Here is a 59,811-nt window from a genome sequence, read left to right on the forward strand (position 1 = left end):
GGCGGATGTGTCCAATGCACTTTCTATTTTGTAAGAAGCCCTTCTCTTATCACCACCCACCTACCCCCTCAATGTCAGAATATGGTTAATGACCATTAACCTTAATTGGGAAGCAGAATGGTATTTATCTGTAAAATGATGAGCAACAGCTTAGTAGATCTATCATGAATTGAATTATTCCTATTCTGAGCTATGTGATTTTCACTTTCTGAGAGGTCTTTCTGACATAACATACCCTACATGGATATTTTGAATTTTAAGCCAATTATTTTGTCAAGTGTTATTATATATAATAATAATAAAGTATATTATAAAAGTGTCAATTTTGCAGCTTTGATGCATACAGGAAAAACAGGCAAGAACACTAAATGCAAGACAAGCAGAAATAGGACATTATACCTAGTCCTTAAGTAAGGTGGAATGTTGTTCTTAGTGCAAAGAGCAATCCATAGACTGCAGCTGTGAAAAATCTGTGTAACATTAACCTTACCTCCTGTCACATCCACCTGCTTCTTCCTTTATTTCCCCATAATCTGGAATATTTATATTTTTTAATTGCCTCTATAACCAGGTACAGTTAGTTTGGATACCAACAGGTTAGGCACATGAAAGTTTTATTTTAAAATAATGTTGGTGTACATATTGACAATGCAGTCTATCTGCTTGAGGTTATTATTGCTTTTTATAGGAAAACTTTATAGAGGAACAGGTCATCTGGTGCCAGTGACTGTGTTCTGAGAACTCAATATACACTCAATACTAAATGTATGGCCAAGTATTTCTCATCCTGCCCACATACTTCTATGGTATATTATTTTTTTTTATTATTTTTTGTTTTTGTGAAACTGTATTTTTATTAAACAATTTTCAAATATAAAAACATAAACATATAGAATAAAGTCATATAAAATGTGCAAAAAAAAAATATAATTTAATAATGAGAGATATGCATATATATTATACATTACTTAGTAAGAATGTCCATACAATCTTCTGTACAAAGTGACAATAGTTGGGATCAAAACAGAAGATCCAAAAAAAAAACATAATTTTACATAAAATTGGTACTATAAGGAGTGAATATAGGTGCAAAAAAAAAAAAAAAAAGAAAGTCAAGGATCAAATGAATAAGACTTGGAGGGGAGAGAGAGGGGCGACTGTAAGTGACAAGCTCTCAAACCAGTATCTGGAAGTAGTAAGCATTCCGGCTTTCCCATGTCCGTTCAAACTTTTCAACAATATTTTTGAGTAGAGCAGTTAGGTACTCCGTCAATCGCACATCTTGAATACAAATATGTAAGTCCTCCACAGAGGGAGCCATGTAGAATATTTCTGATGGTTCTAAAGTTCATATTAAGTTAATATTACCTCCTGGCAACCTCTAATCCTTCAACACACTTGTTCATTGACATTTCACAGATCCACATCTGGCATCCCTCTTCCTCTCTTTTATCTTTGCAATAGAGCCACATATAAAAGTCTATCCCTCCCAGAACTGCCAACAGCCTGCACTGTTGGCATCTAGGTGTCTGAACAATATTTACAACTTTAATACAGGAGTATTTCCCAGAAATTTAGTTTGAATATAGTGATATCTGCATCCCCATGAAATCAATTGGGATCTAAAAAGATTATATACAATACAATGTCAAAAAGATCAAATCACAATTTACATGTAAATAAATCAACACCTCGACAAAACATACAAATCTCTACTTACATATTTACAACCAAACTTGTTATCCTATAAACAGCCTCCTATTTTAGAGAATTCTGGATTTTTAAATAGATATACTTACCTCCACACACAGGCCAACCTTCTTCTCGCAGCACTGCGAACAACTGGCACAGTTCCAGGGAGCAGGCAGCAGAACGTCTCAACGTGTATTTAGTGTAGCAAGCAAATGTTTCTGCAGAACAGCGCCAAAACATTAGTGGCCATACAGTGTACTGCAGTCCCTGTATTGAATATGCAATCAGAAATTCATACCGGGAAACTGAAGGACCTGAATTATCGATGGGCGGATTTTCGATTGCCAACCTGTACTACATTTCTGATTATTTATTACATACCTTATTTTAGGCCCAGTGGCATCAGCATTTGTGCTCTGTTCTTTGTTTTGCTATTGTAACATGTAAATGACATAAGGAGGGTTTTGCATCTTAACTTAATACTCATTTTATTTTTGCACTTCATTAATAGAGCTCATATGAAGATATGAGTCATGGTGCAAACAACTTTCTGACATTGGATAAACATTTCTTTTCATGCTGAACACATTTATTTATGTTAGACAACAGATTCTGAGGACTTGGTGAATTAGGAAGGACTGTATGATAAATGTAAATGATAGAAATAAAAAGATAACATCAGCAAAAGACAGCAAAAGGATGTCATGTAATATGTGTACCATCTGGGTTTAGTTTTAAAAGCCCCTGCTGTTTTGCCTATTGCTACTACTGGGATATAATAAAGTAGGCCTTTCAGCCTATATGTGGTCTCCCATCTGCTTCCATTAACCTCATTGTAAAATATTTTCAACAATATTTGAACTTTGCATTCCGCATTATGCCTATGGGCAGAATTGTTTGTTGCAGGTTGTCTACTACTACGGGGGTTTGAGAATGTAGCTGCATTTTCTAGCCTCGTACAATGGGCGTACGCTTTGGATGGAGCCGATGGTGGATATTGGGACTCTGGATCTAGTGTCCGATGCGGCGGGGGCACATGGTTATGGTGCTTATTTTGTGGGTAAGCGGGTAAGTAAGCTGAGGCTTGGCCCAGGGAATGGCGTGAAAAAGGTTTGTGTACAAATTTGGTTTTACTTGAGTCCGTTTTTATTGTGATAACCTTGGGGTGGTTGAGGTTATTAACAATACCTCTGCCTCATCCCCTCCTGTCATTTCTTTGCTGCAGCATTTGGTGTTGTTATGTTTACAGCGGAATTTATGTGTGCGGGCGGTGCAAGAATGGAATTGCTGACTCACTTTTTCGCTTTCAGTGGTCTCGATTACAGGAAGTGGCGTCGGAGGCTGAGGAATTTGGGACCCAGTGTCCGAAGAAGTGTGGAAGGTGGTCTTGGGGTCATTGCCAGTCTGACCAAGCAGTCTGTTTGTACGGGCACTTGACGGTCTTATATTGGCGCATGGCGCGATTGGTTCTTGTTTATGCAGAATGAGGAGGCAGGAACGGATCCCAAAGGGGGCGAGGCTGCGGTGATGTTGTTTTTGATTCACAATTTTCAAAAAGGGGTTTCTGGGAGCGCTATGAGCAAGAAGTTAGCTGCGCTGGCATTTTGTGTAAACTTATGGGATGGGGGGATGGGACAAAATGTTTTTAGTGCGGCAGGCTTTAAGGGGTTACCGAAGAGGGCTGGTTCGAAGGGATACAAAGAGGCTGGTGTCTTTTGAGATGCTGCTTGATTTGTGTCACTGTATGCGGAAAATTTGTTTTAGTGAATTTTAAGTATTACTGTTTAGGACTGCCTTTGTGCTTACATTCTTTGCAGTACTACAAATAGGGGAGGTGGTGTGTCCTAGCACAGACAGGTTTGGGGGATTGTTGTGATGTGCAGGTGGTGGAAGACTAAGTGCTAGTATGGGTTCACAGGTCCAAGACAGACCATTTGGGAAGAGGGGTGAGATTGGAATTGGGGGCGTTGGACGAGAAGGCTATGTGTCCAGTTCATTTGGTGGGTGAGTATCTTAGGGTTAGGCCGGAGGGTGAAGGACCATTTTTCTGCATGAGGATGGGTCTTTTCTCACCCAGTACCAGTTCCGGGCTTTGTTTAAGAAATGTGTGGTGGCTACGGGCTGGAGTGCGGTTGAGTATTTGTCACACTCTTTTTGGATTGGGGCTGCCATGGAGGCAGCAAGGTGGGGGCTGGGTTTTGTTTTGTGTTATCCTTGATAGTTGGCTGGGGGGCAAAGAAATGTTTTTGGTTCCATTACTTAGGCGGGAAGGGGGGTTTTGGATGGTGAAGTTTAAATGGGTTGGTATGCATTTTTTGGAAGCTGGATGTTCTTTTTTTCTATTTCAGATGAGCCGAAATGCCTGATATGGATTCTGGGACACTCCTTTGTCTATTGGTGTGCCAGAAGGGCTGACATGCAACAGAATGGATTTGAGCTCGGGAGGTGGCGAAAATTCGTTGGAAAGGTATTCCGGGTATGCAGTGGCGAAGGGTGGTCCAGAAGATTATTAGGTTTGCCAGTCTGAATAGGCCGTCCAATGTGCTGCTACTTCACACTTGGGGTAATGCTTTGGGTGTTTGGCCTATGAGGGAATTGATCCGCGACATCAAGTTTGATTGTTTGTGGCTACGGGAGGCTTTTCCAGAGCTAATCTTGCTTTGGTCTGATATTGTGGCGTGAGAGTCTTGGCGGTATGCGCGGTCAGTGGACAAGATAAACAGGGTGCGTATTAAGGTCAACAAAGAGGTGGGGAGGTTTATTGTTCCGATTGGTGGTTTGGTCGTGCGTCATTGGGAGTTGGAGTCTGAGCCTGGTTTGTTTTTGAGGTTTGATGGGGTTCACCTCAACACGATGGGCACCGATCTATGGCTCTTGCGCTTACAAGATGGCTTGCAAAGGGCTCTGAGGGTGTGGAGGCGTTCCCAAACATAAGGGTTTTCTGTTTGCAGCTGGGTGTATGGGTCCTTTCGTTAATGGTGGTCCTGCACAACACTTTGTTGTTGTGGGGGTTAGGTGTAAAATGGGCTTATCCGCTCATTGTCCCCAAAGCAGTGTGCGAGAGACTGGAGGCCTGGTTAGTGTGCGGAAGTAGATTTTAGTTAAAGGGATAGGATGGGGGGTTTTCATGGACCTGTAAAAGAAAATAATTTCTGGTTAATAGAAGGCTGTTATTGCAGTGTTCTTTGTTGAGGTTGTATATATGTTTTTTATGTGTATTGAATAAAACATTATATATATTTACATATTGTTTAATAAGATAAGCTGGTATGGCCAATTTGCCCTATTCAAGACCAGGTGGCTGCTTGGAAAAGCCTTCCAACTGTAACAAAACTTGATTCAACTTATTTCTACTTTGGCCTCTCTATTGCTCACCTATTCCCTTTTGTCTATTGACTTTATAATTTCTTGATCTGTGTTTTCTGCTGGTATAATTTGCCTAATGATAGTGTTACAAAGTGCTACAAGGTGGGCATGAAAGGAGAAGTAGAAGGGCACCTGTAATGATGTATTCAGTAAGCTCATCCAAACCCTTAGACAGGGTAGACAATCTAGACAATCTTAGGAATAAACTTTCTACATTCATAAGAGATGTTAAACAGGTACAATATCGTGACTGATACATCCCTGTAGCTGGGTCTTATTGTATGCCTTGTAGCTGTGTTAGCCATGTTAGCTATAGTACTAGTTAGTGCTTACAACCATTCCAATAAAACATTATTTATATGCCTTTCCAGCTATTGCCACTAAATTTTATATATAAAAAACATATTTAATAAAAAAACAATCAAAGCTACAGTACTTAAACATTTCTGCCCATGGCAGTTCATGTGCGCTGGCAAAAACTACACTATTAAACCAGACACGGGAAAGCTGATTAGATTTCTTAGTTACCTAAATAATGTAATTGTTCATGCTTTCTCCTAACAGCCCATTTAATCTTCTTACAAAACAAATATGCTCTGTTTTTGCCAATATCTCTTTTTCTGTATCACAGTCCTTTCTTTGTACTCAGAACACCACAAATGCCCTTTTAAATAGAGTGTGGAATTGTTTCCTCTGGACTGGACGCTCTGTAGAAACTGTTATGGGATTTCCTTTGCTTAAACTCCTTCAGTTTCGGAAATGTGATGTGGAAAACAAGGTTATTTATAGGGCATACAAACAAAATCATCTTATTTCTTGCTGAACAACAGCAAAACAAGGTGTAAATCAATAAATATTCTATTAATAGTTGCATGCTGATAACCACACATACCTTCAACAGTTTGTTCTTGGTTTGTATCCTACAAGGAACCTATTAGTATGGATTTTGTGTTATCTTCTTGTGTTATAATATTTTTTTTTAACATAGGTAACTGTAAGGTCATTTCATCCAAAGCTGTTATTCCACTTAGAAGTATAACAATGAAAATCATAGCTGTGTTTATACATGAAAAAGGTGGCCTTTCTTTCACCTTTATTCCAAACACCACTGATAGTAGGGACAAGAAGTGTAAGGACAATGGAGTGGCACAAGTGATGAATGAGGACTCATGAGCTGCTGGAGGATTATAGGTGTACTTGGAATTGATGTGTACTGATAGGGTACCGGGTGGGATTTGGGTCAAAAGACGTTGAGGTTGGAGTTAGGTAACAGCAGGAGCAGAATCAATGGAGAAGAGTAGAATATTGATACAGTTGGGCCAATAACAGTAGAATTATTGCAAAATTAGTATGCTGAATGGTAGTAAATTTATCAGTCATGTCAAGGTCAGGAACAAGTAGTACAAATGTACAAAGGCAAAAGCAGTGCAGTCAAGTCATTAGCGGAAAGACAATAATGTAGGTGAGAGTCCACAAACTGCCCACTCACAGGACATATGACATGTACCATAATACAAATTACCAGATGCATGCCTGGAAATAACTTTAAGAGCAGAGTCGTGTACTTGGATACATGCATGCACCACTTGTTTAGATGCACACTGACCAACATAACTTAACGGGTTTGTGATCCTTGGTTTTAACCATTTTCTCCAGTTATCATAGGAGACTAAATAGTTTCAAATATATACGTCTTCTCTGTCATAATAAAATCTAGCTGTCACCATTTTTAGGAAAGTTACACTAAAGTTACACTTTAGTTCTTTAAATTCAGCCAAGTCAAGATTTACAAAAGTCAAAAGTATTATTTGTAGTGCCTGCTATGCCATGTTAAAGGGTCAGAGTATCCTAATCAGCTTTTCGAACAATATAATGCAGTGATGGCTTCCCATTACACTTTTTTTGAAACAAGGTCTATTCTCTCTTGTCTCAGTGTCTCTAGAGATTTATTCTGATTGCTCCTCTTTCTGCACACTCAGTCAATGTCCTACTTCTGTGGACTAAATAACACAATACTAGTCACCTGCAGGCACACTAAACTTCAGAATAATTTTTTAGTACTGTACCATGCGTAACACACTGTATTATTGGTAACAGTTCTGGATATATGTGTGATGACTTATCCACATTTGTTTTGGTCGATCCAGGTGATGGATCTTTTGATAGATTGGCCCTGATTTATTAAAGCTCTCCAAAGCTGAAGAGGATACACTTGCATCAGTGAAGATGGGTGATCCAGAAAACCTGGAATGGATCTGGTCCTGGATTTAAAGTATTTGTTAGCAAATAGCAAATTACTTTTAAGAAATCCATTCCAGGTTTGCAGGACCATCCAGCATCAATGATTAAAACGTATCCTCTCCAGCATTTGAGAACTTTAATAAATCAGGCCCATTGAGTGCTACTCTGGATATAATTTTAAAGACCATGTCACTTTGCAGGTGGTGATGGTGAAAGAATTAGTCCTCAAAAATATTTAGAGATCCTAACACCCATCCAAATCTTAGTATACCTACCTACTGATCATTAACACAATCTAAGGACAATTTGTAATGGGAAGCCAATCAATGCAACTGCATGGAATTTATATATGTGGATAGATTGTTGAAATATATAAATGTATATTAGGTGTTAAAATATAAAAACCAATAAAGTGACCTCAAGTGGGCAGTGACATCAAAACTATCTAAAAAACAGGTCAACATATTGATCACAAATTCTAAAAATAAAATGTTTTTCACACATTTAAAAAGGCATGGAGCCATGTAAATAATTTCTTTATGTTCCTATGCTAATTACACTCCAACAATGACTGGTTTATAGTGCAGATAATATTCTGGAAGAATTACTTATTTTAAGCTGCATACAGCTGACACAGGCTTATTGGCCATCATCAATGGACTGAATAGAAACAATAGCTTCTATAGACTAAGACTTAGCAAGAAGAAAGTACTAGAAAATGTAATGGTGATCCAAAAAGGTTAAAAAAATGAAATATTTAATTTATTTATTGTTATTACCTCTAACATTTTATTGCTCTTGGTATTACCCCTTTTACCAAAAGGTTTGAGTGTTTGGATAAAGATAATGTAACTCCAGCAAATGCATATGGACATTTATCCTGGCTCTAACAGATGCAATGATTGTGTACTGTGATATGAAATTTGTAAAAATTGCTAACAGCCAGAGGAACCATTTTATGGGAGGATAAATAAACCCTCCCTTCTACTGGAAATATCCATTTTTATTTTTTGAATTACATGTTTAGTTTTGTTTTAGGAATATCAGAAATTAATAACAGCAGCATCTATGTCACACTTACCTCCTTACCACACTTACCTTGTGCTAAAGCACAGGAATCTCTCTCCTGCACATGTGGGCAGTTCTGACTCTGGGCGTGCTTCTGCTTCCAAACTTTATCAGTTTTGCCCAAACTGCCACTCATTCAAAAAATAGCCTCTTAATCATCCCTGGCTGGTATTTCCCCTGTCCAGCGCCTGTGTTGCCCAGTCTGTTTCCAGCCTATTCCCTGATGTTCCAGTGTTCCTGTGTCACCTGTGCCTCCTATTGCCTTCAGTCTCTCCTGTGTTCCCGGTGTCCCCAGTGGCCCCTGTGTCTATTTCCTGGATCTCTGGCATTTGACCCCTGGCTTGAGACCTACCTTGATCCTGGCCTTCCTTGACAATTCTGCTGTGTGATTTGGTACTGTGTATCTTCCTGCCAACCCTGGTGTGCCCATGGACCACAACCTGGTGGTAACCAACAACAAAACGTCCTCACCACTAGAGGCTCTGGAGAAGACCTGGTTACTGCTTAGACCAGGGGTGGGCAAACTTTTTTAGTCAGGGGCCACAATCTGCAAAAGAATTTGCAAGAGGGGCCGGGTCGATGGTAGAGTGGGCGCGGTTATGCCATCATGACGCCCCTGAACGTGACGTCATGATGGCATAACCCCACCAACTCTCCCATCGCAGATCTGAGCCTGCAATGGGACAGTGGGCGGTTTGTGTGCAGGGGTCCTTCAGGTCTTCTTGTACTAGCAACAGTATGAAGCTGTTCTGCATGTCAAACTTAGTAAATGCATTACAACATAATACCTGAATATGGCTGAATATTAGGAGACCCTTCCTCCATACCCCACTTCATTATTTTTCCTCTTTCTCTTTTTCTATTATTTACTCCCTTCCATACTTTTCTTTTCTATACTCCCTTGCTTTTTCTTTCAGTGGAAATAAACTGAAAAAAACAACAACTCACCTTTACCTTTGCAGATTCGTCGACCCCCACAGAGGTCTCCTGGATCGAGCCTGGCATCATCCTTCGTCCCAGCGCAGGGGAAGTGCTGGGCACTGCCATCTTCTTTTCCTTTGTTCAACCTTCTTCGTACATCATTGGGGGCGACATCAGGTTACGTAGATGGGGAAAAAAGAGTGCTGATCTTACTGTGCGTGAGCGAGATCGACATTTTTTTTTACCCCTTTGAAGAAAAAGCTCCTTCTGCGGATGCTCGAAAGCGTATGTATCCTGGGAGGCTCTGCAGTCCAATTCTGACTTTATTGCCGCAGCAATCAAGACAGAAAGGGTAGAGGCAAAAAAAGAAGGTAACTTTTACCTTATAGAAAAGGTTTTTCTACTCTTTTATGTAAGGTACAAAGTTTAGTTTTGGTCCACTTTAAGTACATTTGAAAAACTTTTTATTTGCAACTTAGTTCAATGTTATAGATTTTATAACTGTTTTTTTTTTTATATTTTTTTTTTTACACAGTTAATGGTTACTATCACTGCTGCACTATTCTGGTTTCTATAAAAAAAAAACTTTTAAATACTTGGTATGTAAAGATTTAAACCCCATATTATTTAAAGATCATGGAAAAAAAGAAATCCAGCTTTGTTTTTTAACATTCAGACAACCACATAAAAAATAATGTTAGATCTTTTATTTAAATGCAAATAAAGCATTGACAAGAAGCAGAGAGTGTAAAAAGAATGCATTATTTATACATTGTTATTAGATAGCACTATTAAATAGAAATCATTTATAATCCATCTAAATTAAACAATATTTTAAATACAAGGCACAGACACATGGTTGCAGTACCCTTTTCCCCCTCCAGATGGTGTGAAAAAGCCTTGAGCCATATAATAAAACAGTAACCATTGTATCAGTAATTGAATCAATAAAAACATTCTGCAAGTTTCAAAGTAACAAAATAATAACTGTTGACAAACTTGATATGACTTTCTGCTACAGGTTACATTGCTGGTATCATTTGTTGATATGTTCTGAATGAGAGAAGATTGACAAGTAATAAATGTTTCTATGAGATAAACTAAATATGTGAGTTCAGTAAGACAATGGTAATTCATTTATAACAATCTCCTGCTGACATCCCTGATATATAATCATGAATAAGTACAGGTATAGGAAGAATGATGCCAAAATGATTGACATAGCAATAATAATGCAATCACAGTAAACATTGATAAGATATGGAGTGCTTTTTTTGAAATATAAGTACATTTACCATGCAGCAAACACAGGTTAAATTAAACAATAGAACAAACAAATCCTGTAAAAATAGTATGTGGTTTGGACAATAACCTTGTCACATTCGCGGCACCAAAACTTTTCTAGGGCTGTCCAGACTCTCTGGAATGGTCTTCCTCGTGCTATTCGGCTTTCTCCAACTTTCTGCTCATTTAAAAGACCACTCAAAACCAATCTTTTCAACCTTGCCTATTCATCATCTCCTGTCTCATAAAACCTCATTACTTACCCATATTCCAAATCCCTGCTCCTATTGTATTCTGCTTCACCCACCTCTTGGATTGTAAGCTCTTCTGAGCAGGATCCTCTCCTCCTCCTGTGTCACTGTCTGGATCTGTCTGTCATTTGATACCCCTAATAAATGCATAGAGCTGTGTAATTTGTTGGCGCTATATATTAATATTATTACACAGTATTTATATAGCACTAACATATTACGCTGAGTGAGACTGGCAGACAAATAGTCGTGTCACTAGCTGTCCCTCCAAGGGGCTCACAATCCAATGTCCCTACCATAGTCATATGTCATTACCATAGACTAAGGTCAATTGAACTATACATTACTGCATGTTTTTGGAATAAATACTGTTTTTTATTATTATTATTATTATTATTATTAATAATAATAATAGTAATAATAATAATAATAATATTAAAATGGGGGCCTGAAAGCCATCGTTTTTGTGTACAACCTCTTTCTTCCTCTTCTCAACCTGAAATAGAGCAATGGACTTCTGTTGGCCAAGAAGTGATAACACATCACTTCTTGTGAAACTAGGGTCCTGGCTGGCATTGCTGTTTCTGTTTGCCATTATCCAAAACTGTATTCCAAGACTACATTCTAAAACACTGTGTCAGCCCTGTTTAATGCTAGAAAAGCAATACCTTTATACTATTAATACTTCTAAGAATGCTGAGGCACCAACTATACTATTGTGCATTAAAAATAAAGAAAACATACCCCCTAAATTGTGTTAATATGTACAGTATGTTATGCGCACATTACAAATTATTATAAAAAAAATAACAAATTAATAAATAAAATGACTTTCGAATGTTTTAAAGAGTTTGCATTTTCTTTTTGCTAATGTGAGTTTCCTATGAGCACTGTAGGTTTCCCCAATATCCTAAAAAACATGCAGTTAGGTTAATTAGCTCCCCAAAATGAACCTTGTGAAGTGTGAAGTTTTAGCAGCATGGGAAAATTAGTGGTTCATCTGAACACAGCCTTAGGAGGGTACTGTAGTTGTCAATATGATGATCAGCAGCTTCATGGACAGCATAAGTAGAAATTTAAATAGTGACCTTAAGAAAATGCCACAAAAAAAAAATTACTGTAAATAAATATTGACATTATTTAAAAAGTATTAAAAAATCTAATTAAATGTTTGCACAACTTACATTACTATGTCATTAAACAATGCTGATACTAAGAATCATGCTACCATTGCTGAAATCAGTTAGTATCCACAACACCTCCCAGGTGTCTTAACTGAGCAGAATATAATTAACTTCTGAATGCTCAGCATGAGCAAAGATAATTGAAAGAAATCCTTCGGTGGTCATAAAGACAGACTATGCATCACTAGTAGCAAATATGGAGGTGTCTGTTGCATCCCTACAGAATCATGACTCACGGTTCTGCATAAGGCAGTACATACGCCATGATTCATAACTGATGCGGCATTAGCTACTCCCTTTTGCAGTTGTGAAGCATATGTAGAAATGAAAAAAAGCCAATGAGTCCATTCCTATAAAAAAAGGGCTCAATGTTTTTAATGTTGGTGGCTTAGCTTTAAAACAAAGTTAATAATTTTTTACATACTTTTCATACTGCACGTATACCTTCACATTTCGGATGCTGCACGCTTCAGGATGATGGCAACTTTATTAATATTATACCCTAAACTTCATAAATCTATAAATCAAACCAAATCAAAAAATTAAAACTCATACTTCCCATAAATTTCCTTTCCAAGTGCCCATCTATGGCAGCTGATGAACCAAATAAAGGCTGCCGCATAAGGAAAGGGGACGTTTGTTATATTTGTCAAATGTCCCTATACTAATAAGAGGGGCAGATTTGTCATCTTTCTTAATAAGGGTTATTCCAATGGAGTAATGGATATTTTTGGTCCAAAGCCACAGGTCCAGAACAAGATACTCTTCTACATTAACAGGGAATTGTGGGAAAATTATAGTAATTTACAAGTTTATTACCTGTAACCCTTTACAATTTTCACTCCTAAAAACTAAAACCATCAGTTGTGTACAAGTTCTTTTTTTGTATAGGTCAACGGCATCAATTAGGAAACCTATATATTTTATATTATATTTTCTACAGGTCGGTTAAATTATGTTTGTATTTTTATTATTTTAAATTACAGTTAATATACTTTTTTTCAAAATTGTTTTCCCTATTTCATAATTTTCCCTCTGGTCTCTTTCTAATACCAGCAAATTTTCCAAATATTACTGTTGAGTAATTAGTTTCAACTCATGCAGTCTACTGCCACCTATGAATAGTGCGTGTGATCCCAACACATTACCTGCTGGCTCAAACTCCATGAGAAAGTAAAACTAGTCTGTTTAACATTTTTTTTAAAAATCCATTCCTAGAAGAAATAATGGTGTGACAAATCTATAGTAACAAATGGAAATTGTGTCCCTAGTTCAACTTTAAGAAACATATCTGTAAAAAATAAAAAAAAAATAAAAAAAAATTTCAAAAAGTAAAAAAAGCAAAAAAAAAAATAAAGCAACATTGGCCAAATCCAGTTAAATTCCCCATTAAGAGACAAATTGTGAGAGTGTCTGCTGATTTGTTTTTAAAAGGCAGAGGTTCAAATATTTTTATATTCTGTAAATAGCATTTAGACAAAATCCTGAACTCTGCCCTATGTGCTTGTCCTTGGATACTGGGGCTGATTTACTAGAAGCTGTTAACTTACCAAGGTGAATTATCAGCTTGCAAATGATCAATAATTTAGCTTAGTGGAAGTGATCAAAATTCTCCTTGCAAACAATATTCAATTAAATGCAAGGAAATTAAAAAAAATGACTTTTCCTTGAACATGATTGGATAGTTAAAGTAAGCAAAGCTTCATCTTATTTACTAAGTTAAGTAAAATAGTCCATACAAGGAGATAATTCACTTTGCTATGTGAATGGTCTACATACCTTTAGGAAAATAACCCCAGTGACTTCTTAGGTAGTGATCAGGATCGAACCTCCCAGGTGGATGGGAACTAATCAGCAATTATGGCAGATGGAGATACCAATTGGACAATGTATAGTAGACAGAAGCCCAGCCTACCAGGCTTCATCTATAACTTCAACATCATGTTTGAGTAGACGGACCTTTTTATAGAACACTAGTCATTATAGAATATAATCATTTCATATACAGAAATCCAATAATAACCTTTGGCTTCTGAAAATACTTGTTCTGTCATTCTGATACAATGGCTTCTTTATTGTCTGAGCCACTAACCTAAGTACAGAGATATAACTTTTTTCTGACATATACTGTATGCTTGTACTTTGTCAGTGACTCAGAATTGCTGAAAAGTGGACACAGCTATGCAGACTACATTTTTGGATAAGGGACCAGAAATGGCAGCTTTTACATTTCTCTCATGACAGGTGAACCTTAAAAACCATGCATTGGCACCACCTTTTCCTCTCCGCACAGGTTCACGTTAAAGACCAAAAGCACACACAGAGTAGCATATATCTTCTTTTCTGAACTGCACACCTTTTTTGTACAGGTAGTCCCCGAGTTACATATGAGATAAGGAATGTAGGTTTGTTCTTAAGATGAAATTGTATGTAAGTTGGAACAGGTACATTATTTTAATAAATGCAATTAGGACAGATGTTTGTCTCAGCAGCGTGGCAGCGTGGTGTCAGTTACTGTAAAAAATTCTCACTATGAGTTAATCACAAATCAAAAACTTTATGGAGTCTAGACATTCAGTAACTTCTGGAGCTAGCTGTGCTTTGATATGCAAAAGCTTTCATCTGCAAGTCATGCGAACTGCCTGTCCCCGTTCGTATCTAGGAGTCGTCTTTATGTTGGATGTCCTTAACTAGGGGTCTACCTGTACTGCATAATATACCATTATAACAGGTGCAATTTAAAATTGTCCGTGATTTGATTTACAGTGGTCCATAGATGTCGCCATTTTCTTGAAGCCTCCCTGCGTCTTAATTCACTTGACCACCTCGGCAAAATGGCCGCTGGAGTGGAGACAGCACATAATGCCACTTGACCTCTAGAGCATTGTGGCGATGGAGAGCAGCATCCAGATGTTATTACCTGTAGGCGGGGCTTCTTGGGTCACGCCCTGATCTAATCGCGCACCGTTCCTGACGAGCTCCGTGACGTGTCTCGTTGCTATAGCAACGCACCGCCCCCAGCGCGGTGCGGAGTAGGAAGTGGCCGGTAACCTTCACTCGGGGCCGGGAGCAACGGAGGAGAAGATCGGGAGGTGCAGGGAGCGGCCATGGTGCTGATTAAAGAGTTGTAAGCAGCGGGATGGTGGAGAGGGTGGGAGGTGGCAGCAGGTGCATGATGTGCTGCTGGGAGAGGGAGAGCCGCCAATGAATGGGATGACAGCAGAGGGAGCGGGGCTGTGTGAGGAGGATGAGCGGGGCTGTGTGAGGAGGATGAGCGGGGCTGTGTGAGAAGGATGAGCGCTGCTGGCAGTGACGGGGATGCTGGGACAAGGCTGTGGGGTCAGGTGCTGAGCAGTGCCCATTCATCATATGTCATGGTGTCATTACAGCCCTGGGGAGGTGACACGGGATGGATAGACATCTGTAGGCTGACACTCCATGACCTGAGGAACTTGTGACACCCCTGACAGCTCACATACACCTTAACAGCTTGCATTCACCCCAACAGCTCGCATTCACCCCAACAGCTCGCATTCACCCCGACAGCTTACATTCACCCCAACAGCTAACATTCACCCGACTGGTCGTATTCACCCTAACTGATTGTGTTCTCCCCGATAGCTCACATTCACCTCAACAGCTCTCATTCACCCCGGCTGGTCATGTTCACCCCAACTGGTCGCATTTACCCGCACCACTCTGCCCTGTCCTCCGCTCTAACATTTGCCCCATCCTCCGCTCTAACACTCACTCTGTGCCTCCTTTGTACACCCCGGGGTCCATTAATATAATCATTACTATGTATTACTATTCATTTCTTATTGATCTAGTTAGAGCTGGGAAGTGTTAGAGACCCCGCTGGGTTTTTATTGCTTGTGTCCCCTCAGAGGACATTCATCTTCTTTATTTATCTCGGTGACCATTGTCCCTGGCACTGAACATAATAATGTAAAATGCTGGAAAAAGTCACTGGAGAGATGTGCTTGTGAGGTTTTCTCTTATCTCGGAGAGATTTCCTCCCCCTTCCTGTTTCATCTCCAGGGCAGGAAGTGAAGGAAAATCTCAGAACTTTTCAGTGTGTTTATTTTATTTCAGTCTATTGTCAGTTGATACATCTTTAAAGAGTACCGGGTATATACTAGAAAAAATGTTAAATGTGCTTACCGGTACTGCAATCCAAAAAACAAACAAAAAAGACGTCTCGGTGTCATGTAGGTACAATATTGCACCATTGGAAACACTTCTGCATAATCATTGCCTTCAGTTCTGAATCCCGGCCCCTTAACCGTCATGTCAATAGGGACTTTGCTCCTGCTGGTTGTTGTGGGTTGGTGATTGAAATGTTAGTACCAGGAACCTCCAGACAGCGTTTTTAGAAGGAAGTGATAAATGGTTCTCTTTTCATTCATCAGGAACAGGCGCTAGGTTTGGACACATGTAGATCCATTCTTCTACCATCTCCTCATATTCTTTGTAATCCTGTATTTATTATAGTTTGTAATATTTGTGTATGATTATACATTGACCTTGTGTCCATAGACCAGCCTAGAAAGTCAATTGTTCCCAGGATATTAAAAACACGATGCTGTATGAATATATAATGCCTATAAAAGCAGATTTTATGTATATAGACCACTCTAGAAAGTTTAGTTGCTTCTCTATGAAGTAAAAATAAGAAAAAGTTGCTTTTTGTAAAAAAACAAAAACAAAAATCCAGGTTTGTGTTTCTTTTCCCTTTTATAATTAGCCATAATATTAATATTGTCTTGTGGAAACTTGACCTTTACTGTATCTTTGTATTCATTATAACAGCGTGCTGTGAGATTTGTGTTCTGACTGCTCAGCCTTGAGACATTAAATGTTGCTAGTTTTTCATTGCAGTATCATGTGTACCAGGGTTCCTCCAGAGGTTGCTGGGGGTTCGCCAAGTAATGGGCAGTTTGTGATTCTCAGGTCAGTTCAGGTGACACTGATGATCATTTTGGCTATAAGTAAGGGTGACATTCTTCCCACTGGCCAGAAATGTAAGAGGAATTCTTTCTACCCACCATCATGCTAACATACTGTGATCTGTGGATTTAATAATTATAGAAGAGACCTGAAAGATATTTCAAGGGTTTCCCGATATTAAAAAGTTTGAGAAACACTCATCTAAAATGTACAGGAGAAGTAGAAATGTTGCTTTAAATGTTTCTTGACATAAGGGGAAGGGTGACGTGAACGATCTTCATGAACTTTTGAATCCTTTATGGATAACTTGGTTCTGTAACAGCTGACACAATCATTCTAATTTTTATAAATTTCTGTGTAAATTTTGTCATTGCATATACTGAATTCCATGTGTTGGAGAGAATCATGGAAATCCTTAGCAATTTGAGTCAAGCAATTCGTGACTGTGTGGGCTAGTACGCTTAGAAATTGGCAAGGTCCTGCTTTCTTGGAACCAATGTGGATGAGCTGAGATCTTCGGTAACATCAGCCTTTGATGTTTTTTGTCTGAGACATCAAGTCATTAGGCAACATAACTTGGCAAAGACATAAAGTTTGGGTTGCTGTTGGGCACACCTTGTGAAAAGTACAAGACTCCATTTGGAAGGCTTTCAATAGTTATTTGTCAAAGCCTTGAGGAGGAGATGTAACAATCTCCTTAATTGTAATAACAGTTTAGATAAAGCCAACAGCCCCAGGGTACATCAATGATTAACAATTGTAGGAAAGCAGAGATAATATTTGTGGAAATAGAAAACAGATCACCTGCTGTAGAAAAATGATCAGTGGGTATGGGTTGCTAAAAGCAACAGCTCCATTCTTATTTCCTCCTTGTTTTGTGTGCTGACAAGGGCATCCCGAGCATGTAAAGCTTTCAGGATGATTCTCAGGCCTTTACATGAATTTAATGCTGACTTAGATGTGCAATGGGGTCACAGATCTCGGAAGCTTTGTGCTGCCTGCCCTCACATGATCTGCCATCCTGTCATCTGCTTCTTGTGGGCTAAGCAGGAGTTAGACAGATTTATCTATTTTACCCATTCCTCCTAGGATCTATTTAGTCACATCCATGCAGAAAACAGACAAGGTGTGAAGGTGACTGCTTTGTGCATGATAGGAAAATGGATTTACGTATGCTGGGTTCTGTTTCTGGTAAAAGGAATGTTATAGCTGGGACTGGATCCCTTTAGTATTCTTATTTATACCTTTACAAGCTATGAATACTTGCATGTATATTACCTAACATGTCACTGAGGTCAATAATATTAAGGAGAACCATAGAATATTGATGTCCAGTGGCCCATCCAATCTGCTTGTTTTATCATCTTGGTAACCATTTATTTTGTTGCTATAATATAGGTTTCTGCGAAATATAGGTGTGTTTATTTAGAGCCAGTTATTCCTGCTTGGTCTATGACATCTTTCAGCATGTGTACATACAAAGTCCCTACAGTCTGTGTTAGCAGTGCCGGATCACTGTGGGGATTAAATGACAGAACACAAGGAGCTGACAGGGTTGCCTGGGCCAACAAGTACATAAACTGTAGGCTGGCTTTCTCCCTTGTATAATGCTGTTGTATTGTTTCCTCGAATATATCAACTCCAAACCTAAATATTCTATACAGAGACTGTGCAAGTTCTAATATATCAGTTTACCAGTGTCAAACATCTGATCACACTCCCTGATGCATCACGTAGCAGACTTTAATAAATAAGTACACTTTTTTTTGTGTAATTCACTACCATTATTGTATCCCATGCCGTCCCCAGCAGTGCTGACAAGCCACATATTAACCTGCCCATCACTGTGTGGCTTGCTCCGTGACGCATACTTTTTGATAATCCCCAGTATCAGCTAACTATTTATTAACACCCATGATATTCAATCTATATTTTGCTGGAAAAAGATAAGTATGATTGTCAGATGGTGTGGGAGAGCCTACTAAAGTCAAATGAATTAAAAGTCAGAAAAAGTGCAAGTAAGTTGCATGTGTTTCCTCTCCAAAAAATCCTTTGTTATGCATCTTAAAATTTGGTTAACACTGCATACAGAAAATAGGCCTGATTTAATAAAGCACCACAAGGCTGGAGAGAATACACTTTTATCAGTGAGGCTGGGTGATCCAGCAAACCTGGAATAGATTTCTTAAGTCATTTGCTATTTGTTAGCAAATGTATTCAATCCTAGACCAGATCCATTCCAGGTTTGCTGGATCACCCAGCTTCACTGCTGAAAGTGTATCCTTTACAGCAATGGAGAGCTTTAATAAATCAGGCCCAATGATAGAAGATGGCTGGTCAAACCCAGCACAATTGTTGTCACTGACTCTGTCTACTTTACAGTGTGTAATACTTTATCTGGAGAAAAGGAAGCTAATGCTTATCAGTCACAGGGATTTTTAGACATTTTGCAAATCTCTGCAAGTTTGCCTGTGGTGTTTGCAAGGCTTCCCCTTTGCTACTAGAAAGATGTTAAAAAGTTGTGTGTGTGTGTGTGTGTGTGTGTGTGTGTGTGTGTGTGTGTGTGTGTGTGTGGGGGGGGGGGGGGGGGCATTAAGCCCCATGTACACTGATTCCAGTATATTAATAATTATAATTATTTTCTTTCACATCAGAATGGTTTAAGCTCACTTTAATTCTCACTTTTTCTCACCATTCACCACTCCTGGGCCCTTGCTGGTAACTACTAGGCACCCGAGAGCAGTAACAAGTAGTAACTGCTGGGATTTTTCAGGCAATTCCAAACGTTTGTGCAGACCTTTGCTTGTTGCAAAGCCTAGCAAGTCATGTATTTTTTTCCAACTTTCGGTCCTTTTGAATGTAAAAAAAAATGACTTGCTACAGCAAAAGAAAAAAAAAAATTCACAAAAAAAAAATTTGTTTCAATGTTACCTTTTTGGGGTCTGAAACCACTAGTGTGAATTCAGCCTCACACAATAAACAAACATACAATGTATATGTTACGTGCGGTGTCATTGTATATTTAGTTTTCTACTTGTGTCCCAGACAGTCCTGTGTTTCTCCAAGGCCCAGTCACTTGGAAGCTATTAAATATTCCAAGGTATTAAAAAATACCCAGGGCTATTTAGTGGTTTCCCAGAATTCTCATTGAAGATTGGTCAAGGTTACCTTGTATTTCCTTATAATTCTTTATTGATCAGTGTTAAATTTCGCTCTGTAATTTAACCGTTTCGGGTTAAAGCCAAGTCATTTCACATTGACAAATCGCAAAGGTTGCCGCTGAAAAATGGCAGTATTGAAACCCACATACAAACCCTTTGCAAGTATCCGAATAATTATCTTCTGCATTTCTAGCTTCTTGTGCTTCTCTGTCCTAATAAACATAAAAATTAAAAAGAGGTTCATGGATAAAAATTTCTGATCAACAAAAGATTCTGAAATGGGATTACATCTTAGACATGAATATGAATGGTTACTCAATGAATGTAAAATGATTGCGTTGGAAAGGGTTATATTCTGAAAGTTTTTATGTTTTTCATGAGCTTCAATACCTTGTATTGATCGCCGTTGTCACAGAAACAGAACATTTTAGTGATTTTGTTTTTTTATAAAATAGAGAATATGACATTCACTGAAACATTCCCTGGTGGATAATCTTCCAGGTCAATTTGTTAGTGGCAATGATGAAATCTCCACTTGATAATCTTTCAGCGAATGTCAGACTCACTGCTTTATAAATGGAGCCCTTAGAGTTCTTACAAGAAGAGGTAAAGGGAACATTTTTCTATGAGGCAGATGTTTAAGGTATGTTTAATTTCTCCTTTCCCGATAAGGGGAGATTTAATTTATATTGCATTTCTGGATAGGAAGGAAAAGGAACTCCCTAAAAAGTCTTATAACTTTAATCTACTGTAAAGATTTGGGGTTTGCATATAATTGACCATAATTTGCCTCAAAAAATTGTGACAATTTCTGGGTCTTTGGGCCAATTTTCTACAGACCATCAGACCACCACAATTTGTGATGCAAATTTAAACAGATTGTACATACTGGTAAACTATATATTAGGAAATAGGAAATAGTTAATGCATCAGCATGAATTATTGCTTATTCCATGAAAGGCAAAAGTAATATTGACAATGTAACACGTGTTATTTATCAGGAATCTTTTCCCATATAGTAGTCCTACGTTTCTTTATGTACATAAAAAAAGAAGCATTTATTTTTTTAATTTTACCCTACTAATGACATTGTATTGAGGATGCTGTAAGCAGTATGGGCAAATTTTGTCATCACAGTGTTTGAATTCTGAATAGATATAAAGTTAGAGATCAAGGCTCTGACTGCTGTTTTTTTTGTTTTTCTACTCCAAATGCCAAGGTAATTTGGAAGATAACTATTCCAGCTAATATAGTTGAGCCTTGATACATGTTTGTTTAAACACTTTAAATGTTCTCATACACATTTTTATTATCTTGCAGCCGAGTTGTGTTGCCAGTATCGGTGGAGGAGGTAAGACAGATCTTCCCTTTTTATTTTAAAAATTGTTTTTCCAACTTGGTGTTCATTAAATGATGTAATGTAGCTCAAGGTGAAATGTGCAATGTCATAATTGCATGCAGTCTGACTTAGTTCTTAACCTGTTCAACTGCAATCACACCCAACATTTACTTTATCTTTTACTGTAAATAGGAGTGATCTGTCATTGGGCTGAACACTTCATTTAGGGAAACGCTTTAGGTTCCATAACAAGAGTCCAGCTAAGCCAAGCATGAAGTGTACCGTGTAATTGTTAGAGCATAATGTAAATCATTGATTAGCTGCACATTGCCATGGATACTGTTTGTTAAACCAGTTACACCAGTCAATTGTTCAACCAGCTCATCAGCAAAACCCTTCAAGTACATTTGAGGACTTTGACAGGCTTGTTATGACTCTGTTTTTAGATATGTACTATTTTTGTACATTTTGTTATAATTATGTTTTATTAAAAGATCACGAACAAAAAGAACAGCAGCCATGTAATAACAAGTCATAACAGTAATTGGGTCAAATGAGAGGGTAAGCAAAAGAAGAAAACAATGAGATACATTGTGCAAAAAACACAAACAAAATAATGGACCTGTAACTTAAAAAAAAAAAAAAAAAAAAAATTCTGCTGACTTTTCCTTTCCGATGGTGGCTAAGCTGTCTTTTTGTACCTGTTGTGTGGTAGATGAAACTACCCTTTCCCGCTCCTTTCCACCACCCTGTGGAGGGGAAAATGTGAGCTATGCTTTGTGTACAATTTGGATAATAAATAAAAAATACATAGCAATATAATTTACAGCAGTGGACCTAACCCCCAGGCCACAGACCGGTGCCAGTCCGTGGCTGGTGAGTTGGGGTCCGCAAATGACAGGAGTCAGAAGCGCCGGCAGCGGTAGCACTAGTGGTCCTTCTTACACTGCTATAAAGCTAGTGACAGCAGGAGCGCAACCAGCCGGCAGCTCTGCTCACACTGCTTACACAGGAGCTGCTGAGAATGGCAGAGCAATGTATCTAAGCCTTTCATATCCCTGTCATTCCCAGCAGCTCTGCCACCTGACAGCACACCAGCTCTCTTACACTACTCTGCTACTCTCAGCTAGTGGGCTGACAGGAGGCCGAGCTGCTGAGAATAGCCGAGAGTAGTGTAAACTGTATATATACTGGGCCGCAGCAAAATTTTATTCTATGTTACTGGGCCCTGCTGTCAGAAAGGTTGGTGACCACTGATTTACAGTATAACCAAAGCTTGTACGCCCTGTGAAAATTTGCACAATTAAATTCTAATCCTGAGTGCATTTTGGAAAGAACAGTGAAAAAAGTAAGTAAGCAAATGCAAATCAAGTGAGCTAATTTTATTAGATGCCAAGTGTAAAAAAAATGTAAATTTAAGTTAAAAACAGATTTTTTCCTGTTCTTTCTTTAATGCATCATCCCCAAAAGAATTTGCAGTTTTCTCAGCTAACTATTCTCAGGAACACATTCATGGCATGAGGTAACCTAGCTTCAATATACCGTGGCCTGGTGGTAGAATGATGTATAGAAGATGATACAAGCAGCACAAAGGTCCTGGACTTTGGTTTTTATGCTTTATCTGTATTTATACATTTTTATATACTTTCAATAATGGTCAAATGCAGTTTGTTTTTTAGGTGTCTTCATTCTGCATTTAAAGTGAATTTGAGACACTTTTAAAATCTTTCAGGGATTTCTGAAATTAAATAGTTTACATTGACAGGTGCATTTGATCTGCACTTGACTTTCTTCCAAGCAGCATTACCAGTTTAAAGTTGTTTCTCATGTGCATTTACTGGGATAGAAAGAAAAGCAAAGTCTTTTATCAAGGCTATGTAGGCACCAAGTTCCCCTTCTCTAAACCTAAATCCAGTCTGCATGTATTTGTGGACTGTAATAAACAGATTACTGGAACCTCCTTCTGTTTATTTTACAAAGCAATGTGTATATTAACACATCCCATTTGTTAACTCCACCAGTCCTGTAATATTGTTAGGTGCAGCCTGTACGGAAATTCTTCCTGAACAGTCATTTACTAGTCAGCCATAAATAGACTCCGGAACTCCTCAAAGTACAAACCCGATGACTAATACCAAAGCTGCAAAGTCCAGTTGTACAAAATGGCTATTCATGACAAGTTTTCCGTAATTCCCTTGCCCCACCTTGCTGCTGAAGCTGATTAATACTGAGGAATTAGGCTGCAAACTTACCACTGGAAGGAAACGTTTATGTGCTGTGTAATGGACCTCTGTTTTGCTGAATTTCTAAACATGTCATATGTGCTAACCTGGAGAATGTCAAGTCGATCTAAACAAAATAATGGTTTTCTACCAGTTAACAGTTAGTAGATGTGTATGGCAGTATAGAAAAGTACAAGGCATTATAATGAAAGATTATTCCATATACATTTAACATCTCTAATGAATTCTAATGGTAAGAATTGCAAGTAGTGTACAAATACCGAAGCTATTACTAGAGAATCACACTTTTAACTCGCAGCACTTCACAACACACCCTAATATACTATAGAGCATTGTGGTGCACTGCTTTACAAAGAAAATGGTGCTGCACTATTCCTTTGTGAAAGGCCCTTTCTTTTGATTTATAAAAATCATGTGAAAACTTGATTACTTTGGATTCACACAACAGGCATATTGAAAAATCGCACTAGATACACATGCCAAATTTTTGACCATATGGTCTCCAGATTGATTTTACTACACTGAGGTCTGAATCTTTATTGCTTTAAGATCATGGATATTGGATCCTGCCTGGGGTCTCTATTACTTACTTATTTATTACTTACTTTCTCTTCTTTTCTTGCTCTTTCTATTCGCCCTCTTTAGTGTCTCATTTCTGTGTCATCCTCCAGAGACGATTCCCAAATTCCATACCAATTTACAATTTTATTTGGTTTGTGATACCTACAGTTCCTACCTACCTACAGAAGACATTCTCTTCTTTTCTTGTTATAGGGGGAGTCATAATTCAGGGGACTCACCTGAGGTTTCTCAGGGAATTGTTTTATTTTATCTATTGCAATAATTACTTTTTTTTAATTCAAGTTTTGAAAAATTCCCATTTTGTATTATTCGTGTTTTACTTTTTACCTTACATTATTTAACTTATACCTGCTTATCCTTCGTTTTTTTTTTCATAAAAATATTGAAATCAAAAAGCAGTGAAATGCTGGTAAACAGAGAAGAAAATAATTTATCAGGGCTTATAACCCTTCCTTTCCCTATGCCAAGCTTAAACATGCACTTTGGGAAACCTTGCCTTGATTGCCTTGAACAATCAAACTGTGCTTTGATTGTTCTTGCATAGCTGTTCCACATCACCCATCATGGTAATACTTTGGTGATTAGGAGATTTTGTATAAAAGGTATATACCCGAACACATACCATAGACCTTTTACTGTCTATCTCATACAGACAGCTTAATCAGTTTGGCAGAACAAATACACTTCCAATATCATATTAAGGGCTATGTCTGATCAAGCTAAAAGAAAGGATATTACACTGTACAGACATCCGGAAACATACCAGTCGACCACAAATGGCTGAAGTGGATTACATAGAACCATGGATAAGGTAAACCTAGCCTTTGGAATGGCTATGGTATTTCTGGATAACAGTTGACTCTTTTGATTCACATTCTGCATGCAGTTTCTTTTTGAATAAAATGCAATATGCAAAGCACATTTCTTGCTATATCCCCCAGAAAATGTATCCCATTGTCTGTGGATTTTGTAAAGCCTGCTTTGTTAATCCTATTATGTTGAGTTATAAATCCAGGATACTCAAACACCCCTGTACAATCAGGATCATTGTAGCAAAGTAATCAATATAATATAGTTGAATGATTATCTTCTTTTACGTGGTTTGTGTACAAAGCTATACGGAAAAACACCTTGTGGGGTTAGCTAGATGAAACCTATGCCAAATATAGCCACTTTGTGTTTTCTGTACAATACCTAATTTAATTTACTTTGTATATATTTAAAACTGGACTTTTTGGGACAATTACTCTTACAAAATTTCCTCACACAGCTAGTGATAAATTCTCCCTTAAGTTTAGGGACAGAGTAAAGAGGAGCTATGCTCGCCCTATTCAGTACTATTTCCCTCATCCTCGGATATCCTCATGCACAATGCAGGACTACTAGTCTGACACTGCAAGAATAGTTTACTGCTCAGAGTTAGGCTTGAAGGTATTTTAGTAAAGTGTTTAGCATTCAAGTTAAAGAAATGTAACACACTTCTAAAGAAATATCTTGTATAATTTTATAGTTTTTTTTTTTTATGTAATCTTCCTTCAGAGGGACCCTGCCACGATGTTGTCCAAATTTATCTGCACCATTCTTTTAAGATTTTTTGATATATGCTTACCATTTGGTTGCAGTTGTCCTAATACTCTTCTGCTGCAGGTGTCCAGTATTTGCAGATGAGACAAAAACCTTCTTTCTTGATGCATGTTGTGGTTCGTCCTGTCAACTTCTAGATCTCTGCAGTCAGCTTCTAAGTTTTTCAATTAACCCAGAAGAAATTTTTATGAATTATATAGTATAATATTCCTAAAGTTTCATAAATTTTAGGTATTTGCTGTACTTTCCTTTCCATAGAAAAAAACAGAACAGCACTCGTTAGTTCATCTGGCACTGAAAACGACAACAAAAAATTTCTATGGACAGTGATCTGATGTCTATAGGGTTAAGACTTTTTGTTGATATTTTGTGATATTCCAATAGGGGAAGGGTTGAAATATCACATTTTGACCCCCATTAGGAGAATGTTTTTATCACTTTTTGTGTAGTCAGGAGGAGAATTGAGGGGTATCCATAAAAGGAACAAGAGATGCAATAAGGGCACTTTTCTTTCTTATAACTTGAAAGGTAGATCATCTGTTTTTATTGCTGTATGTATCCCTGTTACTTACTTTGTGGTCACTAGCCAGGCAGTGATGGGAAGTAAACTTTGCCTTCTCTACTCAAAGCTAGAAATGTTTTAACTGACCTATCATCTCTACTTCTCCTTTCACCTCCCTATGTAAGCGTTTATATAGCTGCCATGGAAGAAGCAAATGAAATGCTATAGTGTCCCTGTTGTAACAACTCTGAGTATTCTGGTGCTGGTGACATCACATCCAATATGGCATCAAGCAGCATCATAGGGCTTTCTGAATGTTGGCACAAGGGAGGTTCTTGCCAAGTAAAAAAACTGTATATATGTTAGATCATTGTTAGGGTAAATAGTCCGGTGACAGGATCTCCTAAGGCTGCACATTTTTTTCATAGTTATTCTATTTTCTTCTTCATTGTATGCAAAGGCCCTAGCAGTAAGGGGCAGCCTGTGCCCTAAAGTTAGAAAGGTGGAAAATGTCTTGAGTGTAATGGTAATCTTTTGTAGCCTGGTTGCGGAGAGCACTGCTTTTATACCTAATATTAAAGTTCCTGTTATTACACCTCTCAATGGCTTATTTCAATCTTAAAAAAACTTTAAACCTTTTTTCTCAGATCATGGGAAGATTGTTAGAAAGGTTGAAGATAGGGCTTTTGTGCTTCATGGTCATAAAAGTGGGTATACGTTCACAAAGTTGAAAAATGAGATTAGATCAGAATTGTACATGAATTAATGCATGATTAATCCCTTCTTCAGGTGCAAGCTGTTTATATATTTTTTTGAACCGTTCGTTAAATTCTCACTATGATTTTTTTCCTTTTTTGAGAAGTGAAAGTGTTTTCAAGGAGTCTCAATTGCATAGATGTGCATGTGTTAAGGTTAACATGTAATGTGTGTTTTCATATGTACTTTGTACAGTATTTTTGCAATTTACCTACCTAAAGTAGAACTCATGACAACATCCTTCATTGATTAGAGCGGAATGATTGCAAAAGTGGTCAATACTTGGTCTTCAGGCTACTGGTGTTGTATAGAATGTATGGGAAATAAAGCAAAAATAAAAAAATCCTTACATGTCTGCATTGTGAGAATTATGTTTCTCCATGTTTTGCCCTTTTAACACTGCAAGAACTGACAAATATCTGTTGGCCTGCCTGTTGATCCAATGTGGTTCTAACGTCTTGTTTGAGTTAACAACACAGTGTAACGTCTGCACTGAAGTACAAACTAGTGTTGTCCGCTCTGCGTGCTCTACTACAGAACTCTGCCGGTTTAAAAAGAATGCAGCTGTCAATGCATTGTCTTACACTCATTGGGGTGGAGTGCATCAATCAGTAGAAACAGTAGCAAGTTTTTGAAGCTTGGAGATGTCACATGGAGTAATAAAATTGGTCACGTGCAGCAGGAACATAAAAATTCCATATTTAAGGGCCTTGCTAAAGATGGAAAGTGGCATTACAAACATAATGACTGGGACATCTGTTTTGTGGTGCAGCCATACTGCTTTTTTTATGTGCCCCTTTCTCAATGCATTCTTTAAAATTGTACAGCAAATGTACGGGAAAGCCATACTTTCAGTAAAAAACAAAAAAAAACTATTTCTCTATCACTTTTCTCAAGCTTCATCATATACAGTTGAATAACATTATTTACAGTTGCCAACAGTCTTACATTTGGAGATTTGGTAGGTAAACAAAACCTTCAATTCTATATCTTTACTATTTCATTTGTACTTTTTAATGGAAGTATAGCTATTTTTTAACTTTCAAAGAAGTTTTCTGGACTTTTGTACTTTATGGCCAGACCATAGCAGTTGGCTGAATATGGCTGCAGCACAGCCTTTAATTACACTTTGCCAGAGGAGCAGTTTATCTGCTTAACCTCCATGTGATAAATTCTTGGGCTTTATACATATTTATAGATATTTATGCATCACATTGGTCGCTTTATCTTGTTTGCATGTCTGATAACTGTAGTGAGATACCAGCAGCCCGACTTTTTCTCCACTCAAAAATATTGAGGTTGTATATGAACACAACTTATTTGCATCAACTTAGATTTTCTACCCTAAATTTTTTTTTAGACTGTAAAAAATATTTAACAATATAGTCAAATTTTAACTTGCTGGTATATGAATAACATTATGAGCTTAATACAATGCCTGACAAGGGCTCAATTCACTTGTCTTATAGCATTATTTGACAAACGTTCATTACTTTTAGCAGTGACAATGGATTTTAGGAGTTACAGGCTAAAAATAAACATTGTTATAGCAAATCACACAAATGTTACAGGTTAGTGTACTGAGCCCAATATATATTGCTGGTTTGTGTCTTCTCTCTAGAGAAGAAACCTATATTGCATCCATGTAGTGGTTTTCACTTTGTTGGAAATAGCTGTCATCCCTCTAAGGCAGTAATAACAAAGAAAGCTAAACATTTTACAACAATGTGCTCTCCTATTTGGCTGTGGAAAGTGATATGAGATTATCCAGACTGGTTCACTGAGAAACAGGGATAGAACTGGTAAGATAAAACATGTTTTAGCATACAGCAAAGAGTAAAAATACCATGCAAGAAATATAATGAAAATATTACTTGCATACATTTAGGTTTATACTTAGGATAATGATCCTACAGTTCATTTGTGCTAAAAATAAAATTGTATTGGAATTGAAAATGATCACAGCTGTATATTCTGTGCAATTTTTTGTGCCTGATCAGATTTAGAAGTTTTACTATCTTTTCTGCTGGTCCTTCAAAACCCCCCACCAGCTTTGCAATGGCTATCATTACAAATTTTAGATTCCCCCTTCTCTTATAGTGCATCTAATAGCAATTGGGCCATGCCGAAGTCTGCTTCTGACCCTGTTGCCTTGTCTTTGGGTAATTTCCAGAGATACCATTGGGCCCTTACAGGGGGATTTTTCTTACAAAAGGGATGCAGTTACACATCTTCTTGTTCCTCATCCAGCAATGTGTTCATCTTTAATTCCTAAATTCTAAAAAGGTCTAAAATCACATAGGTTTGTTAAGATTTGTGATATAATTGTTATTTATTAATATAGTGCCAGCATATTTTTCTTTACTTTGCAGTCCAAAGTATTTATATGAAGTCATTGAAATGTAAGAATGCCCCAGATAAGTATCATAAGCTGCTGAAAAGCCTTATATATCCTTTACAGCTTTAGAATGTTATGAATGCTCGTTCAACAAAATGGCCTTAAATTGTCACCTAAATTAAATACCTGGTTCAAGATCAATTATCTTCTGAAGGTCCTGTAATGTTTGACAACATTTTTTGGCACCTCTGCAAATCTATAATCCTGTATCTTTGATGTAAGAATTATAGAAGGGGTTCCCTGAAGACCTGAATTATTTTATGGGTTCCCCCCCCCCAAAAAAGAAAAGAATTTTTAGGATAGGCAAGTACAGATAGTCCCGGGTTACATATGAGATAGGGACTGTGTTTTGTTCTTAAGTTGAATTTGTATGTAAGTGGGAACTGGTACATTATTTTAATAAATGCAATTGGGACAGATGTTTGTCTCAACATATTATTAGGCAGCATGGTGTCAGTTACTGTATAAAATCCTCACTGTAAGCTAATCACAAACAAAGCAAAAAAAAAATCTTTATGGAGTCTGGACATTCATTAACTTCTGGAGTAAGCTGTGCTTTGATATGCAAAAATAAACAACTGCAGTTTGTCTTGGTCCATAAAAAGTTGCAAGAGGCTGCATAAAGAAAGAGTTCACCCCCTAAGATCATGACAACCTCAGCTGTGTTTAGCAAAAGATTTCTTCTGCAAGTCATGCAAACCGCCCCCCCCTGCCCCCTTCAAGCAGTTCTTTCGTTGGTATCTAGGAGACGTCTTTATGTCAGATGTCCTTAACCCGGGGAATACCAGTTACCATTTAAATGATAGCAGTTTTTTTCCCATTTAACTTTATTAGCATTGCAGTTAATTTTCTCATAGTGTATTGGTGGTTGATAAGAAAGTATTTTGACAAAAATGTTTTTTTGATCAAACACCTTATTGCTGTTGTAGTGTGTGTCCTGCCTTGTGTGTGCCCACAGGTGGATCCAGCCCTGGAACTGGGCCACACATGGAGAGGCGGTGGGCTGTGCGCTTGCCAAGTTTTGGCCACCACTGCCTTCATGTGCAAGGGCTTTGTTGACTTTTGTTTTAGCTCAGAAATTGAGTTATTCATCATTAACACTGATCTTTTGACAGGAAAACCAATGTAATACTTATATTATGTGATAATTAACTTGTCCAGGTTTTGAAAAAACAAACTACAAAGAATATTGGGATAAACAAAGCCATTCAGTCCGTTCAGTGTTAATGGCTCTCTCTTTTCTAAGCCATTAAAATCTTTTAGGATGTTACTATGGTTACGAACAACATTTTGGTTTGGACTAAAAACCAGCAAATTGGGCATAGTAAGATTTTTTTTTTGACCATTTGCTAATAAACAACTGTAATCTCACATTTCAGCTGGTGTGAAGTGGCTGCTGTACTGGTTTGATGCTGCTGTGTTTTTTTTTTCTTATTATTTTTCTTGCTTGATCAGACCAAGTGAACCAAGACAAGGCGTCTGGGGAATTAGAACTGTGTTCATTTCTTGGTTGTGTACAAGTTATCAACTGATCTAGTCCTGCTATTGGAAATTCAGAACATAGTCTGAGAAAACATCAGTCTTTTATTATTATTGTATTTCTAAAGACTGAACATATTGTGCAGTGCTTTATAGAGTCCATAGTCATGTCACTCATCCCATCTTTATTATATACAGAGGAGAATTGCTTTGTTGTCCAAAGAAAAAGATAGCAAAGAAAGAGCTGATGATAACATTGTTTGATATTTCAGTTAAGTCCACTCAGTTTCTGGCAAGATCAATAGTTTTCTGTACTTGTACAAACTTTAATTGGCCTAAAAGAATGATTGCAGCCATCCCGGCTAATGACCAATATATTGCAATAATTAAAATGTTTGTTCTTAGTATACATATACTTTCAGTGTTTTAAAGTGCCTATTGTTCTTTCTTGTTGTTCAATCAATTAGAGCAGCCAATGTTGAGGCCAGTTCTGGTAATCTTGCTTGCTTGCTATATATAATGTGCTAAATACATCTCGGCATGCAGTTATTTAGCCAAAGGGATGAACTGTTTAGGGCAGATACAAATGAAGCAAATGCAAACAGTATAAATTTCAAAATTTATCTTGGTATCAGCCTCTTATAATCTACTCTTTTGTAAAACAAAGCTCAGGGAGACGAAAGCAGAAAATGATGTGTTGCAGTGCAAGGAGCATGCTGGTAGGGGAAAGAGCAGTGTGCCAGAGAGATGAGCTCATCATTGTGCTGCTTCTGCCCAGTCAAGGGTTTGGAGCAAAGCCTAAAATAAAAATGCAGCAAAGTAAGAACAGGACCCCTGCTGATGAACAGGAATTCAACACATTTGGCCTGGAACAAGTCACCCATATGAGTTTTTATTATGTGTATTTAGTAGTTTGCCTGGTGTTACCTAATTGTAACCATCATAGATGATGATAAGCTTTTCCCTAAGAGTTATACTTAGGACAAATATATATCCAAGTGATATTTTCAGTAACATTTCCTTTATTTTTGCTTATCTCTCTTTGCTTGGCGTGTCACCTGGCAAAAATTGTCTTGTTTACTTGCTACCAAATTAGTAACTGTCCTTCCTCTTCCCTTAGTTGTTTTACAACAGGACAGAAAAGCCAGTTTCCTCTTAGAAAAACTTGAAAATGAAAAAAAAAAAATAAGATGTATACACAGTAAATTAAATAATGATTTTGTTGATCATTAACCTCAGCCTTAACCTTGACTGGTATAACACCCGCACTAATATATCATACTAGCCCAAATTCTCACTAATAACACTCCCATGGCCCTATATTTATGTATCGCTAGCCAAACTTTGAAAAATACTTGGATGGAGAATTGTTAGAACATAAAAAAAAAAAAAACATTCTGCGTAAATGCTTCAAAGATTAGTGGTATATGACAACAGTGGCACTGTACCAACAGGTAAATGGCAGCACCTCAGGGTCTTGAAATAATTCTTTATGTAAGTTCCATGCAGACCGACACAAGTGTTTTGTTGGACACCACAGCCCCTTAGCCAAGGTAAGAGACAGAATGAGTAAAGAATCAAATCAATCAAAATATTACAATAAATATTACAATTTGTACAGCACACAGCCTTTGAAAGGAGTATTGCGCATAACACTCTGTTTTTATTTGAAAGGGACAAACTTTGCAGAATGGGGTTGAGTAGTTATCATCGTGGTAAGGGGGCTTAATCTGTAGGAGTTAGCAAGCTTTTCCTAACAAGCCAGTTTTGTAGTTGTGTTTGTGCAGATCACCATAGTCCACTGCAGAGGTTATTTATCTCATTTGTGACAACTGGACCAGTTCACTCAAACTATTTACTTTGCAATAAATATACTTGGACTTTGATTAACATGACCCCCTGGATTAAACAGGTTATGCAGCTGTAGCAAACTAAGATTGTTGTCATGGATATCGAAGCAAACCAATGTTTTTGTGGTGACTGAGAATACCTAATTCCCTATATTTGTACTTGTTGATTTTTAAATAAATGTTACATACCTATTATGTCTTACCTATTACCCTGCAGGCAGGTACTCATATATTTCTTTGAGGAAATTCTTTGCCTTAATCTAACCCTAATCTGGATGAAAGACTGCACATTAAACTATTTTGTTCTGCATTGCATTAAATGGCTTTATCAGTGTTTTAGTATAGTTAGGTCCTCTGGCATGTTTCAGTTCTGTACATATGCTTTAAGTCAAGTAATCATTTAACTCCTTGCACTTCTGGAAATAAGACTGTCGGATCTCCTTGAGGAAAGAAGTTTTTTTTCCCCTAAGGTCTGTTTCATTGGGAGAGATCATTTGGGATCATTTTACTTTTCATCTTATTTGATTCTTTTTCAAATCTAAATGAGATTAAAGGATCAGAAATAACAGGGAGGATTAAGTAGGGCAATGTTAACGTTGCTGGGGTCTGCTGATCCTCTTAAAACTCGTTCTGTGACCTGTACAGCAGGGCTCATTGATTGAGGAAAACCACAACAATTGGGTGGCTGAATGAAATGAACCATTGTCATTTCAATATTTGACCAGTTATGTTTATAGGTTTATTGTATCTTTCTTATTAAAAACTAACTCTAATTAAAAGAATTTTTCTTTTTATGTATTTAATAAAAAATAGTGTTGGATGAAAAAACTGACAATGCTGATGACCTTCCTTCTCAGCATCTGTAACATCCTATAATCTAAATGGCTCCATCCACTGCTCAGGACAACAACATTGCTGACATCATTTTGCAGGCCCTTTAATGTTCTGTTGGGTATTATTATAATTTTAGGTGGGTTTAAATAGTTTTTAGTTTCTTAAAAAAACTAAGCTTTCTATGTTCCTTGGAATACACACTAACTTGCATTATAAGTTGAAACAAATCTCTGCGTTAAAAGTAATATCAACCATGTAATGCACAATTGTGTTCCCTTGTCTTGGCAACTTAAAGATTGACATGTACTTCTTTCTGTGATATATCCTATGTGTATATATAAAGTACATTTCAATGTGCCCGTTGTTCAGCACTTCCTAACCATTAATATAATTAAGCAAACAGGTTCAAAGAGCTGCAGGTCTTTTCATTAAGTCACTGCCAAGATCAACTGAATGCCCGTTTTGTAAGATTATAAAAATGTTTTACCATTTTTACCCTTGAACAATATAATTTTATTTCTACTCTTGGACAATATATAACAGTCCAAAGAAAATTTGTTTGGCTAAGGAAGATCTCTTGTATGAAAAATCTTTGTAGATTAATATTAGCAGAAAAATCTGCAGAGCTGAAATTGTTCAGCAGCTTTGTGCTAGACAATCAGTTTTTGTTTGGAATTCAGCTTTCCATTCCAGGATAACCAAATGATTGAACGCAATCTGTGTATGCACATTTTACTGTACCTAGAAACAGAGATTCTTTACTATTAAAAACTAGTTTGTTTGTTTTTTTTATTTGTTTATTGCTATGGTAAAATATTGTTTTTCTTTAAATAAAAATGTTTGTGCAAAAGTTTTTACAACATCTAAGAAGAACAGTCCTATGAGTAACCTATCATTTTTGCCAACCTGGTAAATGTGTGTTGTTTTATTCTACTGGAATGTGAAATAACTGTACTATTGTACAATATAATGCATGATCTGAAAATTTCTTTGTCTACTTTTCCAGTACCAAGTGGGCCAGCTGTACTCAGTAGCAGAAGCCAGCAAAAATGAAACAGGAGGAGGTGAAGGTGTTGAAGTACTTGTAAATGAGCCTTATGAGAAGGATGGGGAGAAAGGGCAATATACACACAAGATCTACCATTTACAGAGGTAATTCAAATCATCATTTAAATTCTAAAGGAAAACACAGTATAGTGCAGCTACAAATCTCATCACATTTCACATATTTTACTGTATTTTTTAATAATTTGATGCTGGTTATAGGATTTAGTGGCTAGTTTGGATTCTAATCAGTGTTCAGTGTCGCCACAGCACTTTAGGCATTGTAGCACTCCCTAAACTAGAACATTGACTTATCTGTAGTTCTAAACCAGGCATGGGCAAACTACGGCCCCCCCGGTCATATATGGCTCGTTAGGATTTTTTATCCAGCCTGTTGAACTCCCTCTCTACCTCAGCGGCTCTGGCCTGGCCGCCCGAAGGGGGCCAGAAGGACCCCGCTGAGGGGTTGCACCGGCCAGAGCCGCAGACCATGTCCCCTGTACAAATCCTGGGCTCGGGAAAGTGGGCAGAACAACCTGCCCACTCTACCATCGCAGGCTCAGATCAGCGATGGGAGCGTGGGCGAGGTTATGCCACCATGACGTCACATTCAGTGACACCCATCTCGGCACTCCATCCATTTGATCCTGTCTCAGCCCCTCTGCCAAATTTTAGAACCCATTGTGGCCCCTGAGTCAAAAAGTTGGCAAACCCCTGTTCTAAACCATTAGCAGTTAAAATTGCATTGCTCCTATCTAGTAGTGTGTTGTAGTGTATTTTATTTAGAAACATCCATTTTTGGTTCGGTTTCCAGGAAGCAAGTGATAAGTAGTAATGCATTTAATTTTTTTACAAAACATAATATTCTGAGGGCAATTTAATATATGTATCTGAATATATATTTTTTTAGGTCTTCCTACTGTATTGTATTTCTAGTCATAGCAGTGGTTGCTTAATAATATTAATAATAATAATACAAAAATAATCAGTAACCAGAATTTAGTTGCATACCTGTGGAAGCCATTCCTCAATATCAAGGAATCTATGATAAGTGTGTGTAATGTTTTCCAACTATGGGGCATTTATATCAATATAAATACCCCCATAGGCAGCCATTTCCTCCATTATGTTACAACAACATCTAACAACCATTCACATGATGATTTTCTTTCATTGCTCCATGGTGCACGGTCTGATACTTGCGCTCACACTTTAGGTAATTTTGGAGGTGCAGCATTCTAACTGGTCTGCGGCTCCACTGCTAGCTACTATGCACCTTTTTTTTACGATCAGCATTTGCTATTTCAGCAATTTGTCTTCTGATAAGATCATGTGCCCCTTCCTACATACTCATGGATCAATGAGCCTTTGGCTTCCATGAGTTTACCCTTTGTTCAGTTGTCACTTTTAGTAGGTACTGCAAGTGCATACTAGGAACACTGCACAGGAACTGCCATTTTTGAGGTGCTATGATCATCACAATTTGGTTCTTGTCAGATTTGCTTGGATTCTTACAGTTGTCCATTCTTTCTGCTTCCAACACACCATCTTTAAAATAATCCACCCTCAACAGGTACCATTGTAACAAGATATTCGGTGGCATTCACTTCACCTGGTAGTAATTTTATTGTTTGGTTTTATCGATGTGTGTATATAAAACCAGGTTATGCATAATTTTTCTTTGGGAAAACATTTGTGTGCCTGTTAATACAAAGGGTATGTCACCATTTGTGTTTGTATAACTGCAGCCCAGAAAGTTAATGTTAAAGGAGGCTACAAATGAGCGACCGGTGGCATTTTTCACTTTTGACCCTATTGAAAAAGAACATTTAAACACAGCCACCATACACTGGTATCATGAATATTTACCACCAGTAGTACCAAAGAAAAGGGGCAGTAGTTAGTCGTCAACCCCACATCTGTAAAGAAATCATCCTATCCTTCCAAATTTCAGTTTCAGGATCAGAAATTAATGGAAGTAAATGATTTGTGGGTGCAATATGAGAAAGAAAATTAGTTTTGTCAGGTACTTTCATTCAATAGACAGGTACTATGTATAGTAGTAGTTAAAGGCTGGAAAATGCTGCCAGATAATATACTGAATAAGGAAATGCAATTGCATGGAACTCATACATAATACTTCTGCAATCAGATGTTTTATGTCAACCTAAAATGCACATTATGTACTGTATGTTAGCTTGTTGCGGTACCCTAAAACAGTAAGGCAATATTTCTCTGGGGCAAACGCATTACAGTGCACCACATAGCACAGTAACAAACTATGATGACAATTAGGAAAATGTAGCCAGTGGCTTTTCCACATCCTACAGAGTTATGGTAAAGTTGGCATTATCATGCAGCTGTTCTCCCCGACTTTTGGTTTGCCACACAATATAGTGAAACTATTGGAAAGACCACATCATTTTTTTCCTTTGCTGATGACTGTGGTTTCTACTACTAACACACATTTGAAGACACTAGTTTAGGTGATTTTTTCCTTAGACTGGTTTTAGAGTTGGAAACTGAGATTTCCAAATTCATAATACAGTTCAGTTAAACCAGCCTTTCTGCACTCTTTTAACATGGGACAATCCCTTAAAATAAGTTTTAGGTCTAAGGGAACCCCTGGTATAATTACAATATCCATAGCCTATAGTATGTTAATGTGATGGTCCCTGGGAAGAATGCCTTTTTCATTGCTGTCCAGTGGGAAGATTGCCACCCTTACAGATAGTAAAAAAGATCATTGGTATCCAATAAACTGACCCGAGAGGCACAAATTGCTCAAGAAAACCCTAGCAACCTCTAGGAACCTTGGTTGAAAAACGCCAACGTAAACCTTCCAGCCTTGGCCTTGGGTGGACACCCTTGCTGCAAATGGTTATTGAATGTAGCTAATGTGCACATTATAGTGTCTTTATATATGATAGGTCCGTAAATGTTTAATTATTATACTTGTCAGCAGATAACCATCCAAGCTTTCCCAATTCTTTTTGGCATAGCCTTGGATTTTCTCTAGATAAACTGGAGTACGGGGCTTGATGAAAAGAAGTCTGTGCTAGTTTTCATAACCCTTACCGTTTTAAACAGTATGAAAATCACGATGATGTTAATGCTAACTTTTATTGTTTTTTTTTTTTTTTCATTTCCTGTATAGTATTGTATGATCGTATATTTACATAATTGCTCGCCTTTTAGCGATTACTTTGTAAATTTGGTTGTCACTTCTATAGTTTTATATGTTAGGACTGTTTAACTTGATCATGGCAAACTGTGTTTATTTCAGCTTTGGTTACTTCTGCAGAAGTTTATGCTACATAATAAATGTTCTGGTTTTTCTAAATGTTTGTTGAGTACAGCTCCATACATCTTTGTCTTGTGTTTATAAAACCTAAATCTCTTTTGTGTATAGCAAAGTCCCAGCTTTTGTACGGATGTTGGCGCCTGAAGGAGCCCTAAATATGCACGAGAAGGCCTGGAATGCTTATCCCTATTGCAGAACCAGTGAGTATAGAGATGATAATCATATGAATAGCTCTTTTGTCTCCCCAATGATATGTTCCACAACAGCACAATCTGACTGTGCTGCCTCTTTGCTCCAGTTGTGACTTTGTTACCTAATCTGCATGTGCTTCTCACTTGCACTGCTCTTTTTTCATGAATAATTCAGCCCATTTTGACAGGCATCTTGTTACCAAAGTTGGGAGATGCAGGAGGGTTAAAAAGATGCTAACTTGGCACCAGCATTCTGTATTTGTCTCCCTGAGGATATCTCCTTGCATGGTGGCGTCCCCTGACCTACTCTGTTTAAAATGGAACAGTTTTCAGTGTGACTTTTCTTGATATCAGGATTTAAACTCGGGGCCCTGACCTCCTAGAGAATCAGCTATATGAGTACTCTGGCTTCACTGTACATGCCTAACATCACATTAGATATAATTGGTGTCCTGCTGTGAACCAGCAGTGGAACACAAAGTATATAGAACACTGGTAATATAGGAGTGAGCGTAATGAAATATTAAATATTTTCAGTGTCATATTATAGTAATAAGTAACATGTTTCTTTTTTCTTGTTTTTTCATGTTGAATGGATCAGTAATTACAGTAAGTATTGACTTTTATTTCGTAATATAATAAAAATATAGATCTAAATTCTAAGAAAAAAAAACCCAAAAAACAAACAAAATAGTCAGTTATAGAATGCTGATTTATCTTCAAAAACATTTCTTAAGAAAGTTAATTTGTTTCCTGTTAAAGCAGACATGAGAGTACTGTGTACGATGATTATGATTACATTTCTCAGCTATCAATAAAGCCTGAGTTTAGACATTTTATGAAAACAGTCACTTGCATCTTACCATATTTAGCTGTCTTCCTTCTGGAAAAAAGCTTGGCTGTGTTCTTCATGGTGGTTTTGTTGTTAGGACCCAGTTAGAAACGTATTTTAACTGTATTTCTGATGCCTGACATTTCTACACAAGACACAATTTTCTAAGAAGCCCAAAGGTGAATAGACCAGAATGATGTGTGCTTGTGTGAGATGTCATCAGGGGACTGAGCAGGCTTGCAGGAGTAAGCATGTTTGAAGCAAAAAATAAATTGGCTTGAAATGGGGCAATGATGTGTGAAAACCAGAATCCACCAGTCCAAAATGTGATCTTTTCCTGTGGCAGCGAATATATATTCAAATATTTTGTCTCTCAGACATGTGGTACTAATAGAAACCAAAGACTGCATTTTCCTCAGGGGAAATGTTACATCTCATTCCTATTTATTCTGCACAACTCTAAACATATTACTAATTGAGTGTAGGTCTGCTTTATCTTGTCTATGAAAGGTGAGGGTGTTGAAACCTGGGCCCTTACAGTACAGTGCACTACAGAAATTCATATCAAACTTTCCATACGTGTGACAGTCATGTATAATAGTACTTTAGGTATCAGTAAAATTAAGGACTATCCTTCAATTAATGTTTTTTTGTATGTTTAGGCTAAAAGACTTACATAATTGCCTTTTAACTAGTATTCTTGGTTTGCTGCATTTTTACCTGCAGATTTTTTATGACTTGTGCAGTATATGCTGTGGCTTGTATAGATCAGCACTTGTCACATATAAATGTAACCTTTTTTCTGATTTAACAAGTTCCTTAAAGGACTTGTTTACACGGACTATAAAGCTATGTAGTTACTGCTTCACAACCACATGTAAACGCGGCTGCCTTCACCCACATAGTCTTAGCACTTGGTAATGTCTGCCACTGATTATAAATGAAACATTAAGGCTGGTTACACACGTGCAATAATTGTCATTGGAAAGGATCTTTCAGTGATAAGCAACAATAGAGTAGCAGGTACAACCTTGTTGATCAGGCGCTTATTCACTTACAGTGCTTTACAAACAGGTCAAAAGTCTGAAGGTGCAAGTGCGAGAAAAAAAACTTAGATAAAATGTACTTTATTTTTTAATTGCGAAGTAGTGCCTAACAAAAGAGTGTGGTATTCTTATGATGGCATTTGAAGTCCCACAAATGCTACTGCTGGCACAGCCAACTGTGTGACCTTTTAATTTATGTTCCACCACACTGTTTAGTCGGCTATTCATCCCATGGATCCCAGAACTGTTTCTCTGCTACATTTTAGTGCTGATTTTATTGCAGACAGAATATTTTCCCTTGGGAACGTTTGTTGGTGACTCTCTGGGGAATGTTCTTGTATTAATAGCTTTGTAGTTCCCTCAGTTGCAATTATCTCATGAATTAGTGTTAACAGTGTTTTACAGTGGGTTTGAACTTCAGGCCTGTGTGCAATACTGGAATATCATTAAATATGATCCTCATAAAACACAAACTAAAAATATTATCACATTGTCTCCTCTATCCCTTTTCTAATGTATTTTACTGGATGCTCTCATGCTGCATATTTTAATATTTTTACATTGTACTTAATGCAGCTAATAGTCTTGGCACATTTAATTGCTAATTAAAGTATGGTGTAATATTTGTGAAGCTGCCTCGATAAAAGATAACCACATTACGACATGTGCTTACATTTCAGAATGAATACATGAAGGACGATTTTTTGATTAAGATTGAGACGTGGCACAAGCCAGATCTTGGCACACAAGACAATGTAAGTGGCAGGCACAAAGCCTCTTCATTATCATCACTATTACCATGGGAATCTTTCTAATCACTATGTGTTAGATGTATTTTCAGCGTATTGGAAGAGCTAAAACACAGCCTGTTAGTCTCTGCTTTTTAAAGGGAAAGTATAGTCATTTCATAATGTATGTTTGATACATTTCCCTCACATAATAATATTCCAAATATAGAAAAATATTTGTCAGTCCTGCTAGAAATGTGTGAGTTTGTAACTTCCTGAAACTCCAGGTAGTGTATTAGCGCTACACTGTTTTATTCTGGGAACTACAGAAAGCCTTTACACTATGTTAAAGGTAAAAAGAGGTGTTCTGTAGTCCGAAAACAGGTCTTGTTCTAGAGTGACAATGATGCTCCTTCAGATATCCAATACATTAGGTGCAGTGCTTAACCAAGATTTGCTTAGGCTTGGTGGGAAGAAATTCAAGGTGGGTGGAAGCCCCAAATTGTGACCCAACTCATCAGTAACCACTCCAAAACAGCTGGGTGGTTGCTGAAAAGTGCCATGTAGTGCACCCAGCTAAAAGGGTAGGGGGGGGGGGCACTAAAGTGGGTAGTGGGATACCACATAGTGTCATAGGGGAAATCATCAGGTGAAAGTAAAGAAAAAAAAGCCTTAAAAACCTAAATGCAGTCACCTTATTTAAGAACTGGTGAACAGCAATAAATATTAAGCATTTTTTATTGATCAGTATATTCTGGGTAGTGGTTTTATTATGCACCCACCTCTGGCCCCTTAACCTTACCTATAGGCAGGTTGGGGGACAAGGAATTGCCCAAATTTTGAAGAAAAAGTCATGAATTAACTATAACTTGCACTGCCTACATCTCTAGATGATTTATTATGTATTTTATTAATATTATCATAAATAAACAGAATTGATATGCACCAACATATTACGCAGCACTGTACATTAAATAGGGGTTGAAAGGAGGAGGAATGGACCCTGCCCAGAAGAGCCTATTATATGCTCAGTTTAAATTGCTCAGGTTTGTGACAAGATTATTTAGATTAAGCAATTATATCAATAACGTTTTTAAAAAAATTGTAAAACCTTGTTTCTTTGTATATGCAATTTAAATTGTACCAAGGGACCTTGGTGGAATCTCCAATAGAAATGCTTTTAACACTTTTAAAAAATGTATTACAATGAATGGCAGGGAACTTGAGTAAACAAATAAAACAGTACTTTGCTTGGCATATACACACAATACAGTACTGGCTACCCTGAACTAGATTGGCCATATGATGCCCATCTATATACATTTCATAAAGAAATATTTTTTTATAATTAGCTTGGTCAGTTGTTTGTCCTCAGAAACTACAGTTATGAATGCAAATTTTGTTGAGACCTTTTACAAATATGAACTTTGCCTTGGATCAGATGCAGTGATATTATTGTTCTGATCTTAAAAAGATTTGTCAAGTTCCTATTTGCTGGGATTTTTAGTTAACGCGCCACTATCTCCCACCAATCAGGAATTTCATTTATAGAGCACCACAGAAGATCTATATCTTCTGCAATCTCTCTAGGTTGTGCTGTAGTACATTGACTGACCAGAAGTAAACCATATTTGAGATCAAATAAACTGTTTACGTTTTTCTAACAGTATGCTCTGTAGCCACTTCTTTTCAGAATGACAATAAAGCTGGTTTGCAGTCTTTATTTGCCTTATTTTGATTTACCTGCAGGCTTTTCACAGTGTGCATTATAAGCTGCCACAAGTCAGATACAGATCAACTTGGAAGACAATCCAGTTACAGCTAGTTCTTTCTTTACCGGATTAATATTCTCCATGTCCCTTTATTTGGATTTCAGTTATTTCAATCATGGAGACTCAGCATTATAAGTAGTTGTTACTTAGGGAACTCCGCGTGCAAATGCAGTCTGCCTAGAAATGCCTACTCTTTAAGACTAACATCCATTTGTATAAACAGTGAGCCAACTGCTTGCATCAGGGCTGGGGGCTTTAGAGAGGAGAGTTGTATGCAGGAAGTTAGGTATGATTACCTTTTCCTGGGTGTTTGTACATTCAGTGAAGCAGGGATTGGGATGACAGTTACAGATCCTTTAAAACAAGTTCTAATTGACAACTGACATTTACACAGTTGTTATTTAGCCCAAATTTATTAAGCTTAGCCTTTATCCTGCTCCATCCACATGCTTTCACCTTTTGACTACAGTTTATATGTGTGTATAACAAATTTGGCCCCTATTGGTACAAACATTTATTGAATAATAATATTATTATTAATAAACAGGATTTATTTAGCGCCAACACATTACACAGAGCTGTACATTAAATAACTTAGAACAGGAAGATGGAATGCCATTACCAAAATGCAAGTTACATTGGAAAGGGTCCTCCTGTGTGTTAGTACCGTTAACTTTTATGCATGCAAGTTTGCTATCTGCAACCTAAACCTATTATACATCATCCAACAACTTATTATTCACCATGCTGGTGCTTTATTAATAAAATATCAAATTAATAATTGATCACCTGAGGTCAAAGGTCACAGTGAGCCTTGCTTGTGGTCCCAAGTCATTTATTTTATGTGCATGGCACTGTGACAATTTCAGCCTGGAAACTTTCCTCCTCCTATTTCACTATTTTATGACTTCAAATAGCACTGAAAACTGGAATTTGTCTTAAGGGAAGTGAGTCCCAAGGGGATACAATGATACCATGTTTCATAATACTTGATTATCTTTTAGTTAAAAAGTGATTTAGTCAATTATAAGACTTAGAATAGTACACATCTAATGTCAAAAAATCTATATCTGAGTAACTTACTCATTCTGTTGGATCAGTCTGCCATGTGAAATTGTAACCTACAGTCATTTATGTATTACCTGTATCTTGTGTTCTCTATCTCTCTGCAGGTTCATAAGTTAGAGCCAGATGTATGGAAGAATGTGGAAGTAGTACAAATTGATATTGCAGATCGAAACCAGGTTCTCACTAAGGTTTGTACATCTTGTGGTATCACGTCAGTTTTTTACATATGATTTCTCTATCTTCTGATGTTTGCAAGTATGAAAATAATACAAATATATTTTTAAAAAATCTTTGTTTTTGCATTGAATTCAATGAAGAATTGCAGATGGCTAGCAGTAGTATTTTGTTTTTATTTGCATTTACAGCTACCATGCTAAATGATCATTACACATCTAATTGATCATATACAAGATGGAGCCTTTCTATAGTATATACTATAGACAGTATATATGTCAACTAGTTGTTTCCCATCTGTTAATGCCTGGTGAAGTAAAGTAGGACTTAACTCCTAATTTAAACTTTCTTTTTTATTGTGCAATAAAGTTTCTTGAAATATTTTCTTTTCTTGAATATTTAATTTTTTGGTGTAAATGTTCAAGGAGGATATTTTCAAAAAGTGCCTTTTTACTATTACATTAGTGGTTTATGCTAATGCAAAACTTTTAGCGTCTAGCCAACTTAACCTATTGTAAATAGCTTTTTTCAATAATGCATTTATTAATGAGAAAATTATTTTAGGATTATAAACCAGAAGAGGATCCAGCAAAGTTTAAGTCCATCAAGACTGGTCGAGGACCACTAACTCCTGATTGGAAGGTATTTCTTTGTCCATTTTCATTTATTAAGGTCATATAGTAGCAGTAATCCATGGTGTAGATGGAGCATTAGATGACCAGTGCGAGCTATTTAGTAGGGTACCAGTTTTTTTTATAGCTGTTTGTAATATGAGTAGTATATCGCAGAACAACCTTTTTTCAGTGTCACTTTTCTTATGGGTTATATTTGAATATATTTTTCTGTCTATTAATATTTAGAATACCGTTAAAAATTAATATTTTTTCCTGTACTCTCAAAATAGCAGGTCCTTCCTGAAAGCATCATGTAGTTTAGAAAAAAAATAGAAACCAGTTAAAGTATACATTACCAACTACATTAAATAGAATTTATTTGGCCACTTTGACACAAGTATTCATCAGTATTGGACCTTACTTGCAGGCAGTGGAAATTATATTTGACCCTTAATTTTTTTGTTTTTAAAATTTCCTATAGAAAACAATGGGGCAGCGGCAGGACATTCCTCATATGTGTTGTTACAAGTTGGTGACTATCAAATTCAAATGGTGGGGCCTTCAGAACAAAGTAGAGAGCTTCATACAGAAGGTGAGTGCATCCAGTAGATGGATGGGGATCATTCATCCTTGGCTTTAAATATCATATTCAAAAACACCAGCTACTAACATAAAGGCTCAGACAAAGAATATTTCAAATGTTTTGTTGCATTTTTCTTTTACTTAAATTAATTTTATAGCAGATTGAAATTATTCTAGTTGTTTACACTAAATTGTAAGTGTTTAGAGACTGAAAGTACATTTCATGCATCTTAGTACCGCACTTTATTCATTTTGTGTTTTTTTTATTTTTATTTTCCTTGGCAATCAATTTCTTGCATCGGGCAACCCAATCACATTCCTTTCAAACACATTTTGTCCATGAGAATCCGTGTGGCTGAAACTAGGAGATCGCCCACCTTGTTCTTTCCCTGCATCTAGTGGGTGTCGCATTGTGTACACATGGATTAGATCATGTTGCAGTGTGATGGGATTAGTGTATTTATATTCCATTTTGTGGAACATGATTACATTTTCATTAATTTCATTACAATTAATTTTCATTTCATGTGTTCAGGAAGAGATCTGAATTGGGATGAGTTAACCAGCCACTAAAATTACGTACAACTGATTGTTAAAATCCCTAAATCACAAACTGACCTTGAACTGATATTGCAGAACTGGCTTATGAATCATTGCTGCAATGTTTTAAACTAAGCTATCTTGCAGCGTGTAATGTACAATCTATGTTTTATCAATAAGCAGATATGCACCCTTTTCTTTGTAGGGGGAATATTAACATTTATTCTAAACCTGAATTTATACCATTTATTTTTCTTCTGGCTGACTAGATAGTCTTTTATTTTCCAGTATTTTGAGTGTCTTTTTTTTCCCCCCCTCTCTTTTGGGTCAATGTGATATAGAGGGGAAACCATGAGGATAAAATGAAGAGGGGGGGGGGGGGGGGTTGCTTTCTTGTTTTAAAGGAAACTGTGCAATTTTAAACGTAATGACCTTAATGTTATGATTTTTTTTTTAAAGAAAAATTTGTAATATTTGTTTGTGTACAATATTTAATATAGTAAATTTATTACAATTTTAAAGAACCAGACTGAAAAAAACATATTTATTTTTTCAAAAAGAGAGGGATATTGGGGGTATTTCCTGAAATTAAACAACTTTTACATTGTAGGCAGTTCCACAGAATTGTTTTAAGTTAGATGGAGAGAAGGCGGTTGGTCAAATAGTAGGTGGGGAAACACATCAAATTTAATGTTCCTAGTTGTTGTTGCTGCCATTGGAATCCAGTAACCCCTATAATCCTGTCATCTTTTTACAGCCCCCACCCCCCTATAAATTGTTCCAACTTTCTAGTGCCTGCCCCTTAGTGTGTCCAATTTTTCCATTGCCCATGTATATTGTCTCAGCTGTCCAGTGCCCTGTATTGTGCCCCAACTTTTCAGTAACAACTCAAAAACAGCCAGGTGGTTACTGAAAAGTGCCGGGTGGTGCACCCAGCTAAAAGGGGCAGGATAGAACACTGGCAAGTTTTTAGAAATGTGTGTATATATGGATAACTTCTTCACTTTTGATTTTTTTTTCTGTATATATTCTAAATATTAGTTAATAAACCCTGAGTACACCACTAGACACTGCTCTTTAATATTTGTACAATTCAAGATGGCCACCTATACATTGAGACAAGCTATATTGTCATGTTGCCTTTTCAACTTAATGCCTTTATTCTGCCTATTACTAAAAATTAGTTATTACCTGAATTTGGCATGGTCAGCCTCTTGTAGTTTACTTTATCTCCTACTGGTTTCTTCTTGTCTTTAAATGTTCTGTATTTTGCTGCTAGACTTTACAGCACAGCTCTAAAATAATGATTACTTTTGCAACTTTGAGCAAAAATTCTTGCTGCAATGGTTTATTTTTTTTGTTTATGGTTTAGGTTTAGCAATTGTCATTTATTTCCCTATGCTGATGTCTTCAAATGTTCTTTATTATTACCAGCAAGAGAGGCGGCTGTTTACAAACTTCCATCGGCAGCTTTTCTGCTGGCTGGACAGATGGGTTGAGCTAACCATGGAGGACATTCGCAGGATGGAGGATGAAACAAAGAAGGAGCTTGATGAGGTTTGTATCAGTTCATAAATAATCATATTTCTTTAACTTTTGAAAACCTCTATCCTCTGGTTTCTTTTTTGTTTTGTTCTGTATTAAAATGAATGCTCATTTTTAAAAGTTTTCTTTTATATATTCCCCCAGTGTAGTAAAATTTAAAGTGTATGGGCCTATAGAAAATACTGGTTGCCTCTAATTGCTTTTTTTTTGGAACAGCCTCTGAATCGGGTCCTTTATTTACCTCTGTGTATTTTACCCCTGTATTACACTGGCAGTGTAATCCAGTGATCAATGGTGCATGTCGGGGCAATATATATCTAAGATGTACAGCTCCTGGCTTGGCATAACATTTCTCCTGTAGAAAACACTGTATGCCTAGGTACTTTGAAATGTCTGGAAATGCTATTTCTGTGGAATGACATGCAAAGGTAAATCATTTTATGATTTGCTTTACCACACCAAAGTGTGCTATGTAAAATGTTACCCTGTATTAAGTGTAAATCCGCTTTAACATACCTTAAAAGGTAATAAACCAAGGCCGAGAAAACCATTGAAAGGTATATGGCTTGATTTTCATAACATTTTATCTGTTTTATTTACCCAATTATTTAGGGATTAAGAATAATTTGTAATCTGTGCGCAGGAAATTGCATCAATTAAGTTTAAAAAAAATGTTTTTGATCATTTGCTACTGGACTAATATGTGTCTGTTTTTATTCTTAGATGAGAGAAAAGGACCCAGTGAAAGGAATGGTGGCTGCAGATGATTAGCACTAGTGCATTCAGTGAGTAATCTTAAAGTATGTTTGAAAGTTTTACATTCATCAATATATTTTTGAATGTATCTATAGTTTAAAAAAAGTTATGTACTAATTTATTAGTTTAGAAAATGCACATTAAGTTTGATTGACATTTCCAAGGCAAAAATGCCTGAATTTGGAATTAAAATGTAACAATAGTTCTTTAGCAAAATCAAAGCAGTGTTGTCACTATATACAAAGGTTAGTTTTAGATGGACCTGTAGTTGATATTTTGGCTTAAAATAGCCAAAATAAATGCTCCAGTCTGGCTAACAATTTTTAACTGCTAGCCAAACCTTAGCCAAACTTATCTGAACTTCATTGCCTAATGGAGTCAAACCCTGCAAAAGCTTTTAACGGAGTCAGACCACTGTGTCACACTAAGTGATTAAAAGCGCCAGGTAGGTCCAAGGATGGGCTATCCCTAAAAAGGCAAGGTGACAGATACTCTTTAAAAACTAAGCCTGCAATACTCACCTATCCCTGTTCTGTCCCAGAGCCCCACCACCTTTTGCATTTTTTCCTGGGTATGATTTTTGGTACCGCAGGTAACGGGAAGATCATTTATTCTTGGCATGTGCGATAGAACCCAGGTTAGACAGATTCCCCTGGCAACTAAAGTTGAGCTGCACATACCAGGACCCTTTGATCTTCTTCTGACTAGCATTTGACCTGCTGCAAGCTGGTGTTGATTGTCATAGACTTGATAAGGGAAATGCAAATCCCTTCTGACAAACAAAAGCCCATCATAACAGGTTATAATACACTAAAAACAAATCTATTGGAGCAACCGTTACATCTCCTGTTCCTCTACCCTAACTATTTACAGACCTCCTAAAGTCAAGATGCTCTTTAGGGGTGATGCTGTTTTCTTGCACTGCAATATTGGAAGATTATTATGTTTGGACATTTTTGCCATTCGTTAACTAATGTTTTTTTTGTTTTTTTTTCTCCAGTTTTGGACTTAAGCGATAAATGGGAGGCCTCAGTGCTTTGGTCCGTATGGATAGCTCACTTCTGGATCAAGCTCCACTACCTGTTTTTGCAGACAAATTGAACCCCCTTGTAGCTTACTCTAGGCACCCCTTAATATTGTGAGCTAGAACCCTATAACAAGCAAGTGCTAAGATTCTCACACCTGTGTGATGAAGGAGCTCACTCCTCAGGTGCATTGTATATATATTGTATTAACAAAGCCCCCCCTTCCCCCTGTCCTTCTATTTTCATTGTTCAAGACTTTTCCATTGAGCTCCCAATTAATTTAACTCACTTTTAGGAAAGAAAAAATGTCTTGTGATAATTGTGAAATACATAATTATGTTTTACTTTCTTGAGATGTATAAATTTGCTTTCAGTGGTCTTATTTTGTTTAAATTAAAGGGGTACAGTAACAAAAATACAAGAAATAAAACAATTGCATTTTACATTCATCATTACTATTCAAGTAGGATAGCTCTGTATGAAGTTTAAGGGCTCCATAGCACAATCATGTTTTGTTTGTTTCTTTTTTGTCTGTGGAAATGTAGTGATTGTCTTTACTTCCAAACTTCCAAGATAATTCCAAATATAATTCCTATGTTGAAATTGTTTGACAATCTGAGGCTCTCCAACTGTTTAACTAAACTACCCATCATTATCTATTGTTACATTATGGGGTTTAAAAAGGCAAAGCACAGGAGTGGATGAAATAGTTTTTTGATGAAAGAAAAACATTTAAAAAAAATTTAGGATTAATCCTCGGTTAACCTAAAAAAAAAAAGTTCTCATTGGCTATTAATTCTTGGGATTTAGCCTGCCCTGGCCAAACAACAGTTACCGATCATCATTCATTTTTCTGACTGATCATTAAAGATGGAATGTGAAACCAGATTGCCACTGCTTGTTATTGCTGTAGTATTCCACACTCCACTATTCCATGTGTGTTTTTTAGTGTGCTAGTATTTCACTGAAAAAAAACACAAGTTTAGATTGGAAAAATAAAAGCTGGCACATGATTGATCGGTGATGGTAACCTTTATTTAAGTAACATTACTTTTCATATTCATTTTTAAGGACTATTGTTTTCTCAGTTATTTTGGTATAAGAATGACAAATGTCAACACAAGAGAATCATTCAAAAATGCTGGGAATTAGGGTCATCAGTGTAGAGTCACAGTTTGTTATGGTTTATTAAAGTATGATATTAAATGTAATAGGAATATACGGTTTTCAACCAGCAGTTGTGCAATAATCCACATCCCTGCTCCATTTCCATCCATACTTCATCTTTCTGTCCATCCTTCCCCTTGACTAGATCTACCACTATTTAAGACTTTGATCATGTCATATTGCAATATTAGGTGAAGTTCAACCCCTTAACATGTAGGTGAATGTTTGTGTGTAATGCAGAATTATTCAAAAATAAGAATTGTATTGAAGAAAGATTACAAAATATGACTATTTTAATAGATCTATAATATAAAGTTATTTGTAAATGATAAATTTAACAACCTCTTCTTCTTGACTTACTTGTAAGTTTTTGTCTTTTTTTTTCACAGTTGTGAAAACTTGTCAACTATGAATTGTGATTAAAGATGTTTGACAAAGCAGCACAGTCAGCTTACCTCTTTTATACCTTCCAGCTTAAAATGCTGCATCAGCAATTATTCAATTTCTATGAAGATTGTCCATTGGCTGTTGGAATTATGAAGCAAAGGCTAGGTGTTTCAACTGTTGCCACCCCTCACAATATGACAGCACCTACCATAAATTAGAACATCTGCTACACATCTGTATGACTACAACACAGCCTTATTAGTAGACTTAAAAAGTCGGTCATCTTCCTGTGCTGCAAGTATAAAATGTTAAAGATATGTAAATTCTAGTTTGATAAACATTTTTTACTTCTTTCTTGACAGTACAATTTTAAACATGGAAAGTTTTAAGATGCAGGATTCCAAACTGCAACCCATTTTAATCTGCATACTTACCAAGCAGCTGCTGGCAGAGTATTTAAGAACAGGAGGTCATATTGTTGGCCTGGGCACTGATGCTGGCTTTTAATACATACATGCATTCCATTTAGTTCATTTAGATTGAAAATATTTGAAGATGCTAAAGGCAGCCAAACCAAATATTTAGAATTAGAAGGGAGAGATTTCATTGTGTCTGTGTCCCCATTGAGAGGATGTTACCTTACTTATTGTTGTGGGATCTTAGAGACTGAAAGTAATGAGAAATGCAGAGACTTTCATTTAAAATTATTTTATTTTAGCAAACTGGGAAAACATTAAAACCTCAGAGGTTTTTATTTCTATCTGTATTTCTGTCCTAGTGGTTCCTGTTCCCCTTGTGTACCAGGACGAGACGTGAGGGTAGATGTCCCCAGTGAGGACACAGTGAACAATCAAGTCCTTACCTATTCCAAAACTAAAAGAAAATCTTTGGCTGGAGTTGGGCTATAGGACTACAAACAATAAAGACATTTTTACATTTTTTCTTTTGTTAAATGTCTATATTGAAAGCATTTTGTATATACATACAAACATAAAATTCTGCATTACCTGTTTTAAGTACATGCTTGCATGTATGTAAGAAAATGAGTGTGCAAGCTTAGTACTGTAAAGTTTTTCTGGAACAGTTGTCTATACTGTTGTACAATGACCATACAGTACAGTAAAAATGCCTGCATTTTTCGCCCAAACCAGCAGGTTTGCAACTATAGGTAATTCAGGCAGAGTTTCCCTGTCCTAAGGCAGTAGATATCCTTTAGAGACAATATGAGCTAGGATTCTTTCCTCTACCTACTTCATGTTCACTACTGTATAGAAAATAGTTTACTGATTCTGTGTGTGACCAGAGATTGGAGAGTTTACTTTAGCATCATCATCTTGGCACTGACTTGTTGGACAAGGTTAGCAGAACACTTTAAAACAGACATTTTTCCTCTTTGGTTTCCAATTATCTGTCCCTATGGCTGATACATAGGAGATTACCTGTAAATGTTAAACCATGAAATAATTTCAGTTTCTAAGACACAGGCAATGAGAGCTCACTGAAAGAGATTGCAGTACTGGAGTTAGGCTTGTAGATCTGAGTTATTGTTTTACCCTCTACCAAAAATTTTTTATTTGCGGTGTTTAACAGTGCAGGAAAAAAGTCTCTAGAAATGCAGCTCAGAGACAAAGGTGTATGCATTTCAGACAATGCAATACATAGACCTACATTTCTGATTACTTAGCAAAATGGCTAATGTTACATCTTCTATTTATAATTCATGGTTGACAGGAATGCAGCCACTCTTTAATCTTCTGATGTTTTTTTTTTATTTAGTGAAGGGTTACCAAAAGAAAAACCTAAAGAGGTGCTAAATATCTACAGGAGGATTAGCTTTTCCTACAAATTATTAAGGGCAGACATTTTATGACCTTGGTTCTTTTTCAGACTACAACCCACAAGTCATTAGGATTTGGTGACCAGTGATGTCAATAAATACTAATAATGTTTTTAGAAGTGTATTTTTTGGGGTCTATTGGGTCCAGTTCAGAGGCAAAGTCCACCCAAATTATGTGATTCAGTTTTTTTAATGACCACGTTAGGACTGAATGTTGACCACCTTTATGTTTTCTGGGAGTCATAAATTCCCCTAGCTGTTATTATTAAATTTGCCTTTATGCTTAGAGGTTGTCACTTTCCTTTTGTCACTTAAAGTTTAAATGGCAAAACCAGCACAGTAAGCATGACAACTTTTGCTTTTAAATATGGCGGCCATTGTGTTACTGAAACTGCTATTTGTGTGTCTCATGCTGAATCTGTGCCTTTTGAAAAGTATGCAGTTCAATATTCCTGTTTTCACAGGATGTATGCATGTTTTAGGTCAGTGACTTGTAGTATTGAAGTCAAAGGATAAGCATGACTCCTAGACGAGTAGCATTTTCAGGAGTCATCGATAACTGACTATCATAAGTATCCTAATAATGGTATTTTTAATAATAACAGTGGTGGTGTAGGGGTGGTAGCTTCTGGGTGCCATAAAAAAGGGCACAATACAACAAGCTTGCACCTATGTATAACTTTTTGGATCAACATACTGTTTAATGAGATATAATGTAGCTGCTGGTTCTGTCAGGCCTTGCTGCCCATATTCAAGGTACAGTTCTCCTTTTATTCTACGTTCTTTACCAGTAGGAGTCCAAACCAAGCGTATGACACAATGTGCTGCTTTCCTGTCAGGTTGTACTTTAAGTTAAACCTCAGCTAAAATTCAGACCAATTCTGATTGTTTGATAACATTCTTCCTTTTGAAATGAGTACTGTTTGTAGATCTGCCTCTATTATTATTAATGTTTCTTTTATGTGAGTTTGTGCCTTTTTTGTCTAATATTCCAATGCAGGTATATTGGAAATAAACTAGAAGACTCTTAATTTTTTGATGTCTTTGAATCATTTATAGTACATATTAAATGCTAGTCATCATTTATGCAATTAAAGGGTAAAGTTGTGCCAGCATGTCTAGGCAATGTGCTGCTTTATAGTAATTTGCCCTATAAAAAGCTCGATATTTTGAAGTGACACCATACTACTGCTCTACTATTAGTATTCTGATGGGTAAGATTGAAAGGATAAAGATCAGAACTGACTTACTGTTTACCTATAAAATCACGTGCATATCAGGAGAGGGACCCCACTGGGGGGAGGCACCGGCCAGAGCCGTGGACCATGTCCCCAGTACAGTTCCCAGGCTCAGGGAGGTGGGTGGGCATTGTCCCTGGACACAACCCGCCCATTCTCCCATTGCAGGCTCAGATCTGTGATGTGAGAGTGGGCCAGGTTATGTCATAATGTCGTCATTCTGGAGGAGGTTTCTCCCCCTTTGAGTGACACCCGGCTCCACGTGTGGTCGGGAGCCAGTGATTTTAGTGGTCCGCGGGACTGAAAAGGTTGGCGACCACTGCCTTAGATCAATATTTGCCAACATGTCTGATCTACTTATGGTCAATCGAGACCAGCAAAATCTGTGCCTCTCTGTATACGGCCCTGGTTTTTCAATATGGGTTTATATACTGTAACAAGGAATAAAAGGACTAGGGTTAATATCATCCTAAAGAGTTTTTTTAGGTTATTAAACGTGTGTATTAAAATAAATAAAGGCATAATTAACAAAACACATACCAAATAACTAAACATGTTTTCCTACAATTAGTAGTAATAGGTAGTGTTCCTACAAGTAGGCAGCAGTCCAGGCACATTGTTGGTCCATATCATTATTGTTACTGTAATTTGCTTAGAGATGGCGTCACACTTGTTGGGCGAAACATTTTACTTCCATGTCTTACAGGAAAAAAGGTTTCACATATCAATAAAGCCCCTCAAAGCCGAGAGGAAGAAGATGTGTGCTTCTACATACAAGCATGACCCCTCCAAATCAATTCCAGGCCTTTTATCTGCCTAATTGATAAGGACATAACGAAGGAATTGCCCATACCAGCCCCTGAAAAAGCCTTTGAGTCAGATGTCCAATTACTTTTGAGCCCCTGAAATAAAGTGATTAGTGTAAAAAAAAAAAAAAAGGCTGTAGTTCACATTTTTTTGGAGTCTTTTTGTTCAACCCACTGAATTAAAGGTGAAAGTCTGCAGTTCAACTGCATCTGAGTTGTTTCATTTAAAATTAATTGTGGTAATGTACAGAACCAAAATTGGAAAAAAGTTGTCTCTGCCCAAATATTTATGGACCTAACTGTGTATATGTATGTATGTATGTATGTATGTAAATATGTGTATATATATTCTTTGAAGAGTGAGCAAATTTGTTAAAAAAAAAAATAAAGGGGGGGGGGGATAGAATATTTGTTCCACCAGTCACTTAGTCTCAGCCTCATGTGTAGATGTATCTGAAATTCATCTCTTTGCAAACACAGTCTGTCTAGGATTGCACTGTCATGTACTGATACAGTCTGTTACTGTAAGTGGGCTTAGAAAACCCTGTGTTAAACTTTCATGCAGTGAAATCACAAAAACAGTTCAGGGAGTCATGGAACCAAAGGGTTTGTGGTAATTTTGACACAAATTGTAGTATGATGTACCTGCACAGCACAGACACAATACCAAAGATCCAAGCTTTGTGATTTATTGTGCTACCAGCAGTAGTAAGTTATTTCAGAACTGAAAGGTTAGTGAAAAACAGTTTGGTTTATGAACTTAGCATAGAGGATAGAAAGTATAGAACAAGATTTAGGTTTGCCCAGAGTTTAGTGTTAGCACAAGAGAGAGGGTTGTGCAATTTCTTAGAATCAACTGACAGGTGTAGGACCCTCAGCTCAGCAAGAGCCAAAGAAAGATCTTTCCTTGTGTTCCCTGCACTGATGTGCCTCCTGCTTCTAGTTTATGACTTGTCACGGAGACTGTTCGGAACTCATCCTTCCGGCTCCTGAGGTCAGATCCTTTGCAGTGTCTGTAATGACATCACAGGGGTTAAACAAAAAAAAAGAACACTCAGTACAGGGTCAGAGACACTACACATGGAAGTAAAGGAGGGTTTGAGGGTACTATAGGGTGCTGACTGGAGTTGAGTTTGTCAAACCTCTTTTGTGTAGAGTTGGATAATGTGACCTGTTGGGTAAAGGAGTAGAAGGAACCAACATGGTGGATCACTAATGATCTCCTCAGTGATATTGGGGACACTTGTACCCGGATTTTTGTCTAATGTAATCATTAACAACCATTTTGGGTGATAAAAATAATGCTTGGTTTTCATACACAATTTGTCATAATTGCAGAAAAACTGTCACAGTTTTAGTTAACTTTGTAAACTTGCTTCCATATGTTAATAATATTCTTTATCTTCAGGGATGCCATTTTTATCCATGATGGAGCTGAAATAGTGGCTCCTTAATATGAGCATGAAATCTGTAAATTCAACCAGTAAACTGGTTATGTAAATTAAATCGTGTGACTGGATTGGATTGCTGCAATAACACGTCCAATGTAATCCAATTTATGCAAAAAAATTTATGTAAAGACAATTCATGAGAGAGGCTAGCAATGCCCTGTGGATTTGGAGAGTGGTATACTCAAAAGCAAAAAAAAAGTGAAAAAAAGGAAAACATTAAACCGTAAAAAAACAGTAAAAAAAGGCATAAACATTTAAAAAGAGTACAAAGAAACTGCTTCAAACAAAATTACTATACTATGACTCTTGTTATTGAAGGTGCAGGGTACAAACAAAATATATAATGTGATTCTACTAAAGCCTAAAAAATTAGCTTAGCTTTCTATAAATCATACCAATCCTTTAAACACCTACCAGTGAGAACATAATCCAATTGAGGAAATTGTTAATACCTTCTGACATGTACAGCTAATTAACACAAATGTATTATAAAAAAAAAAAAATAATTACTTCCAGACAACAAGGCAGTAGCTTGACTGATATGTGATTACTAGGTTTTTGTCTTTATTGAATACACAATAATGATCTTCAGAGAGCCCAGCCTGCAAGAATACACGATGTTTAATGCATGTTATAAAGACATTATAAAGACAGCCACTGTTAGAATAAATACATCTTTTTGTGTCCCTTGTCCCCATTGTGCTACGAAATCTACTCTATCCTATGCTGTAGTTAATAAAGTCCATAATCACATAATTGTCTAAAAGATATATTACAATTATAATACGGGATGTTTATAATTTATACATACTCCACATCTTTATATTTGAATAACCACATTTTGGGAGAAAAAAGAAGATTAAGGGATTTTTACAGCATGTATTAATATTTTACTATAGATTGGGCTGATGATAGGCTTTATCTTTAGTTACTACCGATGAAGCTGCAATAGGTGATCTGCAAAACGCGTTGAGTTTTAGAGCATATGCTTTAACCATAGAATTTATGTTTGGAAAAATTGTACCCATCTTTGTCCAAAGGCTGACAATTATTCTATTTGTTTTTATTAATAAAGAAAGCGCCTAATATATTTAGTTTAATCCCATGGTATTGATGTATGCCTTTACAATCCCTTTATCTTCTTTTTTCAAAATATTGTCTGAGAGATGCTCAACCCTTGGTCAGTTGAAATGTTCAGGATGCAACCAAAAGCTTTTGGCTACTCTTCAGCACAAACCTTAAATCAGAAGTGCCAGATTAAAGGCTGGTAAAGGGTTGGAATTTTTTTGTTGTTCATATTACCTTGCAGGTAAAAGTGCCAGCTCCGTGTTTACAGTTTACCATACATCTGGAATAAAACCAACATGTTTCCTACTGTTACAATATGAAAGATTTACTCGGCCATAAATCTCAACACTCCTACAAACATCAAAGTCTACTATGAAGAAGCCTTTTAATGTCAATAAAATATTATCAACAAACATAAAAGGTATAGAAGAATCTGCTCCATGTGGATCAGCTATTAAGATATACAATGCATCTACATATGCATAGCAACATGTAACTATAGTCTTAGTTGACAAAAGAATATACAAGAATACAAAAACACAATTTTTATAATGAAGAGTACTATTGGCTTATGTAGTCAACAGTGAGTCACTGTGCAGAACTGACTTGGGGTCCCCCCAATAAACTGAGATGGCGCTCCTTGTGTCTGTGGAGGGTACAGGGTCCTGGTGCAGCAAAACTTTTAACTTCCCCATGTCCACACCTGAGGAATCACACAGAGATATTAGAGGACCAATCCACTACTGACCTAGTTGTGTCAAGCTACAGTATACCAACAGGGAAGGTAAAAAGTGAAAATATATATAGCCAAGACGTTCTTTTTATTAAAAAAAAAAAAAGGAATGAAAAGTTAAAACCTTATTTTTTTATTTTATTTTTTTCCTTTTACAGTCTGTGTACAATTGAGGAAGTTTCTCTTTGTTTATGGTCCCAGGGATGCAACAAGAAGCTGAAATAAATCTTCCAAAATGAGGAAAGAGATCTGTCTCCATAAATGTTATCCTCATTCTTTGCTATAGGAACAATTATGATTTTGATTCTAGATCTGATTTTAGCACTACAAGTGTTATCACAGTACTCGGTACTGTGCTATAGGCATGGTGGTGTAATGCCATGACTTTCATTCTGAATGGCACTCCAATGCAACTTGCCTATAGATGTGTATTGCAGTGCACTACATTGGATGGTAACACTCATGTGGTGTACCTGCACCCTTTTTTTGGTGTGATGTCGTACATTAGGCACCCAATTTAAATTAATTGGCTGCTTTAGTGCAATACAAAGCAACATAGTACTGTGTGTGCCACCATGGCTGAAAGAGTACTTTCCAGCCTTAGGCTACATACTAGAAATCCAAATGTACTATCATGCCGGTAAATGCATTGCATCGCTTGCACTATATCATTTTCCTTTCTGGTATTCCACTAACCCGACTTTCTCCTCCACAATCTATGAATGCTGCATCCAGACTCATACATCCTTCCCACCACTCACCTTCCGCTGCCTCTCTTTGTAGTTCTCTTCATTGACTTTCATTTCATCTTAGAATCAAATTCAAGCTCCTGTGCTTTGCCTTGATATCCTTCCACAGTTCTTGTCCCACTTTCTGACCAGATAGAAAAATACACCCTAGCTGCTCTCTTTGCTCCTCCAATGACCTACTATTGACTTCCTCACTCATAACCTCATCACACGCACAATTTCAAGACTTTTCTAGAACTGCCCAACTCTCTGGAATGGTCTTCCTCGTCCTATTTGGCTTGCTTCTACTTTCTGCTTATTTAAAAGAGCCCTCAAAACTCATCTTTTCAAACTTGCCCACTAGTCTTATTCTGTCTCCTAAACTACTTCTCACCACTCCATATTTCCCCTCTTATTGCGTGTTACTTACCCCTCCTCATAGATTGTAATCTCTTTGGGGCAGGGTCCTCTCCTCCTCCTGTGTCACTGTCTGTATTTGTCTGTCATTTTACCCCTATTTAATGTACAGGGCTGTGTAATATGTTAGCGCTATATAAATCCTGTTTGTTAATAATAATGATAATTGCTAATATTCAGCAGAAATTCAAGACAAAAGGTAAATTTTTTTAGGAATTTGCTTCAGCACTGTACATTTTTAATGTTCCCAACAAAATATCAACTGTACGTCTTGAGATCGGAGCCATATTCAGAGAAAAGTGACTATGTCCTGATAGCACCCCCAGTATGGTATATTGCTTTATGGACACCTCTTTCATCCATTTCTCTAATGGATCTGGGCCTGCAGGTACAGACATTACCTGACCTCCTCATGTGACAGTACTGCTGCCTAAGTAGCCAATCTCCACATCTAACCATGGTCATGTGAGCAGAGCAGGTACATCAATCACCTGAGTATGCTCACATGGACAAGGAATTTTTCTGGGCTGTCTGAAAATATTGACACTGGCTCCATTATTGGCCTCACCATTACAATATGTGGCTTTTAACAGGCAGAATATTTTAAATTTGTCTCGTCACTCTTGAGGAAGCAAATCCTGTGAAATGCATGGAAACTGAGACTTGAAGTATATTACATGTATATCTATATATTATGAAAAGCTTATTCCTTTTTAATCATTGCTTACATTATATTTATTCAGGTAGTCCCCGGGTTAAGGACGTCCAACATATGGACAACTCCTAGCTACAAACAGGGCTTCCCTGCATGCTCGTGTGCAGAATGAGGCTTGATGGGGGAGGGGTCGGTTTGCATGACTTACAGAAGAAATCTTTTGCTAAACACAGCTGAGGTTGTGGGTGATCTTAAGGACTGAGCTCTTCTGCTACATCATGTCAATCTTTAATGACCAAGACAAACTCTGAAGTTGATTCTTTTTGCATATCAAAGCACAGTTTGCTCTAGAAGTTAATGATTTCTTTTTTTGCTTTGTTTGTGATGAACTGTGAGGATTTTATACAGTAACTGAATC

At 37.0% G+C, this 59,811-nt stretch overlaps 1 protein-coding gene across 1 annotated transcript; it reads left to right on the plus strand.

The window, feature by feature from the left end:
- Positions 1–14,976: 14,976 nt before the first annotated feature.
- PITPNA (phosphatidylinositol transfer protein alpha) lies at positions 14,977–53,328 on the plus strand. The gene is made up of 12 exons (XM_072429336.1): positions 14,977–15,134; positions 21,439–21,469; positions 34,692–34,837; positions 38,142–38,233; positions 38,826–38,833; positions 40,783–40,857; positions 43,775–43,858; positions 44,409–44,486; positions 44,940–45,050; positions 47,015–47,137; positions 47,849–47,910; positions 48,882–53,328. Exons 1-11 carry the CDS (start codon positions 15,115–15,117, stop codon positions 47,894–47,896), a joined length of 816 nt encoding a protein of 271 aa, XP_072285437.1. The 5' UTR covers positions 14,977–15,114; the 3' UTR covers positions 47,897–47,910; positions 48,882–53,328.
- Positions 53,329–59,811: the final 6,483 nt, after the last annotated feature.

This window comes from Pyxicephalus adspersus, chromosome 1 (assembly GCF_032062135.1).
Source record: "Pyxicephalus adspersus chromosome 1, UCB_Pads_2.0, whole genome shotgun sequence".
In the NCBI taxonomy this organism is placed as follows: domain Eukaryota; kingdom Metazoa; phylum Chordata; class Amphibia; order Anura; family Pyxicephalidae; genus Pyxicephalus; species Pyxicephalus adspersus.

What these genes read in the sequence shown, in the direction of transcription:
- PITPNA (XM_072429336.1), top strand. Translation starts at nt 15,115, where the DNA reads ATGGTGCTGATTAAAGAGTT. An exon ending in TAGAGAGCTTCATACAGAAG is followed by an intron (nt 45,051 to 47,014) that starts GTGAGTGCATCC and finishes TATTATTACCAG; the next exon opens with CAAGAGAGGCGGCTGTTTAC. An exon ending in CAAAGAAGGAGCTTGATGAG is followed by an intron (nt 47,138 to 47,848) that starts GTTTGTATCAGT and finishes TTTTATTCTTAG; the next exon opens with ATGAGAGAAAAGGACCCAGT.